Source organism: Lethenteron reissneri, chromosome 18 (assembly GCF_015708825.2).
Source record: "Lethenteron reissneri isolate LAM-NWPU_2019-01 chromosome 18, ASM1570882v1, whole genome shotgun sequence".
Lineage (NCBI taxonomy): Eukaryota > Metazoa > Chordata > Hyperoartia > Petromyzontiformes > Petromyzontidae > Lethenteron > Lethenteron reissneri.
The window spans coordinates 11889931-11962019 of NC_083796.1; the positions used below are offsets into that span (position 1 = coordinate 11889931).

Below are 72089 nucleotides of genomic sequence, written 5' to 3' on the forward strand. Positions count from 1 at the left end.
GATTTTTGACGCCCCCCCCCCTCGTCACACGGCGTCACAAAAAGTCAGACCCCTCCTCAAATATGACGTCACAAAGCTCTGCCCCCCCCCCCCCAAACCATATTTCCATGTTGAAAATAAAACATGCTTCAAATCGCTTTAAACGATTGTCATTGCAGTGCGTATTTAATGTGGCGCTGCACTCTGATGTTGTAGGAGTGTTGTTATAACAATTAGTGTTGTTATAACAATTCTATATCTATTTAAAGTTGCGCGTTTTGATGTGACGTCGCATTTCTCAACCCCCCCCTCTCCCTCGTCACACATCGTCACAAATGCCTGACCCCCCCCCCCTTCCCCCAGGTGCGTTACGTCATTTATGGACGGCCCCTGACCGCACCACACCTCCATTCGCCACGACAGCGGCACACGGAACGGTGGGCGAAAAAGACGAACCAATAACCCCGCAGCGCGCGGAACGGATCATCTCATTACGCAGAGAAGGCGCTCGCACCTACAATTCACAGAGAAGCGTCGTAAAAAAAACAACCACGCAATGAACAATGGGCGCCAATAGCCGTGACATCGCGACACGAGGGGCATTTTGAGACAGCGCCTGGGGGCGGGAGGTGGGCCCCCGCCCCCCCCCCCCCCCCCACAATCCTCGGCTCGGCTTCGCGATGCTCAGCCCACACGACCGAGCCGCTGCGTGTCTAACGCCGCTACGTGTCTAACAGAGGTAGCAACCGGGTACCCGATACCCGTACCTTACCCGATACCCGGCTACCCGTACCCGGCCGGGTACGGGTACCCGTTTGCGACCCTGGTGCGGCCGGGTACGGGTACGGGTAGGCCGTGAGTCACTGGTGAGTCACCGTTTGTCACTCATTTCCCAACGTCTTGTCTCTTCTCACAATTAAAGTTCCTAGAATCAACCCACCCGCGCCTGCAACATGGCTTCATCCCAGAGGTCACAATCGGGTACCCGTACCCGTACCCTACCCGATACCCGGCCGGGTACGGGTAGCCGGGTATTGGGTAGGGTAAGGGTACCCGTTTTCGACCCTGGTGCGGCCGGGTACGGGTACGGGTAAGGAATCAAAACCCGTTTGCCACCTCTGGTGTCTAACGCCGCTGCGTGTCTAACGCCGCTGCGTGTCTAACGCCGCTGCGTGTCTAACGCCGCTGCGTGTCTAACGCCGCTGCGTGTCTAACGCCGCACAAGACGAGGCGGCAGTCGCCGGCAGTTGTGTTGTCGCTGGATGCGTGGGAAGGGCGAGTGTGTGTGGTGGTGGTGGTTTCGAGCTCGACACTGAAGCCTGTATATTTGGCGTTTGCATGTCTTTCTCCCCGTGTTTGCGAAGATTTTCCTCCGGTTTCCCCCTCCACACTTAGAATCAGCATCACGCGTTTACGAGTTTTTGGCTGCTGTAAATGTCCACGCGATACGCCACTTTGCTGGGCTATCATTTGTGGCCAGGCCTCTTCTGAACAAAGGAGCTATACAGCTCAGTGGGCCTTACCTGGTCAAATTAACAGTTGAGTTTAATACATATTTACATGGAGCATATGAAGTTGGAAATTCACTGACACAGGAAGAGGAACACGTGAAATACATGGATGAAACAACATCATATTACATTTTAAGAAAAGTACGCGGGCCTGGGCAGGACATTTCACAAAGAAGGGACGATGGGCGGAGGTCAAAACTCATGACAGCAGCAGCCTGAGTAGAGGACATGCTTCAGAGCTCGTCCACCACAGAAGACGGAGCGATGGAATCAGCTCGTGTGCAGGAGTTGGTCGGATTGTTGCATCCCAAGCCATGGAAAGGTGGCGATGGACTGGGGAGGCCTTCATCCAGGAGTAGTTTCAGTGCGGCCTCGCATCGTTCCCTTTCGGCTCAAAGTTTACGGTGCCTGTCAACACCACCCAGGTCACGATTGCAAATCGAGGACTCATCCCTGGGCCCTTGAGTTCTCTCACCTGGTTGAACAAAACCCGACTGGAACATGTCCTGTGCAAATGTACAGATTTACAATCCCTCTTTGGTCGATGCCACGCAACGCACTGCACTGCTGCCTGAAGATCTCCCCGTTCCCTGTTGGTCTGAAAAGTCGTTTGTTCACATTACGCCATGTCTTGGTCACCCTGGGTTAGCGAGGCAGCTACGTGGCAGGGGTGGGGGGGGGTATCATTGGTTCAGATTTCACTACCACCACGTGCTCAGGAATTGAAACTCAGGGAAACCACTGGTCTGCCACTCCACCCATCGGTGTAATAGGTCTTTCAAAAAATTAACCCGTAAAAACAAAGTTTTTCACAATAAATCCTTTATATGCGTGGCGGCTAGAGTCCTCTCGTCCTCTGGCTTGAGATGGCTGCCACCTATGGGTCAGATGATTTGCTGCCACCATTAAGCAATTGGTAATTAAATATTATTTTTTTCCTAAAAAGTGTAACATTTTGGAAAAAAATTTTCACGAAAATTAATTGTCACGCACAACGAGTCTGTGTGGAAAATGTCAGCTCGATTGGATCACGGGAAGTCCGTTAAAACACGACCGAAAAATTTGCACGGTCGTAAGCGCGCAAGCAAGCAAGCAAGTGAACTCAATATAAAGGATTTAAAAAGTATCCCGTAAAAACTAAGTTTTTCACTATAAATCCTTTATATGCGTGGCATCGGGGCGGCTAGAGTCCTCTCGTCCTCTGGCTTGAGATGGCTGCCACCTATGGGTCAGATGATTGTCTGCCACCATTAAGCAATTGGTAATTACATATTTAATTATTTTTTCCCTAAACAGTGTACAATTTGGGAAAAAAAATTCCCGAAAAAATTAATTGTCACGCACAACGAGTCTGTGTGCAAAATGTCAGCTCGATTGGATCAAGGGAAGTGGGTTAAAAAACGACCGAAAGATTTGCACGGTCGTAAGCAAGCAAGCAAGCACGCAAGCAAGCAAGCAAGTGAACTTAATATAAAAGATTTAAAAATGGCTACACAGGCCACGTGCGTTGGTGATATAGTTCGAGTATTCCCGTTTCTTCCAAGGGTGTCTGGACAGAATGGAAAAGTGTGGACCAGCAAATAGGGGACCTCTAGAGCTCCCTCTAGCGGAGGCCCCTTCCACCAACAGTGGCATGAGCAAGCAATTGCAGGGCTGCGCCTGTATTTTAGACATATTTTATTAATGTTATTTTGTCAGCAGGATTTGGCCCTAATAAGCTGCGATGTTCTACTTATTGGACTTCATACTCTTTGGTTCTTGCGGTAAAGTCACGTAGGTAGGTTTATTGGGCTTCCTGCAAAGCCAGTGAATGTTATTGGCCCAAAAAAAGACACCAGGACAAATAATAAAGTCTGACGCTATCATTTGTATGTGTTGTGGTCATAAACCACAGCAAAGACGCAGTGTTATTATTATATCCGTCCGATTGTGCAATCTGCATCACAAACCGAGCACAAGAGGCCACGTGAAACCTGCTCGTCACCAATGTCTCCCACAAGCCTCAGGAGAATCTCCCAGAGAGGCCGACACGCGGAGAGGCAGTCGTCCAAATATCAGCGACATTATTCACTCAGATTCCCGTGACCTTAAACAGCGGCTCATCTCCTAAAGCACACACTCGAAGCACTGCCGGCACAAACACCACGGCAGCAGCAGCAGCAGCAGTAAAGTGGTAAGCACATAACGATGAATCGATTCACAATTTAAAGAGACAAGATATTTTTTTGTTGTACAACGAAACGTGGGACCGGACATACAACGCCAAAGAGTTGCGGTAACAGGGTGCAAAAGAAAAATCCGCCGACATCCATTCCGGTGCGGGGGAAACCACATGGAGAAGGATCAAACATAGATTCGTATCCTTACGATCCATGCCTAGAGTTGCGTGCGTGTGTGTTAGACTTTTTGGGTTTTAAAATCAGTCTAAAAAAGCGCGAACAAAACACGAGGTGGCGAAAGGGGGAAAAAAAACATAGACGATGGTGAGAGGTCAATCGTTGAAGGCAAAAAAAAATCACGACGCCAAATTGCGGCAATTGAATCGGCGACGTCCGGATCGCAAGTCCAGTGTGAAGCGTGGACATCCACGATGTTACAAATGCAACACTTGCGCGACAATGTTCAAAGAAGCACGGGGAGACGCACGCTTGGAACTACACCGGAAGACACGAAGAAGAAGCGCGTGGCTTGGGGAACAAACGCAAGTTCGGAGGCAGCGTGTTGACATAAAAAGTAAGTGGTCTTGAGCAGGAGCACGCCATTCGAAGGGATGCTATGGATGGATGGTGGGCGAAACTAACGGAGGAGTGGCAGCCGGAGGATGGAAAATCAGGTCATGTGCAGATGCTATCTTGTTCGTTGCATCACAGGGCAGAGAGATGGCTACAGCTTGGAGGCCTTCATCCAGCAGTGTAAAGATCACGGCTTGTGATGATCGTGATAATATGCGAGAGACGACATGAATGATTCAATGGAAGAGTGCTAAAAACTCAGACCATCAACAACCTGCTTCTGTACCTACCAAGATAAATCTCCGTTGGTGGGTACTCGTGGACAAGAACAACATCTGACCAACCAACTCCATCTCGATCGTGCAGGGTAACACCTGGAGTCGTATCACGCAGTGAGATGTCAGTAGCAGCTGACCTCGGTAAGCATTGGGATCCACCATTAAAGTACTGTACATGTCCCAGACGTTTGGGGGGGGGGAATGGACATGCAACAAATGCATCGATGCCATTCAAAGGGAGAATGTTCGGGGAAACGGACAATGAATCTCACTCGCAATAAATCGAGGAATGGAGGTATATGCAATGTTATACGCAAACGAGACGCTAATGTTCCATTTGTGCCATTAAACCAACGTAAACTGTACGCAAGAGAACAATAAGCAGAAAAACATCTAATGCGATTGAAAAAAGGAAGGGAGATGATGCCTAGTCAAGCTACCTGTCCATGGAAAACCAGGACAGGTAACGCGCGTGGACTTGAATTGGGCTGAGCGTGCGAACAAAACACGAGACGACGGTGAGAGATCATTTGTTGAATGCAACCACGACACCGCGACTTAAAAACTCTCTCCCTGCCCTCTCTGCCCTCCCTGCCCTGCCTCCCTCCCTCCTTGCCTCCCTCCCTCATGTAGATGTCGAATTTTGTGCACGGATTCGGGACCACCAATGGAGTTTTTCTTTTTTGCTCGAGCAGAGGTGGCCGCCTTGCGACTTGACTCGTCATGAACCAGAACGACGATCCGTGGTGCCATCGCCACGCATTTATTGCGCAATACCATTCTTCTTGCAAAATGGCGAAATGTTCACGCGCTAAATGTCAATGTCAAGGTCTAGCTGCTAGCCACGGCCAGAGGGGGCTTCAGCAGAGAGACCTCCCCCCCCCCCCTCCTCCATCGAATGAGCGCAGACTACAGCGGTGTCCTCCTTGCTCCATCGCCTCGGTGTCCATGCCCACAGTGGAACACCACTGTGGGCTCGTGCCGTTTTAATATCCCATTTAAATGGAGGAGATGTGCGCATCGGCCTGTTGATTGAAACTTCGAGAGAGAGAGAGAGAGGAGAGATCGCTCGTGCGCTTACCGGCGCCGCAGTCATTTTCAAATGCGGCCACGTGGCACGGAGCACAAGGCATGAATAATCCAACAAATAAGTAAAGCAGCTCAATCCGGTACAAAAAAAATGCACAAACACAATTATTTAATCACGTGCGCGGAAAATATTGTCCCTCAAGGCGTCTTGACTAAAAAATGGAGAACCCTGTTAGTTTAGAGTGGAGATTCCTTCGATAAGCTTCGAGACAACAAGAGAGTGTGTCTTTGTGTGTGCATTCATACATAGGGCGCAACTTTTAATGTAAATATGAGATGAATCTGTTCAGAATGTAAGTGGGAGCTTGCGCAGGACACATCTTCGCAAGGAATTATGTATAACTTATTTTGCACCGTACGTAGCCAACCGTGCTAATCGGAGGCGCACGGGAAAGTCACACTCAACGCAATCAGTTCTAAAGCAATGAGTTTTTAATCTAGATGGATTTAAAGTTGCATAGCTCCAGTGGTTTCCTAATAGCGAAAGGAAGAGCGTTCCAGACGGCCGCAGAAGCGCATCTGAAAGCGCCGTGCTATGCGGCGACCGTCTTTGTTCGATTGCCAGCCAAAGTCCACTGGGAGGATGACCTGGAACTCGACTCATGGGTTTACGCTCCTTGGGGAGAGATCGGCCCAGGTATTGTGGTTCATTGTCGGCAGAGCAATTTGCGTGTATCGAGTGTGACCTTGCAATGTGTTCGTTCGGCAAACCAGAAGCCAACGCTAGCTTGGCGAGCATTGGGCGGAGAACGTTGCGCACGCTGCAGCTTCGTCATGTTTTTTTGTTTGTCAGATGATGGCCATTGGTTCGAGACTTAATGATGCAGTGGCAGCCAGCCCCAGAAGGGAGGGAACACGACGGAGATGTTTGTGCACCGCCAATTTGGAGGACATAGACGGATTGTTGCATCAACAAAGCATCGGGGGGAGGATGGCGATGGCTTTCGGAGGCCTTCATCCAGCAGTAAAAAGATCATGGCCAATGGTCACAAACGAGTCATAAACATTTGTCTAGCCGATGGCCTTATGGTGGAATGAAGGTCCATCCGAAACTCTCAGCATCTCCGTACCGACACAAGCAATGGTGGGCACGCTACATTCATATCTGATGGTGGCCCCAAACCAAATAGTAGAAATTCCACGTTCTACTGGCAAGGACCAGTGCCGCCATGGGGCAACTAGCCTTGGGGGCCAATCCCAACAACGACGACGTAGTACACGAATTGCAAACGTCGACTATACGTGGCCATTGCATCTCCCTTGTAAGGGCCGATGCACTCGTGTGGATCAAATCGAAGCGAGACTTGTTGCCGTCATGCGAAGCTCCAAACTACTCCGGACCTCAAATGGCTTTTATTGATGTTGTTGTTGTTGTCGTTTGAAAAATCAAACATCCTCCGAATATGAATCGAGTTGCCTTCGTGCGAATACTTTTAAATATTTGCCCCTTATCTATTTATTTTAGGTAATCAATGACTCTTATCTTATTCAAATCGGTTCGATCACTCAACTAAAAATTAAATAAACACGAATATTGGTTGTAAAATAAAAATAAATCTCACCTTTGTCCTGTCCAGCGTGTGCCGCTGGACTGGAGGTGATGGTGTGGTGGCACTTGGTAACGTCATGGGCATCATCAGCCAACTCACGATGGCTGTGGCTTTTAGAGGCGGGTGGTGGGGGGGGGGGGGTTCCAGACTTAGGTCGGCAGGATGTCGGGGCAGCTGCCATTATGTTTGAACACCGGAGTAAAATTGTTGATTAACGGGACTCAAATGGATCACAATCATTGTGCCGGCTCTTATGTTCCCATGTAAACGCACGGCAGTATAGGACCCCAGATGAATGCGATTCGTCGGATGTCAGTTCACGCCGTGACGTTCGCCTCGATCAGGGGTTCGCGGCAGCCAAAATAACAAGGGGCAATTCCCTTCGAATTCGGTAAGGAACTCAATATTTCTAGAGCCGCAAATGCACGTGAAATACATAACACACGTAACGGCACGACCCAGTCCAACCCCTGGTCTCTATCCACTGAGAGCTTGCTGAGTCTGTTGGTCTACCCACTGAGCCAAGTGCACACGCACCAAGAGCGTCAGATGACTTCCCCACACACGTTCCCTCTTGGGTGTCTGCTGCTGCAGCAGCATAATCGCACACGAGCAGCAGTAGTCCCAGCCAGGATTTGTCACACAATGAGGGCAGAGGTAAAGATCTCGCCAATGTGCCCCCCCCACCCCTGTGAGTCAGAGCATTGGCAAGGAGGGGAGAGTTGTGGATCAAAACAGATATCATGTAAACTAAAACTCCATTTTTTCTGTTTCACCAGTTAAGGGCCACTGAGCTATATAGCTCTTTTTTTGAAAAGCGACTTGGCCACAAATGATAACCGAATGAATTGGCTTCTCATGTGGAAATGTATAGCCAAAATATTATAAACGCATGTTGATAAATGTGGAGGGGAAAACCTGAGGACCCAGAGAGCACAGGAAGAACATGCAAACTGCAAATATCCAGCAGGCCTCAGGGTCGGGATCGAACCCACGACCTCCTGTATACCAGGAGAGACAGTTAACATCTCACCACCGCTCAATGTTTCTACCGCATTGCAGCGCATCTCGAGGCGCCCTGCGGAAGGGGACCCACCCCCACGCCATGGCAGCTGTCCCTGTGTGGCGCAAGCAGGCGTTCGGCTGCCAGGATGGGGGCGATCTTTTCCGAGTGGCTTCCCAAATCAAGCGTAACTGTGCGAAGTGAAAAAAAATCGATTTAAAGCTTTCGTGACTGCAGGGATTCATCTTCTTGGTTCTTTCGGTAAAGTCACGTAGAAGGGAAGTAATACAATAATAAAAATAAAACATAATAAAATAATTCTCACGACGTTTCGGCCACAACGCAAGCAGCCGTCCTCAGGTGCAGAACAGGTCTGTCGGAAAGACAGCGTCTGAATGGGTGACAGACCTGTTCTTCACCCGAGGACGGCTGCTTGCGTTGTGGCCGAAACGTCGTGAGAATTATTTTATTATGTATTATTTTTAATTTTTTATTATTTCCCTTCTACGTGACTTTACCGAAAGAACCAAGAAGATGTGCGAAGTGATTTAAGGCATTCTGCAGGGCGTCTTCCCTGCACCTGCGTGACGCGAGATGGCCCCGGGGGCCCCATCCATGCGCTCGTCACCTCGAGCCACGTTCAGGTCCGGGCTTTAAAGACACTCGCCTCGATTCACGCCGCCCTACGACCGACCGACGACTCTGTACCGTGAACAATAGAGATGGGGCCCCGCCGTTGGCATTTCGCGTCATGAGACGCGACTGTGTAAACATCCACATTTGTATCGCGATTCATTTGTTGGGATGCAGATGGCTGGTGTTACCAAGTCAAGGCGATTCTCAAGGCGAGTGCGAGACGAGGCTCATCTTCGTTGGCGGCCCCGAGCCGAATGATGACAATTCCACATTCCTGTGGCCTGTGCCAGCCTGCTACCAATTTACAAGCACCCATTGATTTCTCACCGACAGTGGCACACTTTTAGGTCGATGCCTCAATGCGTAAAATTGAGATGTTTTACCCCGCACTAATCGGGCGCCGAATTGACATCGGACGGACGGTTCGCCAACCCGTTGGGCGATACAGATGGGGTCGCAGCGGAGGAACGTGATCAGATTGAGAGGCCTCGATCACGATTGCCGGCGATGCCGTGTGGTCTCCCCCCCCTCCCTACCACCCCCCGCATGACTGATCGTACGCGTGGTGGTTGTGTGAACGCACGCGCGCGTGGATTTTACAGCCCTTTGTTAATCCGCTGACGGATGACGACTTCTTCCCGCCGCGATGGTCAGAGCGCTCGGGAGTGAACGTAAGGGGAGGGGTGGGGGAGCATGGCGAGTGAAAGGCCGGGCCCCGTGAAAACTGATCGGGCCAAACATTCGCCCGGCCGATTGTTAGCCGTGGGCCGGGGGAATCCAACTCCAATGCGCCGTATTGTTCGGAGCGCAGTGCGCAAAGCACCGCAACCACCACCATCACCATCACCGCGCGCTCTCTCCGCATTCGCGACGTGATCGTGAACGCGGCGAGCGGTGGAAGACGGGGGCGTTCGACCGCGATGCTGATAAACGCGTGTTTATTGTTACGTTTTACCGTAGGGTCTGCTGTATCATTCACTCGAATAATAAGGCCAAGCTTCCAATGAAAATGCCCAAGGTGACCTCTTGTATAAAGCATCTTCATTGTAATGCTTCTGATCGTGGGGCTGTTTTTTTTTGTGCGCGCCTCCGTCCGATGCGATGCATTCGAGTCGTCTACGCAGGTGCGTTTCGGCGCAAGAATAACGGACTCTTTAAGAACGTGGTTTAATTGCAGATAAAATTAATGTGCTGTATTTTTTTTTTTACACGCTGAATAATTCTGTGGTCTTTGTAAGGCGACAGAATTAAGCGCAGTGGCGGCAAGGTGAGGTTACAATTTTTTCCGTCCGATTTTGCCAAATTGGAGTCGTGTGGCTCCATCTGCTGGGATTGTTCCAAATCAAGCCGGGAGGTTCAATGCCTTTATTTATTTCTGCTTTGAGCTGGAGTCCACACACACACATGCCCGCAGGCTCATATAATTCACACGTGTAATGTTTCCGCCTCCCAATGCATGCCCGCGCCTGCGCAGAGCCCGGTATAGGCGGCTTCGTGTATGCCGCCACACGCACACACAAAGACACAGCTCCACCGTATAGTCTTCATAGGACATTGGGGCAAGTGCCGTGCGCGGCCCACGAGGAGCCGGGTGGCCAACACCACGCCCGACCGCCTTTGTTTCCCCATCGCTGAATTATATATATATTTTAAACACCGAACGAACCAGGTACTCGTTAAAAAGGGGCAGGGGTCGATCGAAGGAAGAAGCTCAGGGCCGGGCTCGGATGTTTACGCGTCACTGATGTTGGCCGTGAGCGGGTTCGTAGCGCAGTGCGCTAACCACTGCACCACCGCTGTCCACGCGCTCACAAAGACATGCACATGGCGCGCACACGCGGCGACTCTCCCGTAAGCACATGCAGCCTTGCGAGAGCAAGTGGAGCTCTGTTAGCGTGCACGCTACGAAGGATGCTTGGACACGCCACGCGAGGCGGTTGCTTTGGTCAGGGCCACGGCAGCCGGGCCGCCTTTGTCTCCCCCCCCCACACTATTATTTCACTCACCGCACGAGAGATGCTCATTGTAAGGGATCGGTTTAATCATCACGTAGAAACACACGCACGCACACGCTCACACAGCAACACCCCCCCCTCCACGCTATTCGAGAAGCCCACGTGTTTAAATGGTAGCCCCAACATGCCCGAACCTGCACGCGTGCGCGTGTCCCATATGTGCACGCGCATCGCATGACGCAGAGAGACAAAGACAAAGATCACCACCACCCCCACCCCCCTCCGTATAGCCTTAGACTGTAGGGGCACGTGCCGTTAGCGAGACACCTATGAAATGCCGGCACGGTACACGAGGGGGTGGGGTGGCCAGCACCACGCCCGAACGCCTTTGTCTCCCGAGCGGGCGATGTTTACACCGCACACCGGCTAATCATTTGAGGCCGAGTCGACGTAGGCGAGGCCCAGGACCGATTCAAATAATCGCCACCTGGTGTTGGTGGCCGTGAGCGGGAAACGAACCCGGGTCGCCAGGTTCGTAGCGCAGCGTAGCGCTAACCGCGACACCACCGCTCCCCACAGACGGACGGACAGACACACAGACAGACAAACACACAGACACACACACACGTGAACCGAACGAAAGCGGACAGACAGACGCAAAGACACGTACAGACAATATTCACGCACACCCGCACTCATGCGTGCGGTTGGGGAACAAACAGGAACATACACACAGCCACAGATTACACAGACGCCACGTATAGGCGGCAAAGTCGTGTCCAGGCTATTGGAGTATAGGTGCTGATAGCGAACACTAATTCCAGGAACACAGTGCCTATCCCTGGCTTAGGCTGATGCTGCGTGCGCAGTCTCACACGCAGGAAGACATCCTCTGTGATACCGACAAGTGTATGTAGATGAACGGTAACAAAGGAGACGTATAGACCATGATACAAACAATCGGCACCTATAGGACCGATGTAGCTACTGGGGTGACCAATCATTCACGCACGAAGATCCCTCCTAGCCTGCGGCAAACCGAGGGGTGGCTGGGCCAGTACCACGCCCGACGGACTGCCTGTCCAGTGCCGATGTTTACACACCGCGCCGGGTACTCATTTAGAGCTGAGTAGACCTAGAGGAGGACCAGGACCGGTTCAGACAATCGTCACTGCTGTTGACCGCGAGAATAGGAATCGAACCAGGGTCGCCGGGTTTGAACCGCAGCGCGCGAACCGCGTTGCCGCTCACCGCGTTGCCGCTCACCGCGTGCTCACCGAGTGCTCACCACGTGCTCACCACACAAGACAAAGAGGACGACGACCGCTTGTGTCGTGATGGAAACGTCGTAGTTTTTTTGATGTTTTGTTATTTTCTTTGAACCCATCTACGCGACTTTACAGAAAGACCCACAGAATACAAGACAAACATGTTGCCATGCACTACCGCTCCCCACATGCTCACAAAGACACATGCGCGCACACAGATATTCTCCCGATGGCACATGTAGCCTGCGAGAGCAAATGGTGCCCTTAGCGAGCACGACACACAAGACAAACAGTTGATGTCACCACGGCGTTTGTGCCAGGCTAGGTGCCACTTAGAGTCCAACGGAAGTGGAAAAGACTCTCGGCTGATAGCTCACGGGACAGACCAAGGTGCCATGGGTTGAAGGATTTAAAGGACTGGCAAGATGCACCTTCTGTACGACCCACGGCGCCAACTTGCTGTGGTTTCATCGATCCGACGCAACGCTCATTGAGAGCGTCGCTCCTATGCCCTCCATTCCCGTTGGAGGGCGATTGCTTGCAACTTGCCTTCGGCAAGTCCAATCAGCTCCACATCTTCCTGTACCACATCAGCCCACATATTCTGTAGTCGATCCCCAGCCACTGCTGCTTGGGCATGCGGTGACAGGGCATGCGGGTTACATGGCCCAGCCAACGCAACCTCGCCTGCCCATCGATGGGAGTGTGTCCAGGATCTGTCAAGGATCTGCCAGCTCCTCAGAATCCAGCCTGGTTAAACCAAGGATAGCTTTTTATGCAGGCCAGCCTTGATGTTTCAAAACCGGCGCAGATGTTCCATTAGGCCACAGGACACAACAATCACACGTACGCACGCTCGGCACTTATCGCTAGCTAGCGCTGATGCTGCGTGCCCAATCATGCCGTGCCGATGCTGCTGCTGCTGCATGTTGCCTACTCGCATTGCGTTGCCAGGCAACAATGCCGTGGGTGCCTAAGAACCCTGGGCCCTCTCTGGGCAAAGGGGGGCTCAGTCGCTGAGGAGAGGGGGGCACGGGCAGAATTTATATTCCGTGGAAAAAGGAAAACAGATTTTCATTTAATAATGATGATGACGATAATGACGAGGCCTCCTTCTTTCTTCGAAAGAATAAAGCACCACCACCTGCACACAGGAATTGATGACTAAAAGAGCAATCAAGGACAAAGGCTTCTTCATTATAAAATAGAAATTAAGTTCCGCTGCCTTTGTGTGTGTGTGCGCGCGCGCACGTCCGAGGCGATTTCAAGATTGTGAGATTTTTTTTGGATAAGAATTCCCTTTTTTACGCGCAGTGCTGGCTTACGTTTGTGTCCGTGGTATGTATTTGTGGAGCGGTGGTGTGGTGCTGCGGTGGAGTGGTGGTGAGGTGGTGGTGAGGTGGTGTGGTGGTGTGGTGGTGAGGTGGTGTGGTGGTGTGGTGGTGTGGTGGTGAGGTGGTGAGGTGCTGCGGTGGTGTGGTGGTGAGGTGGTGAGGTGGGTGAGGTGGTGTGGTGGTGCGTGGCTGCGGTGGTTAGTGCACTGCCCCCACCAACCCGGATACCCGACATCATTCGCCGCTCACGGTCAACACCAGTGGCGGATATTCGAAACGGTCCTGGGCTCCCCTCGGTTTACTCGGCCTTAAACGAGTACCCGCTGTGGTGCGTTAACAGCAGCATTGGGGAGACTTAATGCGATTGGGCGTGGTGTTGGTCCGGGACCTCCCCCCCCCCCCCACCTTCGTGTGCCGTGCCCGGCGTTGAATCGATGCCGTTCGCTAACCGCACTTGCCCTCACCATCGTCGAAGGCTACACGGGGGATCTTTGTTTCGTCACGCGTTTGCGCCCACGCCGCGACTGCGAGCGCGTGCGCTTAATGCGAGCGATGTTCAAGTGGTGCTTTGATCGCGCGGACGCAATTCCGCGTATTGTGTTTTATTTTTAAAAAGTCGCATTCATGCGACGTCCAAATTTAGAATATTGTCAAAATGCCACCCAACATTAAGAAGTAACATCTCACACAGGAGATAAATGAGTGGATGCATAATTGGGAATTAATGTAGGTCACTTCCAAGTAACGGAACAAAAGGAATAGGTTACGAAGCTGCAAAAAAAAAGCCGAGATTGTGTAGAAGAAGCAGATCAAGAGTATGCGTAATGAGACATTTATTCTTGGGCAGGGAATGCAAGGTTAACGGTTGGTTGTAGAAAGAAACCGGGGGTAGTTGGGATTGGAGGAATTGAAAAGGGGGTGGGGATTGAGCAGTGTAGGAGGATGAAGGGATTTTAGACAGTAAGGCCAACACAGGAGAAGGAAAACGCACTGCGCATCTTGGTGTGGGTTGGCAGCTGGAGTGGAGAGACTGAGAGTTGAGCCACGGAGATGGTGGCCATGAAATGGTGGTTGGACGCGGTGGTGGTAGTCGCCGTGGTTCTGAGAGTGGGAGGAAATAGACCAATTTTAAAACTGAACGCAAAAGCTGATTTTTGGAATGAATGTTTCGATGTTATATATAATAGACAGCTGTATACACCGACATTAACCAAAACGTTTGGCAGTTTGTTTATTTTGTTACATATGTTAATATCACTAAACGGTTTCACGATAATAAAACGTCGCCTTACCGTATGCATTCAATATTTTCCTCGTTTTGTAAACATGGCAAAATCGTAGCCAACTTGAGCCATTTATATGCGGACCTAAGATACGCACCATATCTTAAAATATAACCAAAACATTACATATATAACATCTGTGTTATTATACATTTCAATGTTTAATATCATGATACTTTATAAATCAAACAAAAAACAATTGATACTGCAATCGGGAGAACTTGGAGGATAGTAACGTGATTTATTACGATTAATTTGAGCTTTGCGTAATAAAAAAAACACTTTTTTTTTTACCAAAACATTATGCATATAAAAAATATGCCTAAAATTGTCATTGTTCATTCATATTTATTCGCATAATTGCTGGTGCAATAGTATAATTACTCACGATTTTTTTCATGCAATATTATACTGTATAGCATTGAAAAAAATACATCGAGTTTGTTTACATTTATTTTAGCTTAGGGCTTTATCCTTAATAGATACATTTTTAGTTAAAATAGCAAATTAATTTTGGAGGTCCCCCACCCCACCTCGCATCGATTTCACCATCGAAAAAAAGCTTCAAAATTGTCGTTTTATTTACACGATTAACGGTCTCGCTAGAAACACCACACAAATAAAGGAAAAGACCTGTGATTAAAAACAAAAATGGTGTGTTTTTCTTCTCGCTCGTGCCTCGCGTAACGTTGCAACACAAAGGGTAACACGCTCGGCAATTTCTCGTGGCTTTTGAAAAGACGAGTAAGATCAATGCCTCGCCGCAAGAGTAATTGGACGGTACAATTAACGCTCGCGAGACAAATAGGATGGTTCCCGTCGAGCTAAACGGCTTCGATATTGACACGTGACCTTGAAAGCAAGCAAAGTAAACCCAGTTGATTGTCGAAAACCTCCAGTCATAAAAATGCGACAATTTAATCCTCTCGTCTGCATGCCCCCACCACTATTTTACATATTATCATAATTTTATTTGTGCGATCCAAGGCATCGGCATCTGGGTATGTGCAAAAGGTTGGAATACTTGTCAGTGGGAAAATATAGATATGGGTGCTTCGCGTACAGCATAACAAAACTACACCACATCTGAATGCTTCCATACATTCACGCGTGTCAAGCGTTTTTTTTTATTTCCCATAGCTCTTTCCTGTGCAGAATATTCTAAACATTGAGAGACGGCTATTCAAAATTCCAATGAAGCCGAAAGCTCGCTAAAATGGTGTAGAAGATGCATGCGTATAAAACAGCACAACCTACACACGCACACACACGGCAAGCAACTTTGCAACCACACTCATTCATTTAGCAAGCACGCTAAATTGCATCGCTATCGTGCGCCAAATCTGTCGAATGCAAATATTGGAGATGCTTTCGTTTCTGCTGGGGACGACATTTGGCTCCTCCCCCCTCCTCTTGTTGGAGACGTTCCTGTGAATTCCATGGACTTGTGCCGCCCCCTACTGACATAAGCCTCATTCCGCACGGCATCAAAATACACCGAAGCAGAGCCACCCCCCGCTCCCCCCGGTGTAATAATATTTAATTTGTTTAGATGGGCGGGCCCGTTCTGGGGTTGTCCTTGGGTACCGGACTGGATAACCGTGGGGATTAATGAGATCGTAGCGAGACGGGGAGGTGGTCGCAACAGCAGACGCAGGAGGGTCGACGCGCATCGCACGAGATGGTGGGAAATTGTAAGACCGCGAGCTGGCACCAAACCTTTTATCGGTTGCCAGATAAAGGGGTAATGAAAACAATTATCATCTTTTGCTACTGGCAAAGGAGGTTCCAATGGTGGCACAAAACCGTCTGGCAGTGGGGGTCCGCTACCCACTGACAAAGAGGACAAGTTAAATTCCCAGCCAGAGTCAACTCCATATAGCTTCACCACCATGACCACCACCACCACAATTAACACTATTTCACAATCCTCATCACCAATTCAACCATCAGCACTGTAATCAACAGCAGCAACATTAACACCATCTTCATCAGCTACCACCATTATTATAATTATCAGCATTATCATCAGCGGCACTCTCACCACGATCATCCGTCTAAGGTTGCTCTAACAAGCTCCACATTGTAATCACCATTTGCTGGGATATCCAACAGCGGGGATGCTGGTTGTTCTCAATGTGTCGTTGGAAACTTGCCATAGGAACATGGAATTTACAAGATGGGATCAGGTCTAGCAAGAGACATGAGCACTGGCAAACTCACTCACGATTGAAACACCAAATGGACCTTTTTGAATTTGGACTTGACATTGACGACAAAATAAATACAAATCTAAAAAAGTTGCAGAGGGCCAAGTGCATTTATTTTGCTGACGTTTATTTTATGTGTCGTTGGATAAACGGTGGCATAACAAAAAACTCGGATTAAAGAGTTTACGGCAGCATAATACGAAGTAAAAGCGAGAATTGTACAAAACAATTACACTCGAGGGTGTTTGATAGCATTCACAGAAATCGGTGTTCACAATCCTGGCAAAATTCAAAGCAAGTTAAAGTTTGTTTGAAACAATACCATCTTACACAAAAATGTGATTTTAAAATGTCATCGGTAAACACATAATTCCAATAAGAAACACAGTTTTTCGCACGTTAACGTTACATCCAGTCAACGAATATATCTCCATTGTCTGGCAACAAAAAGAAAGTGTGTGAGAGCCGAGATAAAATATCGAAAACAATGGTAACACTCGCATATATGAAGAAGGTAAGCAAGCACAACACCAGGGGCTAATTCCACAGCGCTACAATGTCCACTTCCCAACGACGAGAACCTAGGGACAGAGGCACAGCCGAGTTCAGACAACGCGCCTGAGAGTAACTCAACTCTCACCCATCCGTCAGAAACGGAGTGATGAGATAAGCTCCTATTCTCTTAGGTTTTTTCGGTAAAGTCACGTAGGTAAAACATTAAAATTAATAAAAGTAAAATAAAAAAAATCACGACGTTTCGGAGGCAACACAAGCTTCCGTCTTCAGGTGGAACCGTCACAGCCACGATACAGTACTTGATACAGCTGTCGTGGCTGTGACGGTTCCACCTGAAGACGGAAGCTTGTGTTGCCTCCGAAACGTCGTGATTTTTTTATTTTTTTTTTATTTTATTTTACTTTTATTAATTTTAATGTTTTACCTACGTGACTTTACCGAAAAAACCTAGGAATATGAATCCTTGCAGTCACGAAAGCTTCAAATCTAGAATTAAGAGATAAGCTCCCTTTCCAGGCTCTACGACGTGGATGCATTACATCGACAGATGAGTGAGAGATTGCCACAGCTTAGGGAGGAGGGCTTCATCTAGCAGCGGATTGTAGTGGCTGATCTGATGGTGATATTATTGTTTATGGTAGCCCTGTGGCTTCATATTGACTGGAGAGAATGGCGCGCTGTGTTTAACAAATGAACAAAGCTGAATGGAGTCATTGTTTCACCGGGGACTATGTACGTAGCAGGGCATGCCCGTCGCTCTTAGCAGCCCAAACAGGCGCGGTGGTGTTGGCGCACAAAGCCGTGCTGACGATGCCCAATGTACATTGGGACCCGGTTCAGCAATGGCTGTGAAAGATCCCAGTGAGAATCTGGCTACTGTGCATCGACACCAACGAGATGGGACATCGGGGATGTTTTTTTTCCAGTCTCCCCCGCCGTGAAGTTTGCATGGTGAAAAAAAAACGCGGTTTAAAAATGTTATAACACAGTTTTAGTGTGCAACAATATACCGCGGGTCCCCAAACTACCCGCAGTAAGTATACAATGGCTGTAATATAACAAATAACATATCTTATTTAGGCATACAAAATATCGGTTACTAATACCGTACAACCAACATGCATAGTAACGTTACATGCAGACAGAACAAAAATAAATCACACAGGCAACGCAAACCCAACCTGATCTAAACAGCAGCCGCTAGCAACAACTCCAGCCCTCGCGACTCATCACGATGTTCGTGCGTCTTTCCGCGTTTAACAAATTTACTCTCCATAAAAAAACAACCCACACAGATTAACTCAAACCACGCTGCACGCGCCCGATGCTTGTTAAACACGGCCCCACGTGACGCGAAAAAAAATGGCGCCCTCTGCATTATTCCGAGACGATACGTACGATCGGAGATCTCGGCGCGTGCGTCGGCACCGGCTCAAAGCGACGAAGACGGCGTTCGTTACTTGCCCGGGCAGGGAAAAATCTCTAAACAATTTCTGGCGCACGCAACGTGGAACGGGACTAATTTGAAATTGTGTGTGGGGGGGGGGGGGTAGATTTTGTTCACGCCGGAAAAAATAAACCACACGAAGCGTGGAGTGGTCGCTCCGCGCGGACTGGTGTTTAACGAAACCCCGGCGTATATCGGCGAAATTATCTCAGGGCCACGGCTTGCAGCGATTATTAAACTTGCCCGAATGGTGCCGTGCCTTGCGCGTTTCATATCGTCTCTACAGGTGGCTACGCGTATCCGTGATACTCCCAATATGACTTTATTGCCGATTATTATGAAGTTAGAAATCGGGCGGTGGGTGCAGTTGGGCTTCACCATCATCGCACGACGTTGACGGTGGGGGTTTATTCAGCCGGGGGAGGGGGGCAGGGGGGACTGTCGTTTGCTGCGTCTAGTTTAGTATATTAAGTGCGCCAAGCACGGCGGTTAATAAAACAAAACCCGCAACAGACACCAATGGAGTCTTTACGTTTGGGAATTGGGAACTTGGCGACTGTCCGATGGAATGGGTAAGCCTTTGGGATGCCCATGGGGCTTTATGTAACATTGTCCAACAAAATGGGAAAAAAACACAGAAACAACTTCGACGTGAAGTTATTGGCAAAAAAAGTAATATTAACTATGACCATCATGGAGCATTCACAAACATGGAAAATAAATGGATTTGACAAAAAAAATTTAGGGTGATATTTCTGAACAAGGGTCATGCTTAAAAAATAACGTGAAGCAGACGTATCACGGTCAGATATTATCTCTCTGCCACAGACCATCCGATTTGTCGAGAAAGCACGTGGCCATGCACGTGTTCATACGACTGGCTGCTCGTCCCTCCGAACCATACACCCAATGCACGGCTCTTGGCTGGTGACACGCATCCGTTTCACCAAGTACAAACAAGTCACAATTCGGCTGGAATTTTCAGATTCAATGCAACATATAATCGTCTCCCAAGTCTGTGTCAAGCCCTTCCCGCTTGCACCTCAGCATGATCTCTTACCCACGACATAATTTCTCTCGAAATTTGCCAGAACACTGCTCGGCACACTGGGGGGTGTACAAGGGACACCCTATCCCTGATAACGCAATACGTATTTTTATTCCCATTGTACCATACGTCTGAGATCCTACGATATCACAGGTACGACGAGATGTATTAGGCATGCCCAAATAAATCCCTTGAAGAGAATTCCTGGCTGAAATTAAGCACCCATCTTTACTGTTTGTACCGACGGATAAACACACACCGAATGCTCTCTGCTAATAAACTGCGTGCCAAGCCTGACAAGATATACACGGAGGAGCCCCTAACAGAGTTACGATATTGTAACAATGCATTCGACGTGAAATGGAATCAAATGACGAACGTTATGAAGCCTTCACCCCCAATGAACACGCGTCGTTGGCACGCAATAAAACACCTCAAAAAACATTTGCAGCAGGCGAGTTGGAGAATTGGTCATTGAACAAAAAAAACACAGGAATCAAGAGATTCCGAACTGGCAATTAAAATGCTATATTTTGAAGGTTATAGATTATCTAAACCAATCGAACGCGGTGTGCTGCAATACAAGATCTGTGGGCGGAGTGAAAGCTCGCGTGGCAGATGGATGCGTGCGATTAGATTCAACAGTTCGCCGGGTTTCACCAAAAAAGGTTTGTGAATCAGCCCTCAATAACTCATTTTTATGGAGTCTTGATACCAACATTTCCTGAGTTTTCATCACGATAAAAAAGGCACTTGAAAAATACTATTACCCTACTGTAAAAAAAAAATCCAAAATCTATTAAGCAATGTCAGAAAGGCAACTTCAATGCAACAATTAAAAAGTGTATCAAAACCTGGTTGTTGTGGTCATACACAAATAGGTCACTCTGTACCACAGGCAAACGGCCCCTTTTCAGAGGAGGCATAGAAAGCGGGTCCCCGTCACCAACGTTAACTCGGTGCAGATTTCATTTCACTTAAAAAGGCTGTCCCGAAAAAGGTACGGCCCATTGTTAACATAATTATTATGTAGACAACAGCAGCAGCAGCATGAACTACAACACGTTCACGATTACAAAAGGGTAGAGTTTTCTTACTGCAAAGCTTCAGCGATAAAGTGGCACAGCTGGAGATGTTGGCAAACACATGCGGGCGTATACAGGCGAGACGCGCGGGCAACCACGATAAAATCACCACGCGACAATGTGTCTGCAGTTGTATGGAGCCAGCCTAAGCTGCCGTCTAATTATAATTATAAAAATTTCACGGATGACCCATTTTTGGACACCCTGCATATAATGCAGCGTTCGTGAAATCGTAAGATGGTGCCGAAAGTCTTTTACCCAGTGTTTCTACACCATTGACAATAATGCGGTTACCAAAATACATCTTTAGGGCCAGGCACACATTTAATTTACACTGGCCTGTGTGAAAACAGAAGCACAAATAAGCAAAACATGTTTGAACTTTTTCTGAAATAAAATAAAATAATCTGTTGATTCAGTTACTGGCCTTTTAAATGCGCTAATTTACCTTCACATTTGTTGAACTCAATAAACGTTGGGACGACCGACTGTTGCCGCATTCCACTGTTCTTGGCACAATTGCCCAAAGAGCACATCTTCAACCGCTGCTGCTCAGAGGCGTTGTGAAACCGTGTGGGGCCCCTTTTTGTAATAAAAAGTAAAATGCAGTCGTGACAATTACCGGCTCCGGATACACGGAGACAAAGTCCATCTCAGGTTTGTTTTTTTCTTCCTGTATCAGGTTGATGACGCGCGTGCACGTGGATTCAGTGGGGAAACGAGAAACAAAAAATAAAAACCCCGCTCGCAGTGGCTTCATCGTCAGCACAGGTGGACCCACTGACAAGAGAGGTACACACAAGGCGGTGGCTCCATCATCGGCGCTGTATCCACCGCGAAGCTTTGCAGGAAAACTGGTGAGGTGTGGGTGCCCAAACAATGGTGCAGCATCACCACCACGACACATTGCAACCGTGTTCCAATTATCATACCACGTGAGTTCATCATCACCTGAGACTGGAAACTCCCGAAGTGGGCACTTCATTGCCTTCTTGTTTGCCATCTCTTTAACCTGGAATCACAAACCGCCACTGGAATGCAGCATCAGCGCGTGTATAATGAACTAAACGTAGATTACACAAAAGGTTTAAAAGATAATCCGTTAATTGCTGCTTCATCTTTATTTCAGGAGGGTGGTAAAAAAAAAACCTGTTGGGTAGCGTCAACAAGTGAAAGCTGTTTGTGCGGAAAGTGATGTTAACTTAAACTCAAGACAGCTGCGATGGATTTTACGCAATTATCATTATTAATATATCGTAGTTTAAGAGCTGATGCTTTTTTAAAACAAAAGGCTGAGTAATAAGAGAACAAAAGCACTAAGTAAAAATTGCGTTCACGCTTTTAAAATGCATTATTTCAGAATGGCAACGTTTAAAATATGAAATCCCTGTTAAAAAATACCTGCAGCGGATTCGTTTCATGGGAACGCGCTTCTTTGAAAATATATTCATTCAGAGGTGTTGTCCGCCTTGTTTAAGGCTTGCCCCGAGTACGGAATGGCTTGTGCATGAATGTGGGCAGTGCAAATGCCGTATTCGGGAAGAGAAAACAAAAAAATTAGACCAGAAAACTAAATCTGCAATGCACCCTGTAAATTGTTTCATCACAGCATTAAAATAAAACCCAAAAATATTTTCCTGTCATGTTAAAGTTACTTAGCATTTTTTTCAAAACGACTTTTGTTGAGTTGGTCACCGAATGATAGTTTTGGACAGAAAGACACTATGCTAATTGTTGGGACAGGTTGATTGCAGCATGTGCCTAAAACCTTGACTTAAAGCTTTCGTGACTGCAGGAATTCATATTCTTGAGTCTTTCGGTGAAGACCCAAGATTATCCATCTACGTGACTTTACCGAAAGACCCAAGAACACGTGCCTAAAAACTGACGTTTAACGTTGCAACTATTCAGCAAAAATGCTGCACGTGATCATTGTTTCGTCGTTCGGTATTACAGGGGCTGCAATGAGTGCCTCATTAAAGGTGAATTTGGCTCTGCGAACATGCAACTTGTTCAACACCAAGGCGAAAACGGTTTGACTGTTGCACAGGCGAACATCGCTGTTATTGGCTGGATGAAGTCACGTGGCATTGATAGAGTCGTCAAGGGCAACATGTCAGCGCGTACAAAAATTGGTGGCAAACGACACAAACGTTTATGAATACAAAACTAGTGTCATGAAGCTTGCGTAAAGTAATATTTGAATTCTCTCCCCATTAGGACAAAAATTAGGAAACATTTTCCTCTCAGAAAATATTTTCTTCTCAGAAAATGTTTTCCCTTGCATTAGATATTTAGGCTGGGTTTTCTAGGCAAGAAGGGCTGGGTGGGACTGGCCTCTCATGAACTGTGTTATTGTCAAAAATGTGTGTGGTGTTGGCTAGAATAGGTCAATAAGGTAAAATATAGTATGAAAAATGGAAGTACAAAAGTGTAAATTTGTTAAAATAGGCTGATGCGTGATATTTGGAGACGCGATTGTTAATTGCATAAACGTTGCATCATTTAACTTCAGCTCAAGGTTGAAGAGCGTAAAACAATGGATAAATGCTTATTAAACAATTCATGGCACCCTGGTTTATAGATTCTAATCAGCCACTCAAAACTACAAACTTATATTTGTTGTGCACTATGTCTTCTTTTCCAAATCCGTTATTAAAAAAGTTTCAAATGTTACTTGTCAAGCAGAAAACATTGCAAGACATGTTCACATGTGTCAGTGGGAAGGAAATTGATTATGATGTTGATGATGATGATGATGAAAAAAACAAAAAAAACACAATCTTAATTCACTAAACCTATCTCCTCTTTGAAAACATTTTGCTGGAAAGCAAAACGGCCTCGATTCGTGTAACTTTTCAACACTGCAGGGTACTGGATAATGCTGCAAAATTGTAAAATCTGATCCCGGCTGGCGCAATACACAATGACGTGTTGACGCCAATTGACGAATACGAGCGTTGGTGAGTCTATGAACATTCGTTTGACGTTGGAGTGTTTTGGGATGCTGGAAGGCACATGGGCAAGGGTCTGTGGGTGAGCGTTGCGTGAGAGTCTTGGCATATATGGTGGCCACGGTGGTGGTGGCGGTGCTGGCGGCGGTGGTGGTAGTGGCGGTAGTGGTGGCGGTGGTGGCGGTGGTGGTGGCTGTGCTCATCTTATGCTTGCTCCCCATCTCCGCCAAGCTTCTGGTGAACGGAACCCAGTTCCTCTTCCTCCTCCCCCTCCCCAGGGACCTTGGCAAACATCGCACATACAAGCACATCGGCACGTGTGTTTACGTCCAAGAAAATAGACAAAGACAGAGATCCCCCGCGTAGCCTTTAACATACTTTTGGGACAAGTGCTGTTAGCGAGCACCTATGAAGGCCGGCACGGTATACGAGGGAGTGACTGGCCAGCACCACGCCCGACCGCCTTTGTCTTCCAAGTGATGATGTTTACACATCACTGCAACCAGGTACTCATTTGAGGCTGAGCCGACCTAAGGAAGGCCCATGACCGGTTCAAATAATCCTTACTGGGTAGTTGCCACCGTTGCTGTGCGTGGTTAGGAACCGGGCATGGGTCACATGGAGGGGATTGCATGGCGGTGCGAACAACACGCACGTGGCATCGTGGGGCACGGCAAATACGGTGGCGCACGCGTGCGTTTGTGCATGTGTGAGCGCGTGTGTGCACGTGTGCGCTGCGCGCCTTGTACCTCCCAGTAGACGTTGTCCTCATAGCAGTTCTTATCGGGGGGCTGCCCCCAGAAGGGCAGCTTGAGGATGAATCCTGCGACAGACGGGAAAGGAGGTGGGGGGGGGGGGAAGGGGAAACGCGTTGCGGTCACAAACGTGTCATCCACGGCCATTGAAATGCGACGTTGCAACGCGCGGGGGGCTTCTGGGGTTCCGTCTTCCTCCGTCTCTCTCTCTCGGCGAGAAGTGTCACACCGAGTGACGTTCAACGGCGACGCAAACATTTACCGTAGGTGCAAATTAAAAAGGGAAGAATAAGATGAACCCCCCCCCCCCCCCCCCAATGCCCAATGGTGTTGAATCATTGTGTAAATTTAGCACAAGATTTCGCGCAGACGCTCGTGTCATTCTCGCACTGGCGTTCAGCTCATTTGTTTGGCCACGTCGAGTTATATTGAGCGCACGCATTACGCCGCTGCAAGAGATGATGGCCGTCGGGTGACGATAGCTACGACGTGGCAGCCGAGGCGATGGAACGTGTCCCGGAGCGCGTCTTCCGTGGTGATGGAGCGATGGAAATCGGCTCGCAAGCAACTGCCGGGCGGGATGTTGCGTCACAGGACTGTGCGAGATGGCGATGGCTTGGGGAGGCAGCCTGATGGTTTTGGCCGATGGTGACGATGATGGTTATCATGACGTGTGGGTGAGCAGGTGGTCGAGTGGTGAACGGCAGTGTAGCGGTTAGTGAGCTGCGCTACGAACCCGGAGACCCGAGTTTGATTCCCGTTACCTGGAACGGTCCTGGGCCTCCCATAGGTTGACTCAGCCTCAAATGAGTACCTGGTGCGGTGTGTAAACATCGCCACGAGGGAGACAAAGGCGGTCGGGCGTGGTGTTGGCCATCCTCCCCCTCGTGTGCCGTTCCGGCCTTCATAGGTGCTCGTTAACAGCACTTGCCCCAACAGTCTGTTAAGGCTATACGGGGAATCTTTGTCTCTTCGAGTGGTAAGGACAGGGCTAGATTAACGGATATTAAAAAAGTTCCATTCGTGGCAACACCTGAACTGACTTTACAATTCATGTATGACATTCAAAAGGCCAGAACCCAAAAAGCCAAGGTCAATCGCAACGTAGCGTTTGGCATCATCGGCTATGGCTGGCGGTAAAACAGTGAATGGAAGGAAGTGAACACGCAAAGAGGAGGGCCCCTCAAAGCTATAACAACCCAGGCCCCCCCCCCCTCCCATCCAACTAAATCTGGTCCAGGTTATGAATTACGAATTCACAGCAAATCTCACCAATGACGATGGTGCCTCCTCCGATGTCGACGACGAGAACGATTTATCGCGGCCGAGCGGGTGAGCGAGTGGATGCCGATGCACGTGTGGGATCTCACCGGTGATGAGGCCTCCTCCGATGTCGACGACGAGAACGACTTATCGCGGGCGAGCGGGTTAGCGAGCGAGCGAGCGAGCGAGCGGCGGGTGGATGCCGATGCACGTGTGGGATCTCACCGGTGATGAGGCCGCCTCCGATGGCCATGCCGAGCGTGACGAGGATCTGCAGCGCCTGGAAGCCGCCCTGCAGCAGCGGCGTGCGCCCCTGCCCGGGTTCAATGTCTTTGTAGACCTGCGCGATCCGCTTGAACTCCACGCTGTTCACGTCGCTCGGCACCAGGTCGGGGAAGGTCCGGTACAGGCTGCGGCGGGCGAGAGGACAGGGTGACGGTAAACGGCGCAGCCCTGCAATTACACTTTGCTCACACCGCTGGCACCCGCGTCGACTGGAGGGAGATGTAGAGAATCTCCAACCCCCCCCCACCCCCATACAAGTCGTCCTCCACCCTCGCACCCAGAGGGGGGGTTTTGGCCTACTCTTCCACGCCAGCAAGACATCTTGGAAGAGGTGGGAGGGTTTTCATTTGCTTGGTGTGTGTGTGTGTGTTGGGCTTCTGTCACGCTGTACGTAGCCGGCCGCTTAGATATGATTTGGTGCTCATATATAAATGAACATACGGCGTTGTTGGCATGAATGACGTTATGTATATATCAAACGAAAGTGTCATCATTATTATGATTATCATCCAAACTTTAACCCCCGCCGCACGCAACCTGTGATCCGCCAACCGCTCTCGGCTACGGAGCCGAGAGCGCCGTCACCACCGCACCACGGCGTACATCGTTGACGCCGCCACCATCCACCACCGCCGCCGCCCCCCCCCCCCCTCCACTGCGTCGTTTTGCCGTACCTGAATCCGTACACCTCCTCGGAGGCGCACGCAGCCACCACGGCACCGGCGATGCCCGCGAGGATGCCCGGGAGGCCGTGCAGATTGTGAACGCCGCAGGTGTCCTGGATTTTCAGCTTGGAGGCGAGGACGGGCTGCGAAGTGGTCAAGGGGTCGTCGGGACATTGCAGGCAAAGGATTGGCGGATCACCGGCTTTGCCTCGGGCGATGGGGATGGTTCAGTTTCATTTGTACGTGTTTGGGTGATTTGTTCACCTTCCTTGTATTTTTCACTCCTATCGTCCAGAAGTTATATTTTGGCCTACTCTTCCACGCTGGCCAAACGTCCTCTAAGAAGTGGGAGCAACGTCCACACTTTACCCCGCCACTGCACGTGACCTGCCGATTGAGTAACTTCACTGTATATATTTATACTGCTTTGGTGGATGGAAGTGGAGGGTTCACAATGATGATTGTATGGGGTTTGAGCCCCTACTTTAATGTAACAGGAGGTGGAGGGATTTGAGAAACGTGTCTACACCCTTGCAGGTCCAACACGATAGCCATTACACCACGGTAGTAAAACCCGAGTACAGGGAAGTGCTCCCCACTCCCCTGATGATGGCCCTGAGCTCGTGATGGGAATTCCACATTCCTATGCCAGTCAAAAATTGGTGCTCATTTTATTGAATATGGGGGGATGATGGACTGAGTTGAAGCTTGGCCAGGATATGCACGTGTGTGGGTGCATATGTGCGTACGTACGTGTTCACAATGATGATTGTATGGGGTTTGAGCCCCTACTTTAATGTAACATTTCATATTTGTACAGGGGTTTGAGATGCAATCGTACGAATGATGCAATATAAAATGAAATCAAAGGGTTGACACAGTCAGGAATCCCGATCTTAAATCTCTGTTCTGTTAGCGCACACCATCTGAGTCTCTACCACAAACCTCTGACCCCACGGGACCGCAAAGTGCACCTAGCCTGGCACGCGCTCAGCGGTGACATTAGCACCGCTTCGCTTCGTGACAAATGGCAGGTAGTGTTGCTGTGTGTTTCAACGCCGCATTCTCGTTTGAAGCATTTGATAACATATGGAAGCTTGTATGTTCGAATTTTTTCACACCGTACCTAGCCAACCGTGCCTTATCAAGCTTTTATCTTTGATAAAGGTAATAAGGCAAATTCGTTAATTAGTTTTTATTACATTTTAACACGAAGCCTTTCAGCTGTGAGCGATTCTCAATAAATAGCGCTGCAACCTCCCAGCCACAAGATGTTTTTTTGTTGTTGTCTGATGACCTCCAAAGCTCAAATAATTTCAAGGGGACCACCAGATCAATATATTTAATTGTCGGTTTCTGTATAGCGCCCTTCAAAAAAAAATCTAAGAGGCCACAGTATAACACTGCTTTCCTCCTCCTCCGACAAAAAAAGACGAAAAATATTTATCAGGTCCAAAGCACGAGCATCTGCCCGCATAAACACACGGCGGCTGAGAGCGACCGCTTGGATAAAAATGCGGCAAAACAAATCTCGTCGCCGACTTGCTCCATTATTGCTGATGGAGGAACTGGGATAGTTTCATGAAGTGAAAAAACAAATTGGACTCATTGAGACACCAGACGAGCACGTGAACTCCAGGCCCAGAGTGCATAATCAGGCGGAGCGGGGCATTACCGCGAGCAGTCAACAAAAAAATAGAAACGGGACATCGCTCCGTACGCACGCGGTCCGTTCTGGGTTGATGTGTAGCGGCAGCGGGTGGCAGTTAATGACAACGTGCAATGGAAATGTGGAATTTCCGGCGAGAGTTCAACGGCGCAAGCAGAGAGATGCGCGCCGTCACACTCGTGTGAGAGAGAGCACGAAGAAGACTTGAACTTTCCACTCATCGTACGGCAAAAGCTGGATACAAGCACACCCCTTGTGTGCTTGTATCAGAGTTGCCCTTTGCTGCCCCCCCACCCACCCACCATCTCCACAAGCGTAATGTCAGCTGTAAGCATGTGTTGCTTATAATAGAAGTGTGCTTATAACAGATGTGCTCCTATCCAGCCTATAATACAAAGCCAGAGCAGTGCAGGAGAGCTCATCTTTCCTGGCACCACCTGAGCCAGTGGTGGAAATTCCACATTTCCACGTCGGGGATCAGAACGTCCAGAGAACGACAACATCGTGGTACTTATTTTTATCGACCCCGCAGGGATGATGGATGGGCTGAGTTGAACCCTGACCCGGATTTTGAACTCTCAACCTTCCCGATTAAGAGTCAAGCGCGCGAAGCACAGCGCCGTAGCAGGCTGGCGCGCCTCGAGTTGCCAACCAATCGTCAATGGAATTGGCCAAAATAATTTCAATTCCTGGACCGTTTTGAAAAATGTCAACACTCGCCGAGGCTTTGCCGCAAAATGTCAATTAAGCCGCTGGAGCTGCTGGTGCCGCTGGTGCTGCATTGTGTCCGGCGCGAGAGAGGGAGCGGTGCTTCCACATACCGTCAGGTACTTGAAGCCAAAGGTGGAGATGATGGCGGCGATAAATCCCAGGATGAGGGCGCCGTACGGGCTGAGCATCATGTCTCCGCACGTGCCCACTGCCACGCCGCCAGCCAGCGACGCGTTCTGGATGTGAACCTGGGCGACCGCAGGGAGGAGGATGATGGCGGTCCATCGCGGCACGGAGACGGTCTGCTAACTAACTAACATATATATTTTTATTTTACCAGGCAAATCTCATTGAGCTATGTAGCTCCTTTTCAGAAGCGACCCTGGCCACAAATGGCAGCTCAATGTCGTGGCTCATCACGTGCAAATTTTATAGCCGGCAAGTACTCTAAACGCGTGATGATTCTAAACGTGGAGGGGGAAAAACCGGAGGACCCGGAAGAAAAATCCACACGACCACAGGAAGAACATGCAAACTCAGAAAATACAGGCGTCAGGGTCTGAATCGAACCCACGACATACTGTGTATCAGGCAAGGGAGGTCATATCTCACCACGCGCGTTCCTGAGTAGCGCTTGTGGTTTACCAGACGTCCTGAGACGAACTTGAAATGTGACTTCCGCCTCCTTAAGGTAAACTGCCTTTCGTCAAGACGCGCGCACGCGTGCGTCTGTGACGTCGAATTACCCGACGCGTGTGACGTCACACCTGCCTAGGAGCATTCTGGGTAAATATCGAGTGGGAGATGAAGCCCGGGGCTATGGGTAAACTGTCGCGTTAGGTGCCCGCACAGCACCGGCGCAACCAGACGCAAGCATTCACTGCAAACACGACAACAACAACAACAACATGACCACGACGACGTTGATGATGATACAACTGATCGGCAGTCCTTTGTGCCAACTCACTGGGTGAAGGCCTCCCCCTATCCGTGTCAGTTGTGGGCGGTCGTTTGACCATACCTCATGACACTGTCTAGTGCGGTTGTTGAAGGTGCTGGGGGGGTTTAGATATCATTGCTGCTGACGACGGTGACGTCGCTGGCGAAGTTCATAGTGCAAAGTGGATGATGATGATGATGGCGATGATGATGATGGCGATGATGATGATGGTGACCACAATAATAAAGATGACGGTCGTGCTGCGACCGCTGTTGGTGGCGATGATGATGTCAACAATAAAAATTGGTGTTGGTAGCGGCGGCAGTGTTGGTAGCGGCCGGCAGTACCATGTCGAGCTTGCCGTGGTTGTCCAGGAGGCTGGAGATGACGATGGTGGTGAGCACGCACGAGGCCAGGGAGAAGTAGGTGTGCATGACGGCCCTCATCTGGTCGTCCCCGTGCAGAGCGATGGCCGAGTTGAAGCTCGGCCAGAACATCCACAGGAAGAGGGTCCCTGCACGGCAGCAGCAGCAATAGTAGCGAGCGCAACAACAACAATGAACATTTGCGATGCGCTCGCAACCCACAGCCACAACAGTTCTGATGCTGAAACTGACCGAGACCTCGAGTGTCCGGGGCCCTTTCCTCCGGCTGTCATTCGACCCTCGAGCTGCGACCGGTAGCCGTAGTGCTGCACCTTGACACTGCCCCAACAAGGCTGCACCCTGACACTGCCCCCATAGCGCTGCACCCTGACACTGCCCCCATAGCGCTGCACCCTGACACTGCACTAACGAAGCTGCACCCTGACACTGCCCCCACAGCGCTGCACCCTGACACTGCCCCCACAGCGCTGCACCCTGACACTGCCCCCAGAGCGCTGCACCCTGACACTGCCCCCACAGCGCTGCACCCTGACACTGCTGCACTAACGACGCTGCACGTCTCGTGCTCACTATGCCCGTGTTTATTCCCCGCCCCTCTTACTTTGGCCCCAAGTCGCCGCTTTTACCCCCTTCGACGTGCTGACGATTTAAAACGTAAAGAACAAAAGAAAAAGACAAAGAAAAGCGTAATTATGAAAGTTCATAACTTAGATGTTATCCTCGCAATTACTGCTGTATTACAATAATTAGTATTGTATTCATAATTGCACCTAATACTAATTTAATGTATTAAGCGCCATTAAACAACTAATGATACAGTAGTATATTTTCGAATAAGCTATCACATCGTGTGCACTTATATATATATTTTGCGTGCAGAATTTTTTTTGTCCTCGCCTATTCCCATCGAGGTTCCAGTATTCACAATACAACAATGGTGACCACATCATTTATTACGCGAGTTAGCGACAGCGCATTTATATTCCATAAAATTTACATCGCACGGAGAAGAAAAAAAAACAACCCCCCCCCGCCCCCCCACGTTCTAATGTTACAACGTTCGCCCTCAACCCGACGTTTCAAAAACAAAACCCTTTCTTGGGCGGTGGCATGAGCGAGCACGGGTCATTTGCCAGGGCGCGCGCCTTTTGACCATCCGCCGTTTCATTCTCAACGTGGGAGAAACCTTCACTCGGGAAATTTAAAAGGGGGAACCCGTGAACGCCTCGCCTCAAGACCCAATCAGCAGCTCGCACGCACACTATCCTCGGTTCCTTGGGAAAACTACAAAGTCGTTGTAATTTGCGCGACATCCATGAGTGCACATGAACACAACGGCCGCGTGCATGGGCTTGCCCCCGCTAATGGCGAGCGGAGCTCCACACAACACGTCTGGAAATTGAATTCGTGACAGCCGGCTGTAATTAAATGTAATTACATTTTTCGCACGTACTCAAGGGGGGGGGGGGGGGTGACACTTTGCTCCTGGGTGAGTACATCGGGGTTAGAGGCACGGTTCACTGTTGGGGCTTATACCTTCTTGCGAAAAACACAATTTCCCACTCTTTAATTACGTGCAGGCTGATCATTTTTCATGATACTCGTAAGCATTACCCCTGCCACCCCCTCCCTGATAACGCAACAAATGTAACAAGCGAGCTTTCAATAAGCAACCTTAAGCCGGAGGGGGGAGAAGAGGAAGAAGATAGATGGGAGGAAAAAAAAATGTCTCCAAAGCGTTGGCAGGAACGTGTCAGCGTTGAGATGACGTAGATGCATGTGTAATTAGTTTACTGAAGCGCGCCCATTAGAAATGTTTATATGTGCTTATGTTGAAATGAACAAAGTGAATCCAATGATATTGTTATGTTATAATGCAAATTCGCGTATTATTATAAGGTATCCAGTGGCGGCTCCTGCAAAATCTCTCAGGGGGGGCAAATGTCTGGATGATTGATAAGGATAAGGTCCACCCATGCAATGGATAAATTAACAGCTTAAGCATGTAAAGGCAACTTCACTTCTTTAATATTAATGAAAAATAAAGTGACTCTTACAATACATCTTGTTTGTTTCTATACTCACTATTAAAACAAACCACTCAAGTTTATTTTATTAAAGATTCCACTAGGTAGCGATAAATTATATTGTTAGATGAAACGTGCTTACGTATGATGACGTAAGCACGTTGGGGCTTGCCCTCCCGGAGCCATAGAGAATGCATTGCAGCGCCCCCGTTCGAAAAAAAACATATTTGAATGTAAGTCTATGGGGCCACTCGGGGCGATTCTCAGCCGGAGTGAAATCGCCCCAAAAGAGGCGGTACTCCACAGAACGTGACATGACGCTGATTGGACTATATCCAGAGGCTGCAGTGACGACTAGCGTGACTCTGTGGTTCAATGACATTGGTGGTGCGTCGCCCAATCGCCCTAATGAAGAAACCGCCCCTGAAGGTATCTCAATCATAAACTGAGCATCGAGTAGGGCTCATTGAAGTTGGTAATTTTGAGCAAGTGGTGACAATTCCACATTCTCAGGGTAGGAGTCGGTCGATCTATCCGTGCGCTCACCGATCACGGCGAAGTGGTTCAGAGTGGTGCATGGTACCCGCCTTGGGGTGGCCTTCCCCAAGCAAGCGGTGACAATTCCACATTCTTAGGACGGGAGTCTATCCATCCGGGTGCTCACCGATCATGGCGAAGAGGTCAGAGTGGTACACGGCACCCTCCTTGGGGTGGCCTTCCTCAAGGCCCTTCCTGTAGAGCATTCGTGTCACCGTGAGGCCGAAGTACGCGCCGAAGATGTGGATTATCATCGAGCCGCCGGCGTCTTTCACCTGGAAAGCCACGGGAAAGTTCACATCATTGAGCTAATTCTGGCAAACCGCCCGACAAAGCTGGTTGTAATCCACCGGCGATGCCTCACAGTCCTCGAATTGTAAATGTTGTAGGTTTACTCTCCAACACGCCGGTGTGCTCAACTAGTAACTATTGTGGGTTTAATCTCCAACACGCCTGGTGTGCTCAACTAGTAACTATTGTGGGTTTAATCTCCAACACGCCGGTGTGCTCAACTAGTAACTATTGTGGGTTTAATCTCCAACACGCTGGTGTGCTCAACTAGTAACTAATCGGTAGGTTTTGTTTACTTGACGAAACTTACTAATTGCCTGTGTCGGATGGTGGTGGGTTAACGACACATTTATATTATACACGATCTAACCCAAAGCAACCTTTATTATGACTAAGCAGGCTTGTTTATAATAATAATGCCCTAATTGGTGTTTGAACATCTTAACACCTGTTTTATTGCCAGAAAGGGTAAAACCTATTCTTATTCATTTATACTATTCTTATGTTTTATGCATAATTGCATGTATCTATTTAAAAACACAATTGCTGAGCACAGACCCAAAGGCCCCAAAAACGTCAAGCGGATACACTGCAGTGAGACGCTTGGCAGATCACGTGTGGTGGATCCTCCCACCTCCTCCCATTACGTCTGGCTAGCGTGGAAGAGTAGGCCAAACAGCCCCTGGAGGGGCTCTCTAGAGCTCCCTCTGGCAGAGGCCTTTGTGACAGCAGTGGCGTGAATGAGCAGTTGCAGGTCCTGCACCTTTACCCTCACCGTCGTAGTACAAAGATAATTTGAAAACTTGCGCAAAACTATTTTTTATTTTACCAGGTAAGGTCCACTGAGCTAAGTAGCTCTTTGTCTAAAAGCGACCTGGCCACAAACGATGGCTCAACGAAGTGGCTCATCATGTGGAAATGTATCGGAGCCAAATACTCTGAATGCCTGTTGTTTCTAAATGTGGAGGGCAAAAAACCGGAGGATCCGGAGAAAAATCCACGCGACCACAGGGAGAGACCCATGCAAACTTCGAATGTATGTATGTACGTTGAAATTCTTTTGCACCGTACGTAGCGAACCGTCCTAATCGGAGGTGCGGGGGAAGGACAACAAACTAAACACACACAAAAACTTACAACAGACGTCAGAGTCGGGATAGAACCAACGACCTCCTGGCATACCAGGCGAGGTCGTTAACATCTCGCCACCGTGGCGAGTGGGTGCCACAACGACAACAACAACAACATCGTGGGGTGCCTCCTCACCCGCAGGATGTAGATGCCCACGAACTCGTTGACGGCGAAGATGAGCTCCTCGATCACGGTCATGATGAGCAGCTGCACGGGGCTGGTCTTGCCCAGCACGGCGCCGAAGGAGATGAGCACGGCGGCGCTGCAGAAGTCCGCGTTGATCATGCTGCGGGAGAGCGGGCGGGTGGGCGGTGAGAACGACGGAGACACGGGAGGAGACACGGGGGACACAGGACGCACGGGAGGTCACACGGGCAAAGACACGGGAGACAAGGGAGGAGACACGGGAGGAGACAAGGGAGACACGAGCGCCGAGTGTTTATTGCGACCGACGCCATCGCGATTGTCACCTTTTAAAATAATTTTTTTTTATTACGGATAACATTGGTCGCGAAGACCTACTGCGTGATATACGGACGCACGTGAGGGTCGGAAAGCGTAGCGGGGGAGGGGGCTAGGGAGGAGACGATTCCGTTCCGCAGGGTCTCAGCGGCCTACCTCTCCAGGCCGACCTTGATGGTGCCGGTGACGGAGTCAAAGTGCTGCACCCAGCCCTGCACCAGGATGGCCCACTGGATGCCGAAGCCGGCGATCATGAAGTTGAAGCCCACGCTGCTGTAGCCGTAGCGCTGCAGGAACGTCATGAGGAAGCCGAAGCCGACGAAGACCATCACGTGCACGTCCTGGAAGCCTGGGGGACGACGACGAAGGGCATGAAACGTGAGCGGTATGATTTGGATCGAAGGATTTTTTTGTTTTTTTTATGGGGGGGGGGGGGGGGGGGGATGTGCGCTACCGCTGGGGGTAGTGACCACGGATATGCCGGGTGGCGCGTTCGCTACCTGTGACAGAGATTTGCGGATGGAACCCGAGCGCGCTACCGTCGTCAAGGAGCGTAAACCATCATCGCGCGCACTCCGGGTCATCCTCGCAGCAGCAGCAACAGTGGCTTTTGGCAGGCCATCGATACAAAGACGGTGGTCACCGTATCCCACGGCGCTTTCAGATGCGCTTCTGCGGCTGTCTGGAACCCTCTTCCTTCCGATATTAGGAAGCCATCGGAGCGATGTACTTTTAAATGTAAATTGAAATATAATTTCTTTCGAACAGATTTTTGCGTGTAGTTTGTTGTGCTTAATATAGATGTTTTTTTTCCCCGCACCTCCGATTAGCACGGTTGGCTAGGTACGGAGCGAAAGAAGTTCAAAATAAATATAATACTACGGGTGAATTGAACGTAATTAGATGCCGCCAGCTTCGCAGCAAACTTTTAAAGAATTCGTGACGTTATTCTACGGGAGAGCAGGGCCACGTGTGTGCCGATGCCACGATCCAAGTTTACCAAATTTGGAAATTGCTCGCAAATGTTCTCATTGGCTCCAACTAAAATAGCAACGTGGACCCCCCCATTCTGTGAAGATACTACGGACGACACCGTGATATTTTGGGCTGATTACGCAACCTTTAAATACACCGCAGCGTATGGGCAGTCGGCTCGGAACTGAGTAGTCACGAGTTGCCTAGATTTGATATAATTATGGTAGAGTAGGACTCTGACCAGCGATGACAATGGGTGCTGACCAAAATAATTAGTTAAGAGATATATAAATATATTATATTATTATATTATTTTATTATGTTTTATTTTTATTATTTTATTATTTCCATTCTACGTGACTTTACCGAAAGAACCAAGAAGAAGAAGTCTAACCCAGTAAGATTTAAACCCTCCCTGGTGGAGGCAGCCTTCTTAATAATTGAAAAAAATATATACATGTGTTTTTTACAGCGTTTTGTAAATCCACTGCTGCATGAATGCGTTGTTAGTCATGGAGATTTATCCGGAAAAAAACTTCACCACGCTGATCTCAGTGCAGGCTGGCGACGGTGGTGGAAGGCGTGGAGGGGGTGGGGGGGTGCCTGGGACAGATTCAAACATCGCTCGACGCCACTGATGATGCTCGACGTGGCCTCGGAGTCGAACTCAGACCGCCGGGTTCGTGGCGCAGTTCGTGAACCGCTTGGTGCCCCACGCTATCCATGGCCGGCTGCTGGGTGGTGGTGGTGGTGGCCACAGCCGTTGGTGGGAGTTAGACTGCAGTGGTTCTTAACCTTTGCTGCAGGCCTGCAGCACTCTAGTTCTCGATTTGTTACTTTTTTTTTAAATAAATACATAGGGTTTGATGAAACAGGAAGTTGTACTTAGGTGTCCGTGCTTAATTCGTGTTTGCGATGATTTCCTTCTAAAAAAATATAAATTTGGCCACGTCTCGCACCCCCACAAAGGGCATCTCGCACCCTCAGGCTAAGACCCATGTCTAGAGGTTCACGAGAAGCTTCGGCTAATCGTGAAACGTATCCCAACACCAGTAGGGGGCACTCGGTGTACATCTGCCGGCGCAATGACACTCGCACACAAAGACAAAGATCCCCCGTGTAGCCTTAACAGACCGTTTAGGGCAAGTGCTGTTAGCGAGTAGTAGCGCCTATAAAGGTCGGCACGGCACACGAGGGGGTGGGGTGGCCAACACCACGCACCGGCCGCCTTTGTCTCCCCCCGTGGCGATGTTCACACACCGCACCGGGTACTCGTTTGAGGCTGAGTCGACCTAGGGGAGGTCCAGGACCGGTTCAGATATAATCGTCACCGATGTTGGCCGCGCGCGGTGCGCTGACTACTACTACACTACCGATCCCCTCCCTACTGCACACCCCCAATGCTTCACGACTGCGGCCGCTGTTGCTGTAGGCGAGCGCGCACACGCGTACGCACGTGGCGTGATGGGTAGGGAGGGAGGCGTGGTGGAGTGCGGGTGGCGAATGCGCCAATTGAAGAGGCCGTGTCGAGCGCCTGATCTGATAATGGATAATGGTGAAGGGGCCTCTCACTGAACTGAACCACCGAGCAGATGCGACGATAGATATGAAGCAAGCGTGGCATTTCCCCCCCCTCCCCCCAGTATTTCAAAAGGAGCGCTTTCTTGACGTTTAAGCAAGATAAAGACGTGTTTGGCAGCGGTGCTGATAGCGGTGGTGGAGAAGCAAAAGCCTGGAAAATATGGCAATGTACCACCATCACGAATAGCAAACTCCGGCTTTTAAGTGAGAACCAAAACAAATACATTAGAAGCCGATGTTTGGGGTAATGGCCCTTGGGGGATGGAGGAGGATGGGGGCAGACGGCTGCGAGAGTTGCAAGGAGCAATTTGACAAAATGTGGTGGGAACCACGTGGACTCAACAGAGCAGTTGCTTTTGCAGTTTTCAAATCGCACATGGCACACCTTGCATCGCACATTTACACAGATAAAGCAATTAAGAAGAACTAAACTAATGTCAACACAACCGGCTATTAAGTATGTAATGCGTTTTCATTTTCTGTGTTGAATGTATAAATCGGGTGAATGGTAAAGGGTACCAAAAAAAACCCGAATATCTTTGGTGTTGCCTTGTACCGATACACTGGTAGCTTTGAGCGAGTGGTGGGAATTTCGCATCCCTGTGGAGGGAGGCCAAGTGTAATCACAAGAGAACAACCGCTATCTGTACTAATTGTTTGTAGACCCCATCGGAATGGTGGCCTCACACGACTGCCGCACAACGCAGCAAAACTGTCCAGGCGATTGAACTCCCAAAATCAGCTCTGAACATCCACGCCTATAACACATATATATTTTGCTGTCTTTTCTTGGATTTTCTGTTTGCACATAGTCACTTTAAGATGTTTTCTTGTTCATGTTTTTTTTTGTTTGTTGCGGTTACACCCGATTCAAGAGCCGAATGGCTCACAGGGCTGTACCTAATAAATAAAACTTGAACTTGATTTACAATCGGAGTTCCGTGACGTTTCGCCAGTAATATTAACTGGCTTCATCAGACGACAGCCAGATTTCTTATTAAGGAACGAAACAGGTGGACTTCACAAATCTGGCTGTCGCCTGATGATGTTAGTTGTGATTACAGTACTCAGATTGTAAATGTTGTGGCATGGCTCTCCAAACACACCGGTGCGCTGTACCAGTAACGAATTGGCACGTTCTGTTTACGTGACAAACCTTACGAATCGGCTGTGTCGGGTGGTGGCGGGTTTAACGGCACATTTATATATTTACACGATTCAACCCAAGAAAAACCTCTAATAGCCTCGTGACGTTTGCAGGCTGTGAGTGAGAATGTTATCACAGCGTCTTACCATTGTCATTAACGTGGGGGGAAAGAAAGGGCGTGAAAATAACGCAATAACATTTCAAATCTATGCGTTGCAACAATGCTCGTTTATTCTGGTAGTACGCCTCACACGCGCAGTAGCAAAAAAAAGTGGTGAATGTGACATTCTTGGCGCTGAAAAGATTTAAAACAAATCAGTGTTAGCAATGGTGCAGCGTCCGATGCTGCGCATAATTTATCGAAAGAAGCCGCAGAAAGCTCGAAGGCAAACATCAAATTAGCATGACATGCACCTGACGATGCACTCCCAAGGGTTGACGTAAGGTTATGATGTTTGCACGGTAAGAATGGTGGCACAGTGGTACGCACACTGCGCCGTACAATTGGCAACCCGAGTTCAATTCCCGGCCAATAAATAACATCCGTGGCCGCCAACGACGTCTGGGAACGATGCTGGGCCACCTGCATCACCGGACCGCTGAACTGACCCAGCGTGGTGAAGTATGGTCAAACAGCTGTCGCCACCGTCGCGGGCTTTCATCCAGCAGTGGATTGACAAGGAGCTGTAACAGACGTGAATATTCTGCATCGCCAAAGGCGTTACCGACGCGATTGTAATTACGTCTTCCAGATTCTTGATAGCGAGCTGTTGGCATTGCAGACAGGACTGAATGTGCTTGGATTTGCTTGACTGGCGAGGTGGCAGGAAAAAAACATGATCCGTCTCAAAGACACATTTATAATACAGTAAAGATCTAAAGTATAATACAGGGCGCTTCAAAACATTTTTAACACCTTTATGGGACAATTGTTTGCAATGGAAAAAGAACGGATGATACACTGTGACACGATAACAAATGTCATGTTAATAACTTAAAAAAGTCTCCACTTGTTCGCCATCTTTGTTAACACGTGCCTGGAATCTTCTCCAGGTGGTCTCCGGAGCTCGGAGGCACAGTGCTTGTGCAATTGTTGCAAATCCTCAGAAGTGTAACAAAAATATTTAAGCAGCCTGTAATACTGTAATAATAATAATAAGCAAATGCTGAATTTGTTCAAGCTATGGAAATGTTTGTTAGCAATATACACAGAAGGCACGACAAAAACGTTTCGGTTCATTGCAATGAAGAGGGGCTAATCCAAGCGCTTGTAAATGATGTATCGTTTGAATGCGTGTGTGTCTGTGTGCAAGTTTCTACTCGCTGACTGAAGAGTTACGCACGCGGTCACGCTGAAGCCAGGAGAGTTTGTTGAATGAGATGTGTTGTTACTCGACCTTCAACCTTCGAGTAAAACAATGCAGGAGATTACAATGGGTGGGAGTTGGCCAACTTGAAACGTTATGAGAAAGACTTTTGCGATTCCGGGCGTAGCAATTTGAATTTGAATTTTTCTTATTCATGAACAAAAACTAAGGAACACAAATTTAAAACTACTTAAGAGCTCTCTTCCATTGTATAGTTTAGATTTATTGCTTGGATTTTCGTTCGTTGTTTTTTTTCCTTGTTCCATCTTAGTTCCATCTTCACTTGGTGCCACCCACTTAACCAAACTGTACTGACCAGCGTGGAGAAGTATGGTCAAACAAACCTCGCGACCTTCTTGTTAGTAGGTATATATGCACAATAGTAAAGAGCTAATAACACAACAGCCTTGCACACTTTAGCCTATGCAGAAAAGCTACACAATTACAACATTACTAGAATTTTATCGATATAGTCTTTGATAAGTATATGTTAAAACGGCATATCCGTCTGAAGGGCACTATCGGACGATTAGAGGAGTTCAAATCTCCATCACGAAATCAACTCGGCCAATCATTCTCCACCATGGCCAACAAAATAGGTACCATTTTGTTGGTTAGGTCTTCGGTAGTCGCCTAATTACCCTATCCACAAACTCATTATGCATTGCTTTGGAGCATTATTATGATTATTTTTCATAGCGCATGACACAGGTGATGAGACCCAAAAGGTTCGAAACTGATCCAGAGTTGTGCTTGCTTTAACCAAACGCCGCTTGGTAACACAGTCTTAGTCAAACGGACTCACACACAAATTGCATCGATACGTGGAGACGCAGATTGGAGTTCTGCTGACATGCGCCTTTTAACGAACCTATTGATATAATGGCCTGCAGCATAAGCACGAAAAGAGTTGAACAGCTGTCTCGGGGCCACCAATGGAGACTGGCAAAGCCCAATGCTTGTTTGAACACAGTGACACTGACCTTTGTCATATGCTACCAATTGGTAATGGACCCAATGCACACACACACAGGGCCACGTTCTGTTAGATTTTGGTTTGGTTTGGGGTGGGCGGGGGGGGTCGGGGGGATAGGGGGGGTAGGGGGGGCGGGGGGCCCCGGGGGGGGGCGATCTTTTAGATGTTCAATGAAGTCCTCATTATTTTACCAACCACACATGCCCTATGCCAGGGGTCTGAAACTAAAATAACAAAAAGAGATTTTGTTGTCGTTGTTTGTTGAAAATATCGAATTCGGTAAACCGCCCCCCTCAATATTTCAAGAGGCGCGATGCAATGCGAACAACGAGATGGCGGTCCTGAATAATAAATAGATAGCGTCACGGAGCCGTCCTTAAAGAGCCGCATTGGGGTGTTCCAGAGCCGCCGATGACAAACCCTCCCTTGTAAATGACGTTGGTTAGTTCGGCTCTAGTTTTTTTTTTACGTGACATACAAATCGTCACTTTTGAAACTCAAGTAAAAACGAACAAAACTATTGCAATTTTGACCCGCAACCAGTATTATTACACACACGGACGCTAATGGCTTCAATCTTCCAAATGACCTGCGGGGTGTATCATAGTGCCACGGTATTGAGTTGCAACCGTCATCAAGCATTTTGTATATCTCTGGGTCCCTTTAAGGCTCAGAGGCCAGTTGAATGCAACTATTTGGGTGAAATGTCCCTTGGATTATAAGCTTGGGTTCGATTCCCCACTCGGGTATCTCTCTGTGTGGAGTGTGTATGTTCTCCCCCTGTCGTGCACGGGTTTCCTCCGGGTTATCCAATTTCCTCCTGTAGATAATTTCTTCCCGTTACCTGCAAATTACTCAAATGGCATGACAGTAACATGCCCCCTACTGCTAAACATTGGCAGGACCTTCCTGCAAAAGAGTAATGAGCATCGGTGAGGCTTTCCTGGGTAAACACGCGAGTTAAAAACAAACATCCAAATCAGTGAAAATTATTTGTAAATTTCCAGGCTAAGATGTTTCATGAAACCGGCCGCTAAGCCTCGGCCCCCTTAAGGCCCCTTGCGTAAATGCGGTCACACACACACAGCCGCACGTGTGTGTGTGTGGAGTTTGTGTATGTGTGTGTGCAACTGGAGTAATGAACCACCCCTCCCAATCCCTCGGTGGTAGCTCTACAATCTCAAATCTCATGGGCGCCGTCCCATTCAGATGACGGCTGCTGATTTTGCTGAAAAGACAAGATTTGTTTTTCTGATTGGGGTTGGCACATGCGGGGAGCAAGGCCAACACCGTTTAGTGTGACGACGACGACGACATTTTTTTTCCCTGCCTGATGTGGAATTTCACAAAATGCCTCTTAAAGATAACAGGAAAAGGAACTAAAGAAAACAGGATACATATTTAATTGTTGTTTTGTTTGTTGTTGTTGTTGTTATAGGGTACCTCCAGAATATCACGCCTATTAAGAAAGAGACGTTGAAGGATTAATGTTGGCCCCGTGAAAAGTCAAAGTGTCTCTTCCATATGCGACTGGAGGTGGAGTTTTTGGGCTGCAAGCTTCTCGGAACTTATTCTTAAGTTTTTTCGGTAAAGTCACGTAGGTAAAAAATTAAAATTAATAAAAGTAAAATAAAAATAAAATACAAATCACGACGTTTCGGAGGCAACACAAGCCTCCGTCTTCAGGTGGAACCGTCACAGCACAAATCTAGAATCTTCTCGGAACTGCCGGGCTACCAATGTAGCCAGTGCACGGCATGAGAACAAGTAGGTTTCCTACATACCTGTAAACATTGTTGTTCCCTGCACGGATCTGAACAGAGTACTCCGTGTGCCATCCCACGTATACCAATAATAGAGGAAAAGGCGAAACATCTCATATGTGACCCTTCTAACAAAGTGTCTTCCCAACTCAAACAACGCACTCATTACTCTTGTTGCTGCACCAAAGCCAGTGATACAAAAACAAATTCCACCTTCCCACGCCAGGGCCCAACATCTCTAGAACAACCACTGATGATTCCCACAAAGTGGTCTTCATTTCAACGACCCCCAAGGAATAATGGGATGAGATGACCCCCCAAACTTCCGACGGGCATTGGAACTTGCAACGTTTTGACTACGGTTAAGTTATATAACGTCACCACCAGCACTACCACCGAAAGGCTACGTCTATTGCTAACACGTACAGGTATGTACGAACGCAAGCATGAATACGCATACAAATAAAACTGTGCACGATTTAAAGTGTGCTGCACACTAGGGACGTATACAACACACTATACAGTATTACGATAGTGCAAATGCAATTAAAGTGTTTACTGATGGCAGAGGGAGGAAGGCAGACAGCACAGGGTGCCTGCCGCCGCTGTGCGTATGAAGGATGAGATAAGGGACGGGTGGAGGCTCCCTTATCTCCCTTCCTCACATGCAAAGCATGTAGTCCCATTAAACAGCAAGGGTCCTCAAAGGAAGTGCCCACAGACAGACCCCACTGGTGGTGAGGCCAGGAATCAGTAAACAGGACAGGGGGCAACGAGGGGGCAGATTATTCGGCAGGGGAGGACGAGGGGTGAGGTCACAGGCGGGTGGTGGGAGCGAGACACCAGGTTTTTCTATCAGGATACGCCGCCGGTGGTGAGATGTTAACTCTCTCGCCTGGCATGCAGGGGGGATCGTGGGTTCGATCTCAACCCTGACAATGCGTCCTGTATATTTGTAGTTTTGCAAGTTTCTTTCCCCTAAAGCCAGCGTCTAATCTCGTCACTCTGCAACCACCAAGTCAAGTTCACCAAACGTGGCCAAACGATAAAAATGATGAATTTGTAGTTTGGTTTGTTGTCATTCCCCGGCACCTCCGATGAACACGGTTGGCTACGTACAGTGTGAAATAAGTTCAACGTACATGCGTACAAATGAAAGCATGCCTTACAAAATATCCATCGCAGATAATAAACACTGAAGGCTTTATTTTTTAATTAGTGTATTATTACCTGTAATGAAGCACGGATCAGAGAGACGTGGCCACTGGCAAAGGCAATGGAACGAACGCTTAAGAAAAGTGCACAAATGAGATGGACGCTGGAGAGACAGGGATGGGAACACGAGCCTCAGAGAACACACGAAAGGTGGAGGCATCCACGCTGTCTTGATAAGTAAGTGCCTGGCTTGGGCTAGGCACGTCGGGCGGAGATTTGAAGGCGGGCAGACGGTCGAGGACTGGCTGACGATGGGAGTGAGAGGCAGTAAAACGAGCGGACGTTTGTGCCGTGGAGATGGAGTCATGAAATTAATCTCGCGTGCGCGTCTGCTGGACCCGGGATGTCTGCGTCGCATGGGCCTGCGAGAGACGGTGCCAATCCGCTTGTCTTGAGTGCTCTCTTGCCACAGCTCCGCCCAGCTTGTGATGCAACAACTCTGGTGAATGCATCGTGTCTGCTCTTTGTCAATCCACTGCTGGATGAAGGTCTCTTCAACTGCTTTCGCTCATGAGGGATGCTGGGCCATACTTGCATGTGCTGCTCAGTGGTAGCACAGTGACGTGTGGTGCAGATGTTCGTCGCGGCTGGCACGTGAAACTCGCTGGGTTCATGCAGAACAAGTGTGCTAACCGCTGTTTGGCCACCACTCTCCTCAAACACAAGAGTGATACGCGCTATAAAACAGTGCTGATAATGCTTTATTTGCACAGTAAAGCCTCGCTGAGTCTTAAGACTCTTTTTTTCAGAAAGGTCCTGGTTGTGATATTTGGCCAATTTATTTAATGTATTTGTGTGTGACCTGTATCCGTGCACCAATACGCACGTGGATCCAACCTTTTAGACATTTACACACACACAGTACAGTTTACAGTTGATTCTTTATTTGTTTCATTATATCATTTATGTTAATGTAGTTAATATGCAACTACCTAAGGTCGTCTATTGGTTTACCTTGCAAGTAATATATTGATTTTGTGGGGTGGAGCGATGGTGCAGTGCACTGTTAACCTGGCGAACGGAGTTTGATTCCTCGCCAGAGCTAACATCAGAAGCCAGTGATATATGAACCGATCATGCCACCTCTCCACCCCGACACTAATTATATAGTTAGTGGCTGCAGGACGTTGCCAACTACCTCGCCTGGTATACAGGAGGCCGTGGGTTAGATCCAGACCCTGACGCCTGCTGTATATTTGGAGTTTGCGTGTCTCTCTCGCAGTGGTCGCGTGGATTTGTCTACAGGTCCTCCAGTTTTCGCCCTCCACATTTACAATCTACATCAGGCGTTTAGAGTATTTTGCCTGTTATATATTTCCACACGACTATACACCCCTTCGTTGAGCTTTCATCTGTGGTGGCCAGGTTACTTCTGAAAGAGAGCTATACAGCTCAGTGGGCCTTAACCTGGTAAAAAAATATTTGGTTTTATTTTTTTAAACGGGTTTTCTCTCTCTCTCTCTCTCCTCGTGTCTTTCGAAATAATGAGCCTGCGTGTGTAAAGTGTGACCCACCCGACACCGGCAACTGACGGTACGAGCGACACACCACCGACTAATAACTTTTACCTGTCCAGCCATCCATCACTCACGGACACACGGCTACCACCAGTGCCTGATAGCTCAGCCGTGAGCGTTTTTTTTATTTTCAAACTTTGCGGTCGAGGGTCAGAGACTCTGAAGGTAAATGGAAAATACCTTGCACGTGTTCAATAAAGCGCACCTATCTGCACGATACAGGTCGGGTATTTGTTTAAATTCCACCTTTAATCAACCATACAAATTCATACCATATCTTGCTTATGCTTGATGGAGTCGATGAAATTATTCTAGTAATTTACAGTCATTTGTCAATCCACTGCTGGATGAATGGGTCCCCGTGCCGTGATGGTCATAGGTGCGAGTGCGAGGAGATGAACTGAGCATACTTCACCAAAACCTGTCAGCGCGGGCGATTCATTATTGGCAATCGTAGCAGTTTCCTTGTAGGGAATAAGGCCTGCTGATGAGCACTCGTTAGGGCGAAATGCACCCGTATAGCCCATGCAGAAGACTTCCAAAAGCCATTCTGTAAGACCCGTCAGCCAAACGATTGAGGAAAAGTACTACATCGGGCTGCAAGCAAGAACTAACACATTCGTACAGAAACAAAGACTGACTTTGCCACAGTGCCGTTTATATATATGTATTATTTGCATCACGGAGTTCTGAGTGGTCCCTGGGAGAGGAATGGGGAGTGGGTGTGTGTGTGTGGGGGTGTGTGTGGGTGTGTCAGGGGATGGAGTGGGTGTGTGAGTGTGTATGTGAGAGGGTGTGTGTGGGGGGTGTGTGAGAGGGTGTATCAGGAGGAGTGGGTGTGTGTGGGGGTGTGTGAGAGGGTGTGTGTGGGGGTGTGTGAGAGGGTGTATCAGGAGAAGGAGTGGGTGTGTGTGGGGGTGTGTGAGAGGGTGTATCAGGAGAAGGAGTGGGTGTGTGAGAGGGTGTGTGTGGGGGTGTGTGTGGGGGTGTGTGAGAGGGTGTATCAGGAGAAGGAGTGGGTGTGTGTGGGGGTGTGTGAGAGGGTGTGTCAGGGGAAGGAGTGGAGTGTGTGGGGGTGTGTGTCCTCGTGTGCAGGACTGACTAAGCAAGTTTCAAGGCATAGCATCGCGTAGCCCAGCACAGGAGACGTGAACACATTCTTCAGAAGAAACACATGCTGTGTACAACACTGTTAAACAGTGACTACACAAAGGACCTATTGTTTAAAGAGTATTTGGCTGCTAGAAATGTCCACATGATGACACGTCACTTCGTTGAGCTATCATTTGTGCCCAAGGTCGCTACTGAAAGAGAGCGATATCGCTCAGTGGGCTTTACTTGGCAAACAAAAACACTAAGTTTCGTCTTAGTATAGTTTAAACCATACCACACCTCAAAATTATACAATTTAAGATACCGTATTCATTTTCTGGATTATAAGACGCGCCCCTCCCCATCCCCGTGTTTTATAACAAAAGTTGGAGGTGCGTCTTATAATCCGGTAGGTGTGTGCGTGTGATTGTGAGTGACCCACATTGTATTATTAATAACGCGTACACGTATGGGTTACGTCTTATAATCCGACAAATATGGCAATAATACGTGTTGCAGAACTTTGTCAATGGAAGACTGCTAATGACGGCGTCATGGGGATTGTTTGACCATACTTCACCATTCTGGTCAATGCGTGTTGGTGACGGGGGGGTGGGGACCTAGAACCGGTTCAGATATCATTGGCCACTGACGTTAGCCGTGGCCGGGATCTCGAACTCAGTTTGTTCGTCTTGTTCACAGCTCACTGCGATAACTGCTGCACCACCACTCCCAATCTACGTAAATACTTTCCGTACAGACGAATGAAAACATAACAGGTATTTTCAACGTACACATTTGTAAGCACTGGGTCGGCGTGGAAGAATGGGCTAAAATAACGTCGACAGCGGGAGTTTCCCGAGCGCCCGCTCGAGTGGAGCGAGCAATTGGATGCCTTGCGCCTTTTACCGTTTGGCTACCCTCAATAACAAACGTAGCGAGTTTTGTTTTTCGCGTTAATGCACGCGGAGGAGGAGGGTGGGGAGGTCACAGAGAAGTGACTGTGGGCCCCCCGTGACCGGTAGACACTTGACCTGCTGCTCATTGTGAAGATGGCAAAGATGCACGATAACTCTGATGCACGATCGCTGTGCACGTTTTTGCTTTTGTTCGTCGAGGCATTTCACATTCGCGAGGCACACACCGATGGCCAGATAGACGCGATCAAAAACTTCATTCCACCTCCACGCTTACTGGACTTTCCGCAGGTGTTGTGATAGACTCTTGTTTGGACAGGTAACACACGCACACGCGGGCTAAGTATGAAACCTTTGTACCTGCGGCTTAACGATTTCACCCTCGCCCCCGCCCCCGATCCAACTCCAGTCTTATTCGGTCGCCACGATTCCAGATTTGCAGTTTTATTGAAGAAACAAATATTATTTTGTCTCCCAAAATCGGTTGATAAATACATAATTGATAACGCCATTGCCCGCCCCTATCATTGTGTTAACCCCTCCACCAAAGGTGATGCATCACCGGGACACGGCAGCGCACACGCACAGGCACGCGCACGCACGCGCGCGAGCGAGCAGCAGACATGCTCTGTGAGCAATCAACATCTGTGCTCCATAGACGTACTGCGAAGCATACAACAGTTGTTGAAGCGAGACGCGTAGAGGCTGACGGGTGTAAGCGGTGAGCTCAAAGCCAAGTTTCGGATTACGCGCGGCCCACGTGCCGTGTATGCTCTGCATCCCTGTTCCATTTATATAATAATTGTTACGGGTTATTATTAATGTTGGGCTGGTTTACCCAGCATAGCGTCAATTAGCACCAAACTCTTTTATCTAAAGGAGGGTCCAGGCAAGTTTTCGCAATAGGGAGCGAGATAACGACGGTGCTGTTTGCTATACCCGTGCCGAGCCTGTGTTCGCATACACGTATAGATGTACACCTGGCAAGATTACGGTAACGTAGTAGATGACTGCATTTGTTCAGCAATGCAAATTAAACGCGATTCAACGCGTGGTCAAAAAGTTCCACATTACCATAGAGAGGGCCAGCGGCGTTTAATATATATATCCGCCACATACAAATGGTATCCTAATTCGACCTCCGAACTGGCTCTGAACTCGTGACTTTCCTATTCAGAGTCAGGCGCTCTCATCGTTCACGTGCAGAGAAACCGTCCCAACGCAAGAGCTTCCAAAAACAGCCTCTTGACAATCAACGAGGTCTGTTCCTGGATAGAACGAAATCACATCAAGACCGAATTCAAACCCCGCGACGCCCTCCGAGACATGACGCGCGTTCTCGCTTAAGTCACCGCGGGCGGGGTTTGGTTGCGTGCAAGCGACGCGCACAAACAGGTTGCTAAAGGCTGCAGAGCTGCACTGCGAGCAGCAGAGAGATACGTGCAGCAAAATCATTGTTGTACTGTACTCCTAGCACCCCCCCCTCCTCGCCGAGACTACACGCCTCGCATCCACCAACCCTCGTTGACCAGCGTGGCGAAGTATGGTCGAATAATAGAATCGCCCCGCGTCGTATCGGATTAGCCTGCGGCTTGCTGCACGTGTGCGCACGCTGTTGATTCAACTTGCACGCGCGCTCAAACGACAAGCAGGCGAGCGTCACACAATTCGTGCGTAATGAAAACCTGGCGCTAAACTCACATTGCAAATGCTCTCCAACACACCGGTGTCGTTGTACTAGTAACAAATTGTCACGTTCGTGTTCACGTGACGACCCTAACTCATTGGCTGTGTCTGGTGGTGGCGGGTTTAACGACGCTGTTGTTTTACTTTACGCGCTCTAACCGAACCCCCCCCCCAAAAAAAAAAAAACACACAACGACCGCATTATGCACGCGTACAGATTCGCGCCGTAGTACTCGAATTTCCGTGCCCGCGCTTTGCAGGAGCGACGACACCGCCGGCACGACACGCGGAATCGCTGCCGCTCCCGGCAAAAGCATACTCACTTGGGTATCGGAAGTAAAAATCATTCTCCGCGTGGTCCGTGGTGTTCGTCTCGTACTTGGCGTCGCTCTCCTTGTCGTAGCGCACGAACACGCCGTACAGGATGATCATCGACACTTGCAGGATGAACCCCACGAGCGGCAACTTGGTGCGCATGCTGGTGCCGTAAACAGCTGCCATCTCTTCGCAGCGAAACTACGACTACAACAGCAGCAGCAGCAACCGAACTACGGACGACGGAGGTCTTTTTAATTGTGGCCGGTGAAAACGAATTGAGACTGGCGTGTTGATGACGCGAGCCTTCTCTCTCTCTCTGTGTGTGTGTAGCCTGCGCTCCTGCTGCCGCTGATGCGTCCCGTGACTGATGTGTCAACAGCTCTCGCAAGACGCTGGTGTATTGCACGGCGGATGGATTGCTGCCTGGGTTGGTGGTGGTGGGGAGGGGTTGGTGGCTGGATGATGAACCAAAAAAAAAGCTGCACTTGAGCGAGGCGCGCAACTGCACAAGTGGCCCCCGTGGCACTTTCCCGTCCCGCTTTGTATCGACCAGAGGGACGCGGGCCGCTCCCCCTCCAGCCCTCCACCCCCCCTGGAGGAAGTTTTATTGGTCGGAAGCGAATTGTGTGCGCGGCCACGCGCGATTCAAATTCACGTCGCCTGCCGTTGCGTTGCGTGTGGCGCGCGCAGCCCGCGTTGTGAGCGGTTTGGTGAACACAGCCAGGCAGGCAGGCAGGCAGGCAGCTCACCCCAACGCAACGCAACCCTCCCACTCACCCTCCCGCCTGCCCGCACGTTGTAACCCCTACTACACTCTTACAGCGGAATTAAGTGCTGTTCGTGAAGCAGCCCTTTAAAGGTCGGAACTACGCACGGGTTGGTGTGAGGTCAGCACCACCCACACCGTGCCGTCCTTGTCTCTCCCTGTGATGATGGTGATGATGATGATGATGTTTACGCACCGAACTGGGTACTAATTTGAGCTACTGTACGTTAACAATACGCTTTGTAATAATGCTGTATCGTGGCTCGCGCACTTGCGTACCAGGGTTCGTTTCTTAGCACATCCGATTAGCACGGTTGGCTCCGTACGGTGCCAATATAACTTCAATCTACACACATTTTTAGGTGTGCACATTGAGAGTGGTAGGTAGTGTTTGATAAGGATGCGCACTTCACAGAACATATATTTTTAAAAATAGATTCTTAGAAAAAAATAAACATGTACTTATGTATCCAGGAAAGCCATATTGAGTCGCAGGTCCTGCATTGACTTTTATATTTTAAGATATTTTCAGCCAAATAATGATGTTTATACACTTGGGGAGCAAACCGCAGCACCTGAAGAAAACCCACGTGGGCAACACGAAACAGCAAATACAAACGAGACAGCATACAAGACATGGCGAGATACTACACGCTTCATCACGTAGCCACACGACTCCTGCCCACTCCGATCATTCGCTGCCAGCATTGCACGATATTCACCAGGCTAATGTGGCCCAAACTACGGAGCAAAGAGTAAACCACTGGAGTCTGCGCCCCTTCAACGGATAAATATCAAAACGACACGAACTCTCCGCTGAAGCCCTCTCTCTCATCGTGGCTAGCAGCAGACCTCGGTATTGGAATTATATCACGAACATATTGTCATGCGCAAGATTGGAACCAGGCTAGTCCTTGACATGAGCATAGAAACACGGCTGATACACAGCAACAACTGAGACGAACACTCGGCCGACCAACGAGACAAATGCGTGTCATAGATTCCGAATCAGTATCATTCTGGAGGGTCGAGAATTGACGTTGGTTTCCACATTTTTTTTGTTTTTTTTCCGCTCCATGTAGCTTGGAGTTGAAATATCGGTTGGACTCAGCCAACCTTTTCGGGAGAGATACAGACAGCGCCGGTTTGTTGGAAGGCCAGCAGGAGTTCCGGTTGGAAGTTGCATGGCGATATCAGTTCCTACCAGGAGAATGTGGATTCACATCACGGAGCTGTGCAGTGCCACCCCCATGCTCACTCGAACAAGGAGACTTTTTGTATTCTTGGGTTTTTTTCGGGAAAGTCACGTAGGTAAAAAATTACAATTAAAATAAAATAATTTTTTTACCTACGTGACTTCACCGAAAAAACCCAAAAATATGAATCCTTGCAGTCACGAACCGACCCGCACTGACCGGCGCGGTGAAGTATGGTCACACATCTACCACGACCTGTACGGCGCGGGGAGGCCTTCATGCTTGACATAGCAGCATTGACAAAGGTCTGAAAATAGTCAGTACCTTTAGTGTAGCAGACAAAGACGCAGATCCCCTCTCTAACCATGCCAGACTGTTGGGGCAAGTACTGTTAGCGAGCACCTTAGGGGCAGTCCATAAATGACGTCACGCGATTTTGGCCGATTTTTGACCCCCCCCCCCCCTTCGTCACACGGCGTCACAAAAAGTCAGACCCCCCCCCTCAAATATGACGTCACAAAGCTCTGCCCAGCCCCCCAAAAGAATAAAACATTCTTCAAATCCTAGATTTAAAGTTTTCGTGACTGCAAGTGTCCAATCTCTTTGGTTTTTTGGGTAAAGTCACGTAGGTAAAAAATTAAAATAAATTAAATCACGACGTTTCGGAGGCAACACAAGCTTCCATCTTCAGGTGGAATCGTCACAGCAAAATTGCTGTATCAAGTGAATAGAGCTCTAAGAGACACGAGATTATATACAGGTTAAAGGGGGAGGGGGGGGGGAGCCAGGATGGGCCGTGGTGGGGGGGGGGGGCTAAGTCAACCCGCCTTGTGTTATGCTGCAGGGATTAGGGGGACGGAGAGAGAACCGTGTGCAGGCGATGATGGCAAGTGGTTGAAAAACAAAGTTAGACACGTGAACAGGAGGCAGTATTTAAGCTGACAAACTGGTTGCCTCGCATCTTCTTGGTTCTTTCGGTAAAGCCACGTGACTTTACCGAAAGAACCAAGAAGATGAATCCCTGCAGTCACGAAAGCTTTAAATTGGTTGCCTCGCAGTATACTGCAGTAAACTATAAGGCTGCTAAAGTTGAACTTAGGTTTAACTTGGTTAAAAAAGGGGCTAATTTAAGCTGGGAATAGCAAACAACTGGAAGAAATGGAAATGGCTGTACAATTATAAGGCAGCTAAAGTTTGACTCGGTGGTTCATCAACCAAGTCAAACTTTAGCTGTCTTTTTACCTACGTGACTTTACCCAAAAAAACAAAGATAATGCTTCAAATCGCTTGAAACTATTGTGATTGTAGTGCGTATTTAATGTGGCGCTGCACTCTGATGTTGGAGGAGAAAACATTTATATTTAATTATGTAGAACGTGTTGTCTATATTTATTGAAAGTTGCACTGTGACGTCACGTCATCAAACCCCACCTCCCCTCGCCACACATCGTCACAAATGTCTGCCCCCCACCCCTCTAGGTGCGTGACGTCATTTATGGACGGCCCCTAAGAAGGCCAGCACGGCATACGAGGGGGTGGGTGCCCACCAACCACGCCCGCCCGCCTTTCCCTCGTGGCAAAGTTGTTTTTACACATTGCACCAGGTAGTCAATTGAGGCTGAATCGACCTAGGGGAGGCCCAGGACCGGTGCAGATAATCGCTACACCACGGCTCCACATGAAGCAGACAATCACTTTTACACTAACACCGGTTCGAACTTCTTCCGGGCTCCGTTCACAAGTTACATAGAATATCCGAATAGCATTTGCGTTGGCAAGAATTGCAACTGTTCTCATTATGCTCCAACACGTCTAGAGTTCAGCTCACCTCGTACGTAGTTACACATGCCTCTTGCTACTGTGGGTTTAACGAGGTGAAGTTGACGTGGGAATCGGTGCTAAGGGCTCGCTGTGTTATTCGCGTATCAATTTTAAAAGGCTCCTTTATCTGAGCGTGCACTTGCTAAGCAGCTGCGGGCCATAAAACCTGTTCTGTATTAGGCCGTCACGCTCTTTCAGTGGCTTGGAGGAATGCAATTTCTCATCCATTAACCTTTTTTTTTGCCCATGGTCAAAGACCTCGGCAGACCTCAGAGGCGAAGCTGCCTTGTGCCTGGGCAGTGCGTGGGATGGGGCCACCAGACCACCGTATGTGCAGTAAACAGGTGCTATAGGACGCTTTGAGGCTACCCCGTGGGCAGCGGTGGATGATGCAAAAATGTTAATTGTTGTGCTGCACTCTATGATCCCCACATTCACCAAACTGCACTGACCAGCGTGGTGAAGTATGGTCAAATATAACCCCTCACCGCCCGCATCGCGCGGTGAGGCCATTATCTCGCAGTGGATTCGCTAAAATTACGAACTGGGCAATGTTTTATTTTACCAGGTAAGCCACACTGAGCTGTTTAGCTATTTTTGCAGAAGCGACCTGGCCACAAATGACAGCTCAACGAAGTGGCTTATCACCTGGAAATGTAGAGCAGCCGAATACCCTTTAACGCGTGTTTCTAAATGTGGAGGGGAGACCGGAGAACCCGGATACGAATCCACACGACCAAACCGCCCGATGATGCTGGATGTAATTTCGAGCGAAACGTCACATGTTTCATGGCTTTATTTTGGTGATTTCGAAAAGTTTACTGGTTTCGCCATGTTTGTTTGTTGTAGTACGGAGTAAGACTGATGGCCTTAATCTAAGTTGTCTTGTGGTTGTTGTTGTTGTTGTTTGACTTGCATCCCACTGGGATTTTTGCACACAGCGTTGGTGTACGGGGTTTTTTTTCTCAATATTTTGCTGTCTTTTCTTGGATTTTCTGTTTGCACTTAGTCACATATTCACTTTAAGATGTTTTCTTGTTCATGTTTTTGTTTTTGTTTGATGCGGTTGCAACCGATTCAAGAGCCAAATGGCTCACAGGGCTGTACCTAATCAATGAACTTGAACTTGAACATTGTAAATGTTGTGGATTCACTCTTCAAACACACTGGTGGGCTGAAGTAGTTAACTAATTGGCGTTTTGTTAACGTGACGATTCCCTTACTGATTGGCCGTGTCGGGTGGTGGAGGGTTTCGACACATTTATACTTACGCGATCTAACCCAAAAACCTTAATTATGAATAATAGCCTACGTGTTAAACTGAGGGAGAGAGAACATACAAACTACAAATATACAGGCGTCAGGGTCGGGATCGAACCCACGACCCCCTGCATGCCAGGCGAGGTAGTTAACGTCTCACCACCAGGGCTGCACATGTGCAATGTTTATCGGTGGACCTCATTGCAAAAGAGTTTTTGCTTCTGCAGTGTCGGTGTAGTGGTGAGTGGTAGGTGAATAGTGGGGTCAATCGTACTCCCACCTGCCCCATTCATTTGACTAGAGACACGTTCTAGATATGAAGCTTTCGTGACTACAAGGATTCATATTCTTAGGTTTTTTCGGTAAAGTCACGTAGATAAAAAATAATATTAAAATTAATAAAAGTAATAATAGAAATAAAATAATGAATCACGACGTTTCGGAGGCAACACAAGTCTCCGCCATCAGGTGGGACCGTCACAGCTAGATTTACTTATCAAGTATCAAGAGTAGAGGCACGTTGGTGGCCAACTTGGGACCACAGTCATTTCAGAGCGTCTACAACCAATCGCAACGCTGTTCTGAGAGGTGCCCAAAAGAACTGTTATGTCATCAATGCGGATGGGGGGATCACTTCCATTTCAGCCCTGCAAGAGCAAGTTCCGTCAGCTGCTAGAATGTAGCCAGAGTGGTAACGAGACCCAATGGTAGTAATTGCGTTTGTGTAATCCGCGTGTCAAGACGAAGGCGGTCTGAAGGAGTGGCAGCTGCCAAAATCTGCTAGAGAGCTCGAGGGTGGAGAAAAAATGAATTATATTAAAACAAATATTGGATAACCTGTATATGCACTTGTATTAGAGTTATATGTTACAATGCCGTGCTCATTGGTGGGTTATAATTTGAGCCCAGATAGGATATGTTTATTTTAAATTAAGGTGACAGTGTCTGTGCACAATCGTTTATTTAAATCCACTGTGTTGCTGCCCCTAGAGATCTTCTACGACATTCACAATTCAATGCACGTAACTTTTCCATAGGCTGGCAACATTTTAATAATTTCGTTCACATATCACAATGCCAGGCAAAACTAAAAACTGTAAACTATTTATTTTTATTTTACCAGGTATGGCCTCTCTGAGTTCGACCTGATTACGGTTGCTTGTGTTGCAATCGAAACGTCGTATTTTATTACTTAATTTATTTTCTTTCTATGTGACTTTACCGAAAGAACCAAAGAGTAATTCCTGCAGTCACAAAAGCTTCAAATCAGGTTTGAAGTGGCTTATCATGTGGAAATGTATAGCAGCCAAATCCTGAAAACGCATGTTTCTATTTATGTGTCGTATATCTAATACCAAGAGGCAATGTGCTCTTCAATACAGTAAACCCTACTCGTAAAAATAGGGAAGAACATTGACAAAAGAAAAGGATGTGTAATATAGAGTAGCACATGTGACTGAGCGGGTGTCATGGATTCATTGATGAACATGGATCCCCATTTCTCAAAATAGATGCGATGAATTGTGTGTACAATACTTTATTTTCGGAATGCGTATGTTGCTTAACGGTTCCACTTGACCCCCCCAACAGCCACGTGAGATGCTACGCTTTAACCAACATCAAACCAAAAGCCTGAATCGTGACAGGGAGTAGGCCTGGGAATGATTTAAGCACAACTTAGTTTTGTGTCTCGTAAATAAGATTTTTTTTAATGTTGCATTCCATCGGCTTACACCTCTACTGAGCGCTCTGAAATGGACTCTCTCCTTAATCATTGGGCCCACCATGGGCCCCATTGGCCTTCATGGTGGAACCCCAATGGCCACTCGACTCGGGTGGGCCCGCCGCCGAGTCTAGATTCCCTCCACGACTTCGAAATCATTCCCCACGTGCCCTGCCCGATTTGGTGTGCAACTTTTGGCGCGAGTAACTTAGCTGGGTTGCCAACGACGGTGGACGGGACTGCGTCCGAGCCGGCCCACTGAACGTGACCTTTGAACCACGGGGCCACTTGACTTTCAACAACTTCAAGTTGCCGAATTGGAGCTCGCCAGCGGCAACCTCAAGGGCGTCGGTGGTCGTTTTGAAGACGGCGTTGCCATAAATCTCGCGCTCACCCCGGAGCGTGCCCTCCCGTTTTTGGTTTATTACACTTGAACTAATAGTGGCATCGGCGGTAAGGGTAAAAAAAAACTAGTTTAGTTACTTATCAGCCGCAGGCAGTTTTGTGGTCTCTTTCATGACAGGTTGTATGTTTGGAATTGGCTACAAATTGGATGTTTTTTTTCAAATGAGTGAAGCCACTTTTATTAAATCCTTTATAATAAGTTCACTTGCTTGCTTGCTTGCGCACTTACGACCGTGCAAATTTTTCGGTCGTTTTTTAACCCACTTCCCGTGATCCAATCGAGCTGACATTTTGCACACAGACTCGTTGTGCGTGACAATTTATTTTCGTGAAATTTTTTTCCCCAAAATTTTACACTTTTTAGGATTTTTTTTTTAATATTTAATTACCAATTGCTTAATGGTGGCAGGCAATCATCTGACCCATAGGTGGCAGCCATCTCAAGCCAGAGTACGAGAGGACTCTAGCCGCCACGCATATGAAGGATTTATAGTAAAAAACTTTGTTTTTACGGGATATTTTTTTATGTAGCGCAGTAATACCCCCGTTTATGTCGGGGATGCGTTCCTAAAAGGTGCGACGACGAATATCGAAGCGATTCACAGGGTGGGTGGTGGTGGTGGTGGTGGTGGGTGGTGGTGGTGGTGAAGGCGAAGGCTGAGAGGCGATGGATAACGAGAACGGACGAACGACGCTGTCAGCGACGTGAGTGTGTGGTCGAGGTGCCGCAAATCGAGTAGCGGTGGAAATAACAAAGTGACGACGCATTTTAGAAACGACGTCAAAGGGGGGAGACGTAAATCGGGGCACGACTGTCATCTATTAATCACGCTGATTGTCGTCATCATCACAGTCATCAATAATCAACTGGAGCCTTAATAATTCCACTGTTATATGAAGGGGATTACCTTTTTTAATCAGTGCATATTACCAACGATGACGTTTGGATCAGGGACGTGGTCACTTATGAGGACAATTGAACAAACTCTGAAAAGTAACTCTTATAAAATGCATTTAACTTGGGGTTCACAAGTCTTAGACACTAGGCGATAGCTGAGAGTGAAAGGGAAATGACAAACACTAAGATATCCCAGTGGCGATGTGACAGAGTGCTCGAACTCGCAACCATTGGGTTGAGCTTTAAAATCCCAGTTTGAGGTCCATAATTGCCTTGTTTGTTAATTCACTGTGTATACAAGGCAAAGATCCCCGTATAGCCTTAACATACTATTGGGGCAAGTGCTGCTAGCGAGCACCTTATGAAGGCCGAAACGGTACACGAGGGGGTGGGTGGCCAGCACCACGCCCGACCGCCTTTGTTTCCCCACTGGCGATGTTTACACATCACACCAGGTACTCATTTAAGGCTAAGTCGACCTAGGGGAGGCCCAGGACCAGTGAAAATAATCGTCACTAGTGTTGGTCGTGAGCGGGACTTGAACTCGGCTCACCGGGTTCATAGCGCAGTGCGCTAACCGCTACACCACCGCTCACCCAACTGTGTATACGGTCCTGTATTCAAATTCACGAGACCAAAGCTACTGCATTTGGACGACCTTTAATCTCGATTATGTGGACAAGGGCTGCACGGGTCAAGTGAGGCTGTGGGTGGGAAGGGGGGAGTGGTGAATGAGTAGTGGGGGACGAGGGGGTGAGGTGGAAGTTGTTGATAATAGAGACGGAAGAGTGACAATGTGGCTGCCGTTGTCGGGAGGAGGAAGGGATCACGAGAGGGTGCCGAGTGATGCAGTGGGAGAAAGTCTCAGGAAGCGACGTTTGTTCAACGGCCCTTCGTCAAGCCACTTGTGGATGAAGGGGCCCTACCCATGCCGCATTGGTCACGAGGGCGGCTGCTTTGACCACACTCCACCACCGTGGCCAATGCGATTTTACTCGTCGTTAAAAGTGGCACACCGATGTTGAATATTCGCTGCTATTATGTTGCTCTCGCTACTGGCTTTCTGAGATTCAGAAATTTTGCGCCGAACCCTACGAGTACTCACTCGTTAATGCTGCCCGAGTCTGGCTATACAAGCCTCGGGCAATAACATTTAACGGGACGGATTCTAGAGGTGCCTACTTCTGTCTGGCTGCGTCATTGCAACAATTGGTGTAAGTATATACGTGGTATGTGTGGGCAGTGACTGCTCATGCTATCTAATTATGATAACGTTGGCTGCTCGGTATCTTCCATGTGTAGGCTGGCATGCTTTCACCCACAAACATTTGATACCCAATGCCCATGCAATTGAGAACAACCAATTTCACGAGCTGTTATCCCAAAGAATACACTCCCCTTCACGAGGCCGGGGTGACCACAATAAATACCGTAATTCTCTGCATTTCCAAGACGTCGCTGACTCCCTCCTGTACTTTTAACCAAAAATGTGGGCATGCGTCTTATAATCCGGTAGGTTGTGTCTTCACGTGTGCCACATGGCAGCCCTTCACAAGGGGCGTCTGACAATCCGGAGAATATACGGCATATACCAGATGTTTTTTTCAGAGCGACCTTGCGATTTTATTTTTAAACATTGTGCTCAAAGAAAGAAAAGAGTGCAGGCTGCACTTTATAGCGTCCAATGTCCTTCATCCTCAATAACGGCATCATCACCAGGAATCCAGGATGCACATGGAAAGTCTGCAGGAAGAATGGGATGATATTTATGACTCCTTAATGGTTCATGTTTCATATTTTTGGCATGCTTCGGCATTGGCATTCATAATTTTATAATAGCAATCACTGCTGGGAACTCAGCATACCGTGCTTCCTAAATTTAACCCTTATATAGCGCAATCTTATCTTAACGGAATGTATATAGCGCCGTAACCAAGGCGCTTAACAAATAATTTAGAACGCTGCATGTGAATGTGATGGTGGAGGGGAGGTGAGTGCGATAGATGAGAGGAAGCAATGGAAGAAACGTCTGTGGTGCGTGAATTTGGCAAAAGCGAAAATGATGACGGTAAAACGACGACGAATTGATTGAATGAATGGGGGAGTGAGTGATAACCAGATAATGAGGATATGAAGAGGGAAGAGTAATGGTGATAGTTAGGAGGGGGTGGATTAAGGGGTCGTGGGGCGAGCTCGGGGAAATAGGTGAGTGTTTGAGGAGCGGAAATTAGTGAGTGAAGGTGGAGGGGAAAGTTTGTTTCCAGTGAAGGGGGTCGAGAAGAGAAAAATAACGTCGTGGATTGGGCTCAAGGAGAAGGAGGAACAGAGAGAGACAGTAAAGATTGAGAACCAACCCACATTGACCAGCGTGGTGAAGTATGGTCAACATGGCGTGAGGAGGCCCTCATCCAGCAGTGGATTGAGAAAAGGTCTGCAGATGTGTATTTTATACAATTCAAAAATCCAAAGTGCCTATATAATTTTTTTGGCAGGCAGTGGCCATATAAACTCTGGGATTGTTACAATGAGTATCAGTCAACAGTGGAGAAGCCAACATCGGTTGTCTGATGAAGGGGCTTGGAATTAGAAATTTGTCTGATGTGGGCACTGGTAATATGAAATTTGTCTGATGGGGGGACTGTAAATATGAAATTTCCACCACTCACTCAAGACCAGGTGCTGCCTCTAAGCCCAATTGGACAAGGATTCACTTTGACTTTTGAACATCCCCCTAAAGTGTAATTTTGTTGGCTTGCCATATATGTTTTCAAAGACTTTTAAAGAATATCTGCAAAAGGAGTAACTGATGTATATATGCATTGCAGCAAGAAAAAAGTATGGAAAATAGGAAAAAATTGCATAATATAATTTATGAGACATTTTCCCCTACATCCCACTGGGATTCGGTGCTTGTAAATGTTTCCATCTCTCTCTAGGGACCCTGGAAACCCCACATAGAGTTAGGCAATTATACATTTCAACGGCCCAAACGGTTGGTTAGGCTGTGGATGTTGGATCCGATAAGCAGAAATCTCCAAACTTATCTGAACTTGTGAAACGGCTTCAGACTCCAAAGGGCCTTTCACAATAACACGCTCGTTGGGCTTTTGCAGTAGAAAATTGGGAAAGTGCTGTAATCATGACCGTGTCTTTGCCTCCCAATGTTTATTGAGCGCTGAAGCCACCGTACGACCAGGATTTTACAAAGAGGCTACGCGGTGTGTTAATTGAACTCGACGAATGTACTTCCCTCGCCGACCTCATGCGTTTTTTTCTGTCTTTTGTTTACAAATCTGTCCCAGTAACATCGGCCTTTTTGAGATTCCTTCTCGGCAGCCCAAGTCGTATGAAGCCGTCGCGCACAGCTTTAATGGTAGTCGCCTTTCAGCGATGCGAGCTCCTTAAAAGCGTTAATGTTTATTTTTGCTGCCTGACATCAAAGTGATCGCCAAGCAGATGCTCGGCACGTTACGCACATGCTCGATAATATAACATAGTTTCTCGTAAAAAAAATACCAACCCAAAACAATCTATTGAAACCATCACCAGGGCTGAGAAATATTGTTATGTCCTGAGGAATTATTTGTTAGCCTTACATCGATTTATCTGGTGACTATCCACAACCCTTTGTAGATAGTCACTCGCCCTGGAGCGATGAAGGACTAACTCGTCCTCTGACCGGGATTTGACCTGGGATCCTTACTGATTGCAAGCCGCGTATGACAACTTCTGCGCTATCTGTCCAGATTAAAACAAAATGAAAAGCAATCTTTTCATCGTCGCTCACAAATTTATGAGACGTCAATTTACGTTTACTGTTGCACGCTCGACTTTGAAAACAACTCAAACGCTTGGAGATTTTAGCTCAGAGCTTTTCTCCCTCGCGGTCGCGGTCATCCAGCGAGAGCGTCCCCGCAAATCATTTTCCCTCGCCCCCCACGAAACGTTCCGTCGAATGGCACGACCGCGTGTAACTCGGACGGTAATTGCTCTGCTGCTGCTGCTTCCTGTTGCATTCATAAACTTCCCATGCCGAGTGGAAATTTGTGACTTGGCATCGGGCGAACACGCAACGTTTGAAACAAAAAGGGGAGCGGAGCTTTTTTGTTGTCGTCGTTGTTAGTTTTGTTTTTAGTTTTCGCGAAGGGTCTTTGACGGTGATTGCCCGCGTTTAATCGAGGAACCTCACTTCCGCCTACCGAGCGTAAACTTGCCCGTGTCGGCTGCCACTTTCAGCAACACAATCGTGATTTACACCGGAGGAATCCGATGAGCAATGAAGCTCTCTTTCACATATGTCCAGCAGGAAAGTTACAACAAACACAACAAACACGACCGTAATGTAAAGTAGAGGAATAGTAAGCAAATCACAAAAACATTATTTTACCAGGTAAATCCCGCTGAGCTATATATCTTCTTTCTCAGAAGTGACCTGGTCGCAAATGATTGCTCAATGAAGTGGCTCATCGTGTGGAAATTCATAGCGGCCAAATAATCTGAATAATCTAAAGGCATGTGTCTCAGGGTTAGACGGCGTGCCCGTCAGGCAGTCTGCATCTGCACTGCACCACTTTGGAATTCCCTCCCGTTGCCTCTTATCCATAACCTCACGGCCTTAATCAATTTCAGCCTCGTAGAAGAAGCGATGTACTTTAATGCGAGGCCTGCAGGCCACTGACGACCCCTTGGTGGCCTTTAGTGTGGCCCCCGACAATACACAACAGACGGGAAAACACCACCCACATCATCATCGTCATCATCGTGCTGTTCAACTAAATGGTTTCAAATGTGTGGTGGTCCTCACACCGATGATGTCTTATCGGCAAAAGTGCCCTCCCCCCTCTGGAAATGAGTGAAGAACACCGCCCAACAGCTTCAATCGCGCTGTTAGTTGCTCACATTTTGGGCTGTTGTACCCTCTCTGTGCTCACCAATCGTAATCACAAAAACGAATCGCGAGCAACGCCTGGAGAACTACGACGATACAGATACATTCCGTCTGTCTGCTGCGGTTTTTACACATTTGCTGTCGCATTGCAAACGCGTCTTCTTGAAAAACCACAATCCGTAAATCAATAATACATCCCTGCTTTGCATATTCTTCGTGAACAATGATCAACATGGATTGCACTAGCATTCTACAATCATCACGACCATCATGATTCATACATCTATTGTCAATCCACTGCTGGAGGGCAATGGATTCAGCATTCACATTGTGCACTCTCCCCCCCCATCAGTAGCCCCCCCTCCCTCCGCCAGTAGCCCCCCCTCCCCCCATCACTAGCCCCCCCCCCTCCCCCATCAGTAGCCCCCCCCTCCCCCCGTCAGTAGCCCCCTCCTCCCTCTGCCAGTAGCCCCCCCCTCCCCCCATCACTAGCCCCCCCCCCCCGTCAGTAGCCCCCCCCCTCCCCCCGTCAGTAGCCCCCCCCCACCCCCCGTCAGTAGCCCCCCCCTCCCCCCGTTAGTAGCCCCCCCCCCTCCCCCCGTTAGTAGCCCCCCCCACCCCCCGTCAGTAGCCCCCCCCCCACCCCCCGTCAGTAGCCCCCCCCTCCCCCCGTTAGTAGCCCCCCCCCCACCCCCGTCAGTAGCCCCCCCCTCCCCCCTTAACTAGACCCCCCCCTCCTTCGTCACTAGCCCCCCTCCCCCCGTCACTAGCCCCCCCCCACCCCCCGTCAGTAGCCCCCTCCTCCCCCCTTAACTAGACCCCCCCCTCCTTCGTCACTAGCCCCCCCTCCCCCCGTCACTAGCCCCCCCTCCCCCCGTCACTAGCCCCCCCATCCCCCGTCACTAGCCCCCCCCCCACCCCCCGTCAGTAGCCCCCCCCCCTCCCCCGTCAGTAGCCCCCCCCCTCTCCCATCAGTAGCCCTCCCCCCCACCCCCCGTCACTAGCCCCCTCCCCCATCCCTGTCACTAGCCCCCCCTCCCTCCCCCCCATCAGCAGAGTGGTCCATCAAGCGGTGGCCGGATTCTGTGCACTCCGACTCTACGAATCGCATTCCGAAACGAATGCACGAGATAAAATGAGTAAACGCGCCGCTGAACACCGGCTCGTTACACGCCGTGTCGGTCACGGGAGCTGTTTGACCGCACCAAGCCACGCCGCAGTTTGCTTCTGTGACATCGGTGGGGGCCTGGCACCAGCACGGATATCGCTCGCCACCGATGTTAGCCGTGGGGAAGAGCTCAAACTTAGGTTGTTGGGCTTCACGTCCGTGCGTCTTTCACTCGGGAGCCGTGGTTCTGAAGAGGTGTAATAAGAAGACGTCTTCTCCGCTCTCATCCAGTTATTGCATTCTACGGATCATGAGACAAACCCTCAACTGTTTACTCACACGCATGCAGGTTGCCGTTCTCTATGTGCTATGTGCGTGGTGTCCCCCTGTGTGTTCCCTCGATATATGTGTTTTACCCCATTTCCACTTGATGATGAGCGCTTGTGTTGCGTTCGAAACGTCGTGATTTATTTTAATTTAATTTATTTCCATTTTATTTTATTTCTACATACGTAACTTTACCAAAAAAACCAATGATTATAATTTCTGCAGTCACGAAAGCTTCAATTCTAGATTACTCAACTTTTTCTTTTAATTCAAAAATAATTGCGTCAAAATGTGGTGAATATGGTAATCATCCGTTCAGCACTTTTACCTTGTAGAGTGGTTTACTTGAGATTGTTGTAGCCTGAAACAGCTTCAAACCACAACACCGTGGCTGCATTTCTGTGTTATTTCACTCGCGACTGAACACCGAAGCGAAATTTGCATCTCAGCACGCTCCCAGCAGGTTAAACAAAGGTTATCGGCAAATCAAGTGCAACAAATACTTTGGTCAAGTATGCATTTACAATGTACATTTTAAAAATGCCTCGCGTGAAAAAAAACAACCCGCCTTCGATTCGAAATGTTTGAAGTGATTACAAATCTATTGTTCTGTGATGTCTGTATCCTGCTTTGGCAAAATCTTCCCTCTCAGGAATTAAGAAGTCCACAGAGGAAGTTGGGAGCCTGCGTAAAGCTGCAGGTACAACAGTGCCGAACGCAAGACGCTTTGCACAAGAAGCCAAACCTTTGTTACACAATCTCTGAACAAAACCTTCCATCTGAGCTGTTAAGAAGTCCAGAGAGGAAATTGGACGCTTTGGCGAGACTGCTGGTACAATGCTGACCTCAATGAGATTTAGCACAAGGAGCCAAAAGCTATGTTTTATTAATTAGTTTAAAAGTGCCCGCAACCCACCCACCCTCCCACCCTCCCTGCCCCCCAAAGCCAAAGATACCCCGTAAAGCGTTCACAGACTGTTGGGGCAAGTGCTGTTAGCGAGTAGCACCTATAAAGGCTGGAACGGTACACGAGGGAGTGGATGGCCAGCACCACGCCCGACCGCCTTTGTCTCCCAAGTGGCGATGGTTTACACACCGCACCAGATACTCATTTGAGGCTGAGTCAACTTAGGGGAGGCCCAAGACCGGTTCAGATGATCGTCACTGGTGTTGCCCATCAGCAGGAATCGAACTCGCGTCGCCGGGTTCATAGCGGAGTGCGCTAACTGCTGCGCCACCACTCACCACCCATCCACTCAAAAAAGTCCAACGCTGTAAGATTCAAATATTAGGTTCCTAAATCAACCAGGTGTACAATCTAAAATTACAAGCAAAAAAAAAACGTGTATAGTTGGAAATGTACTGTGCTCTGAAAAATGTGAACAAATAACGTTGACCATGATTTTTTTATGCCTCTGGGCAGATACACAAAAGCCGAATGAGATATGGACTTTGAGATGGAGAGGTTCCTTCAGATGCCTGACCGAGGTCTATTGCTCTTGCAATTTTGATTCAATATGAATCCGAATCGCATCGCATCGTGTATCTGAAAGGAATTCGCGAAACATTTAGTTTGGTTCTTGCTACTCCTAAAACAAAACGGGAAACGCACAAATGTTGTATCTATGGACAGATGTGAAAAGTACCCATGCACACTCACAATAATATCTGTTAAAGCTGCGCATTAAAATCATCTTGTGACCAGATTAATAATTTTAATGAGGGAATACCACATTGAGTATGCTTCTTGCAGTGGCTGCAGCTAATACTCGTTACGTGACACCTCCCAGTTTACCAGTGGCCCAAAAATTACGAAGTGAGAATTTAAGCCTTGATTTCGATGTAAAGCTTTCGCGACTGCAGGGATTGATTTTCTTGGTTCTTTCGGTAAAGTCACGTAGAAGGGAAATAAAATAAAAAATAAAAAACATAATAAAATTAAATTCTCACGACGGCTGCTTGCGTTGTGGCCGAAACGTCGTGATAATTTTATTTTATTTAGTTTTATTTTTATTATTTTATTATTTCCCTTCTACATTGACTTCACAGAAAGAACCAAGAAGATTAAGCCCTGATGTTAATACATTTAGAAAGTGACATTAAATAACTTATTGCTACTGCTCAATCTGTAATCATTTCTATTTTTTGTGACATCCACTGCTGGATCAAGGTCTCTTCATATCATGTCAGCCATGGGGGTTGTTTGACCATACTCCACCATGCCGGTGAGTGTGAGTTGTTGACACGTGAGCGGCCCTGGACTGGCTCAGGCATCCCTCACAACGTACGTCAGCCGTGGGCATGAATCATGCGCTAACCACTGCGCCGCCACTCCACCACTAAATAAACATGTTTATGAGGCTAACAGGTGAACATCCGTATGCACTGTAAAATTAAATGTAGATATTTTTTTACGTTTAATGAAGCATTCACAAACTCGATGTTTTTTTAAATCCTTTATATTAAGTTCGCTTGCTTGCTTGCTTTCGCGCTTACGACCGTGCAAATCTTTCGGTCGTTTTTTAACTCACTTTCCGTGATCCAATCGAGCTGACATTTTGCACACAGACTCGTTGTGCGTGAAAATTAATTGTCGTGAAAAAAAAATGTGCAAAATTTTACACTTTTTAGGAAAAAAAAAATAGATTTAATTACCAATTGCTTAATGCTGCCAGGCAATCATCTGACCCATATGTGGCAGCCATCTCAAGCCAGAGGACGAGAGGACTCTAGCCGCCACGCATATAAAGGATTTATAGTGAAAAACTTAGTTTTTACGGGTTAATTTTTTTATTTTTACTTCCAACAAGTCTCTACTGGTTCAAATGAGCATCACTCATTTGATCTCATGGCAGAGATCCAGTGATGTGAATGCCAGTCTCCCCATAGGATAACCATTGTTGACTTTCCACAAAGTGGTGCTACGTTTATTGACCCAGGAGGGACGATGTCCTGAATCGATCCTGAGTGGGTATTGAACTCGTAACTTTCAGTTCATGAGTATAGCATCTGCCGCAGTGACATGCAACCAGATGGACGCTCAACAAATCTTAAGTAAGAGTTGCTTCAAGGCCATGGTTACAAAAGTTGACTCTCCTCACAGCATAAAAGCATGCGTTATATAACATATCAGACATGTATTCTTATTAGTATCGTCATTATTGTATAACAACTTGGCAACTTATGTGCAATCGCACGCATTTTCTTAAATGCAAGCAAGAACAAAGCAACATGTGTTTTCAACAAATTATTGATTTTCTGCGATAACTTAGCAGCCAGCGGAGTCGACAGGGCACTGAACGGGCGTCAACGAGATCCAGGGTTTGAACTTAGGTGTCAAACTGAGCGCGATTAAACCGGGGTTATCGAGTGTCGTGAGTCGATGTTCTCAGCACGGTTGAAAATGACTCCACACAATTAGAATTCTCACGAACATTGGGTAAGCTCGAGCTTAAACAATGTATGGCATGCGATGAACAGGACGTTGTGGGAAGGTTGCATTGCCCCCCTGAGAAAGGTCACTTGCACAGATCTCAGAGGCAGCTCTGTAATGTCTCATTCCACGGACCATTTTCTCAACACAAGGTGATGCACTGCTCCAATGGATTCTTCTTATTCTCATGCCAGAATGCCGATCGCAGAATTAGAATATAATTAGGGAATAAATGATAAAGTAATTATAAGAATGATAAGTGAGATGTTCCCCTGTGTTTTAAAGGACGGTTAAACGCTTGCGAAAATATGTTTTTTTCTTTTAAAGTCAAATTTGATAAGAGAATCCCTGGCTTAGCATGATAACTGTGAGGGGTCTCCTGTCTGCGGGTAGAGGAACAGCTGCCAAGTACACAGATACGAGTCCCTAGCAGCATGGGCAGAATGCAGAGATGGTATCTGTACACAGAAGCGCATTATGTAATGCAGTTCAACTTATGGGCAGCAGAGATAAGGGGAGTTCAAATTGTTGTGATTTTTGCGGCAGTTTTCAAAAGCACGCGTCGGCGCTGAACAAACCATCCACAAACATTGATTATCTACGTATGTTGAACTTTTTCGCACCATATTTAGCTAACCATGCTAATCGGAGGTGCGATGGAAGGACAACAAACTAAAAACTAAGATTATACAACGCCTCCTTCCCATGTCTCTCTCTGCATTCTTAAATAATGAACCAATTTGTTTATTTAGATAAATAAAGCGCAATTCACTAAATACTGAGATACACTCCCAGAAGGCCCTGTGGCCAATGCGTTGTGAAAAATAGACACAAATACAAAAGATGCATTACTTCATGAGTCCTTAACATTATCCAAAATGACACTTGATGATAGACAAATATGGATTGTGGGTTTTGTATTTAACGTGTTGAAAATCGTACATTTTAATTCGGAACATTTGGCATCGCCTCGGTGGGGCAGTCATGAACGAGCACCCCTCGCAATCGACTTGGCGCATCACCCTCCTGAGGGTGTGTAAAATAGGCACCACTTTGCGAGAAGGCAACAGTGGTTAACGCTCTAGAGAGACTGGCTGTGGTGGTTGGTGGTGGTGGTTGGTGGGCTGCCACGGTGGCGAGATGTGATCTCCCTCGCCTGGTATGCAGGAGGTGGTGGATTTGATCCTGACCCTGACGCCTGCTGTATATTTGGAGTGTGCATGTTCTCCCCTTGGTCACGTGTATTTTTTTCCTGGTCCTCCGGGTTTTACCTAAACTTTTAGAAACACACGTTCGGAGTATTTGGCTGCGATACATTTTCACGTGATGAGCCACTTCGTCGGACTATCATTTGTGGCCAGGTTTCTTCTGAAAAATTGCTTAATAGCTCAGTGGGCCTTACCCAGTAAAATAAAACAAAGTTGACTTGAGGAAGGCACCTTGCTGCGAGCCCCAACATGTCTCGCTACCGTTCTGACACATGGTGTGTACAGTATTCCCTCGTTATTCACGAATTTTGTTATCCGCGGTTCTGGCTTTCCGCGAATTGCATCTGGAGCTCCCCATGACTGCATCGAGAGATGTGGTGAGATGAAAGGATGGGAGAGAATGTGATGCGAGAAAGTGATAAGGTAGAGTGATGAGATAATCATCATCATCATCATCAGTATTAAATAATATAAACTATTATTTAATTTAAACTATAAGGTAATACGTTCATGTTTATTTTTATTTACTGTGTTAGTTATTACCATTTTTTAAATGAAAATTATCATGTATTTAATAGCTAATTTACGTACTTATTTAAGGTTTTCCTTCGCCAATATCATCGTCTGTGAAATCTGCTATTCGCGAGCATCTCTGGAACGTATCCCTCGCGAATAACGAGGGAGACCTGTCCATGGCACCAGCGTCTTGGCACGTTGCATATTCCATGGCTGCCGGTGCGAGGGGAGGGCGTATTTTTGGAAGTGGTCAAGAAAGGAAGGATGGGGGCGGGGAGCAGGTGATTGGGCGGATGCGGGAGACCAGAGGGAGCGGTGAGACTTGGACTCTGTGATTTTGTTTCCCTTGGTGGCTTCCTCTAGCCCAGGAGCCATCACTGTGGTGGTTGGATTCCGGGCAGTGGCGTGCAACGTGATGAGATTTTGGCGGCGGGACGGCGATTGAACGTTTCGTTATTTGCGGCATCATTTGGTGGAGAGGAGGAGAATTTTGGTTTGTTTAACATTCACGTCGTCTCTCTTTTGGACAATACATCGAACAAAATGCCAAGCGGCCAGCAACAAACAGCGCTGCTAAACGTTTCAATAGACGTCTTGGACTGAGCAAGGTTATACGAACTGGGGAACAGAGACGTTGGGAAGAAATGCCGAGAAATGCAAGGGACTGTAGGGAGCCATAATTGGCGCCTGGTATACATACTGTAGGTCATGGGTTGGAGTTTGCATGTTCTACCTGTGGTTGTGTGGATATTTTCTCTGGGTTCTATGGATTTTCCCATCACATTTAGAATCAACGCGCCTTTAGAGTAGTTGGCTGCTATATATTTCCACGTGATAAGCCACTTCGTTGAGCTATCATTTGTGGCCAGGTCGCTTCTGAAAAATATCTATACAGCTCAGTGGGCCTTACCTGCTAAAAAAATGTAATATTTAAAATAAACAGTAAATATAGGTTTTACTGTGGCATTAATCATGTTGGTCTGTTCCTTTTCAGTAATCATTTCACCAATACGTTACGGGACTTCACCTTCCCACTGGTAGCTTGCATTCAAGCAACTTACATGTTTGAACGGATTTTTCTGTTTTGTTGCTTAAATTGTTTTTTTATTGCAGCCTTGAATTCACCAGGGCCAAAGATCACACTTCAATACGAGATAATGATGTCCACCATTACTCGTGCTCCGACCATAAAAGACCGTGTGATCGCGAAAGTGTCACGTGCAACTGTAAAGCAATTGCTTTGAAGTGAGGCACATTATTCAACAGTCAAGTGCAATATTTTCCGGGCTCAAACAAATAATAATAATGCACTGGGCCAACGGTGGAAATGCCATGCCTCTCCGTTGCACGTGCCGTTTTCTCCACAGCACAACAACTGTTGCTTCCCCACAAATGCAGCACTTCCTTTATCTCTCCAACGTGTTTTGGGTTGCACCGCGAGCTCAGTTCCTGAAGAAGCCCTCGGCACGCGGAGGGGGCGAAACGTCGGACGTCGTGCCGAACAACACGCGGCGTGAGCCGACAATGTCCGGCACAACCCGCGAAAACCCAATGCATGGAGCGATACTTTTCGATTTAAAGCTTTCGTGACTGCAGGGATTCATCTTCTTGGTTCTTTCGGTAAAGTCACGTAGAAGGGAAATAATAAAATAATAAAAATAAAACTTCATAAAATAATTCTCACGACGTTTCGGCCACAACGCAAGCTGCCGTCCTCAGGTGAAGAACAGGTCTGTCGGGAAGACAGCGTCTGAACAGTCAGACGCTGTCTTCCTGAACATTCAGACGCTGTCTTCCCGACAGACCTGTTCTTCACCTGAGGACGGCAGCTTGCGTTGTGGCCGAAACGTCGTGAGAATTATTTTATGAAGTTTTATTTTTATTATTTTATTATTTCCCTTCTACGTGACTTTACCGAAAGAACCAAGAAGAGCAATACTTTTTTTTTTAATTCACTTTGACGGAACGATAGGGTTGACTTCAAACTATCCTCCTCCACGATATGCACCCTTGAACCTTCCAACAGGCAATCGAGCACTCTCTAGCCACAGCATGGGCCACACAAATTCCTACGCAAATGGATTAGCGTGAAACCACATTGAAACTTTAATGCTGTACAATAAGCAGTGCAGACCAACATGTGATGTACATTAAATCTGGACTCGAACCAAATAATTTATGACGCTCACTGATGTGCTCCAAAGCCCTCCTATCATAAATTTAGTGGCTCCGTGGCACCAATGGAATCCTTTGGGGGAGGACGCTTGAGGCCACATGCAGGGTTGAACATTATCCCAACTAATAATACAGCACGCCCATCATCAGCGTTTGCCATGATCAATCCGATGCTGGATGAAGGCCTCCCAAGGTCACGCGCACCTCCAATGAGAACGGTTGGATACGTACGGTGCGAAAGAAGTTCAAGAGACATACGACATGTCTCACGATGCTGTGATGTGAAAATCCATCTAGCACCTGCACGTGAGCTGATTTCATCGCTCCATCTCCGCGGTGCACCGACTCTTGGCCGTTCTCAACTCCTTTGGCTGCCATTCCGTCATTAGTCTCGGCCATCATCCCTCTGAACGACGGTACCCACCAAGGCCGCTTGTCTTTCTTAACAATCAATGTGAGAGCTTGGAGAGCTGAACCGAGTCTCCGCGAGATGCAGGAGGTCGTGGGTTTGATCCCGACCTTGACCCCTGCTCTATACCTGAAGTTTCACCCCGTGATCGTTTAGATTTTTCTCCGGGTTCTCCGGTTTTTCCCTCCACATTAAGAATCGTGCATTTAGAGTATATCGCTGCTATGAACTTACACATGAACAACCACGTCGTGAGCTATCGTTTGTGGCTGGGTCGCTTCTAACAAAGAGCTATATAGCTCAGTGGGCCTTAAACCTAAACTTAACTTTACATTTTTATCCGTTAAAAATGAAAAGTTTAGTTCACGTTTAACTTTTAATTTTTACCTGGTAAAAATTAAA

The 72089-nt window shown here is 48.0% G+C and overlaps 1 protein-coding gene across 1 annotated transcript; it reads right to left on the reverse strand.

Annotated features, from left to right (window-relative positions):
• Positions 1-19337: 19337 nt before the first annotated feature.
• Positions 19338-50231, reverse strand: LOC133343874 (ammonium transporter Rh type B-like). The gene is made up of 10 exons (XM_061553820.1): positions 49560-50231; positions 35157-35349; positions 34674-34824; positions 33244-33391; positions 30514-30680; positions 29337-29474; positions 26856-26989; positions 26122-26306; positions 24628-24701; positions 19338-24160 (listed from the first exon to the last, which is right to left on the reverse strand). The coding sequence occupies exons 1-10, from the start codon at positions 49735-49737 to the stop codon at positions 24083-24085; spliced, it is 1446 nt and encodes a 481-aa protein (XP_061409804.1). The 5' UTR covers positions 49738-50231; the 3' UTR covers positions 19338-24082.
• Between the last annotated feature and the right edge of the window lie 21858 nt (positions 50232-72089).

Coding starts and splice junctions, on each gene's coding strand:
- LOC133343874 (XM_061553820.1), bottom strand. CDS start 49,737: ATGGCAGCTGTTTACGGCACCAGCATGCGCACCAAGTTGCCGCTCGTG. Junction 33,392..34,673: donor TGGGCATCTACATCCTGCGG/GTGAGGAGGCAC, acceptor GTGGCTTTCCAG/GTGAAAGACGCCGGCGGCTC. Junction 26,307..26,855: donor GAGGAGGTGTACGGATTCAG/GTACGGCAAAAC, acceptor CGCCCGCCGCAG/CCTGTACCGGACCTTCCCCG.